The following is a 72,089-nucleotide window of genomic DNA, read 5'->3' as shown; positions in this document are numbered from 1 at the left end:
CACCATTTCCTTTAGAACAAGCAAGTAGGGATCATCATACTGACGCGCCTTGATGCGCTCAAACAAAAAATATTGTGAAACCATGCAAGCAACAACCCAGCTAGGATCTGAAATATCCAATATCAGGAACCGATTGGCCAAAGCCTGAACATCCAATGCTAATAGTCTCTCCCCAATGGGAATATAAGCAAGACTCCCTATGCTCTCAGCCTTCCTACTCAAAGCATCGGCCACCATATTGGCCTTCCCCGGGTGATAAAGAATGGTAATATCATAGTCCTTTAGTAGCTTTAATCACCTCTATTGCCTAAAGTTCAGATCCTTTTGTTTGAATAAGTGTTGGAGACTCATGTGATCCGTGAACACCTCACAAGACACGCCGTAAAGATAATGCCTCCAGATCTTCAGCGCATGAACAATGGCTGCCAACTCCAAATAATGTACAGGGTAGTTCTTCTCATGGGGCTTCAACTGACACGAAGCATAAGCAATCAGTCTATCCTCCTACATCAGCACACACCCAATGCCAATCAGTGAAGAATCACAATAGAATGTGTAAGAACCCGATCCCGAAGGCAAAACCAGAACTGGAGTTATAGTCAAGACATTTTGAGCTTTTGAAAGATCTCCTCACACTCATCAATGCACCTGAATGGGGCACCCCTCCACGTCAATCTATTCAATGGGGCTGCTGTGGATGAAAATCCCTCCACAAAACAGCGATAATACCCAGCCAAAGCAAGGAAACTCTGGATTTCAGTAGAAGAAGATGGTCTGGACCAACTCTGAACTGCCTCAATCTTCTTCAGATCTACCTTAATCCTCTCACTGGACACCACGTGGCCTAAGAATGCCACTGAATTAAGCCAAAACTCGCACTTGGATAATTTGACATATAGCTTCTTCTCCCTCAACGTCTGGAGCACTATCCTCAAGTGCTACTCATGATCCTCCTAGATGCGTGAATACACCAATATATCATCAATGTAAACTATGACAAAGGAATCAAGATAGTGCTAAAATACGTTATTCATCAAGTGCATAAAAGTTGTTGGGGCATTGGTCCGTCCAAATGACATCACTAGAAACTCAAAGTCATTATAACGGGTCCTGAAAGTCATCTTCAGGATATCTGAAGCCCGTATCTTCAACTGATGATACCTCGATCTCAAATCAATTTTCGAGCACACCCTATTACCCTGAAGCTGATCAAATAAGTCATCAATGCGCGGTAATGGGTAGTTCTTCTTAACAGTAACTTTGTTCAGCTACTTGTAGTCAATACACATCCTCATAGAACCGTCTTTCTTCTTCATAAATAGCACCGGTGCACCCCAAGATGACATACTAGGTATGATGAAACCCTTATCAAACAGCTCTTGTAACTGCTCCTTCAGCTCCTTCAACTCAACTAGTGACATGTGATATGGTGGAATAAAGATGGGCCCAATGCCCGTACCAAGTCAATACCAAAATCAATATCCCCGTCGGGTGGCATGCCCGACAGGTCTGCTGGGAACTCCTTCACTACCAAAACTGACTCAATGATAGGAGTATAAGTGCTAACATCCCTCACGAAGTCCAAATACGCTAAACACCCCTTCTCAACCATTCGTTGCGCCTTCAAATATGAAATCACGCTACTAGGAACATGATCCAGGGAGCCTCTCCACTCCATCCTTGGAAACCCCGACATCACTAATATCACGGTCTTAGCGTGACAATCAAGATTGGCGTGATATGGCAACAATCATTCCATGCCTAAAATCACGTCAGAATCAACCATACTAAGCAGTAAAAGATCAACTCTGGTCTCATAACCTTCAATGGTAACCACACACGACCGATATACACGGTCCACCATAATAGAATCATCTACCGGTGTAGATATATGAGCAGGCATATCTAAAGAATCACGAGGCGTATCGAAATAACGAGCAAAGTACGAGGACACATATGAATAAGTGGAACCAGGGTCAAATAATACTGAAGCATCTTTGTGGCACATGGAAACAATACTTGTGATCATGGCATCAGAAGCAACTGCCTCTGGTCCGGTGGGAAAAGCATAGCAACGGGCCTAACCACCGCCTAACTGACCTCCCCCTCTAGGGCGACCTCGACCCGTACGACCTCCACCCCAGGCTGGCTGAGCGGGTGGTGTAGCAACTGGTGCGGGAAAGTCATAGTATAGCCTTCTTACTGCACTGGACCTCTGTAATAACAGAGGCATTACTTTCTCACATGCCCCAACTCCCCACACTCGTAGCAACGTCAACCCGTAAATTGTTGCGAGGCCTGAATCGGACCCCTTGAACTGGAGTAACCACTGGAAGAACCCGATACTGACAAACGCTGAATTGTTGGAGTATGGTACGAGCTTTGAGCTGGGAGTGCACTAAATGATAACTAAAATAGACGAGCAATGTATGAACTATGGCTAACTGATGAGCCACGAGGAATCTGACGAGCTACCTGAGTAGGCCTAAAAGGACTGCCTTTGCTGTGATGTGACTGGTTTCCAAATGAGGTACCACTGAACCACAGGACCTCTTTCCCTCCCGTTCCTCTTGCTCAACCCTGCAAACTTGCTCCAAGCGCCTATCAATCTCGACCACCTGGTCAAACCTAGAATCCATCTCGGCCTCTTGAGCCAAAATGTAGTAGTCCATAGTTGAGGCCGTCAATGAACCTCCTGATCCTCTCTCTCTCGGTTGGAACCAACTATATGGCATGACGTGCCAAATCCGTAAATCTCATCTCATATTGAATCACAATCATACCTCCCTGGTGTAGCTGTTCAAACTCCCTACGCAGCTCCTCTATGTGAGTTTGTGGAACAAAGTTCTCTAAGAAGAGAACTGAGAACTCATGCCAGGTAAGTGGTGTTGTGTCAGCTGGCCTGCCTAACTCGTAGGTCTGCCACCATCTCTAGGCTACCCCTATCAGCTAAAAAGTAGTGAAGTCAACTCCACTTGTGTCCACAATACACGTTGTGAGAAGAATCCGATGATATCAATCCAAAAAATCATGAGCATCCTCTAACTATATTCCTCTAAACTCAGAAGGGTCAAGCCTCTTAAACCACTCCAACCTCTTTTGCTCCTAATAGTTCGGTAGCCTCTCGAAGATAAGTACAGACATCTCCATACCGATCCGCAAGACTCTAGTAAACTTGTCTATGACTCATGAGACCTAGGTAACCTAGTGCTTTGATATCAATTTCTCATGACCCAAACTTCCACTTGTGTTGTGATGGCGCACAACACTACTTGCTGGGCAAGCCATTAGATTCACAATAATAATAAACTTAATAAACAGTTATTAAGAATCTCATCAATGGAAATAACATGGAATAACTGAGAAAAACAACTATAGTACTACTATAACCATCCTAATGATCTGGTGTCAACGAGTACATGAGCACTACTAAATATCAAAATACAAGGCCAAATCCTCAATACAATTGTCTGAACAATAGAACAGTAATAACAAAAATAAATGAAAGAGAACTTCAATGTCTGCGGACGACATAGCAGCTACCTCATAGTCTCCCCAAAACTGGCAACAACACAACTCTAGCAATCACTACGTCCAAAAGTACATGAATCTGCATACGAAGTGCAGAGTATAGTATGAGTACAACCGACATCATGTACTCAATAAGTAATAAACCTACCCTTGGGCTGAAAGCATTGACGATCTCGGAAGAAAGGTCAGTATCCAACATCAATAATCAATAACTACTCATGATATAATGAAAATAGTAAAAGTACATAACTCAAAGAGATCAAGTTCAACTCGTTCACAAGTACGGAAAATGAGACATGCTTTTCAAGTGCACAGTCAAAGCCCAACACAGATAAGACATTTCATTTACCAGTTAGCATGAGGAAAGTACATCTCTAAACCTACATGTCAAATATACATGTCAAGTAAATATCATCACGGGGAAACCATCTGGAGTAATCACACTCAGCACGCTCGCGGTGCCTGGCACAATGCCCCTCGCCATCATACACAACTACTCTCAGCACTATATGGGTGTTTGCCATAATGCCCCTCACCAAAGCACGTATATATCATTGTGTCTGTGCTCGCTGTAGTATCAGACTCCGGAGGGGCGGATCCTGGCCCAAGCGCTAATCAATATCATATAGGCCAATAGTGGGGCATGGTACATGTGTCTCCCCTAATCAGTATTAACCTGACGCATGCGTTACCTCAAAATAAATACCACACCGGCTCAATAGCCCTACTCAATTATCTACCGCTTAAGTCTCAGCTAACCACAACTCACAGTACTCAATTCAATTGTGTTATACATATAAGGAACCAACAACATGTGAGAAATCAAAATAAGAAAACACTGAGTCGGAGATATCATACATGGATATAGCATCATGACTAGAGTATGTGTACAGTTAAGGAAAATAGCTCAAAATAATAAGAATAGCCTATCATGTCTAAAACAAATAAGCACATAGCCTAGATATGATTTCTAACATGAATCAGATCTCAAATAATCATACAGGTATAGAAAACATGAGTGTACCGAGGCATAATAGCAAAACAAGTCTCAGGATAGACTAAAATACACCCGGATCATGAATACCCTAGTGCATTATAACGATCCGATCAGTTGTTTTGCACTTTAGCATTCTGTTTGGTGGTTTGAGACTTTGAGTAGCTTCATATGATGTATTATGACTGGCGTATATGGTTGTTCTTAGTTTTCGAGTGGTTTGGGACTGATTTGACCTCAGATCAGAGTGTTGATGGTTCCATTAGGTCCGGGTGGTAATTTTGGACTTGGGCGTATGCCCGAATTTACATTTGGACGTTCCTAGAAGGTTTCAGCATTATTTGGCAAAAGTTGATAATTTGAAGCTTTGGAAAGTTCATAAGTTTGACCAAGAGTTGACTTTGATGATATCGGGTTCGGATTATGGTTCCGGGAGTTGGAATAGGTTCATTATTTCATTTGGAACTTGTGTGCAAAATTTGAGGTCATTCTAAGTTTATTTGATATAATTCGACACGAGTTTTGGAAGTGAAAGTTCAAAAGTTCATCAAGTTTGATTTGAGGTGCGATTTGTGGTTTTGATATTGTTATGTGTTATTTGGGGCCTCGAGTAGGTCTACGTTATATTTTGAAACTTGTTGGTATATTTGGAAGGGATCTGAGGGGCTCCGGTGAGTTTCGGATGTGTTTAGGTATTTTTCATTCATGCATGGTTGTTGGTTGTTGTCGATAATGGTGTTGCGCATTTGTGGTTGGTTTTACGTAGGTGCGATGGTCGCAGAAGCGAGGTCTTGGACGCACCTGCGAAGAAGGCTGGAGATGGGTTGTGCCCGTAGATACGGTGTAGGGGACGCATCTGCAAGGGCGCAGATGCGGTTGTTTGGCACAGAAGCAAAAGGCTAGGCTGGGGAGAAGATCACAAATACGGAGAGTGAAGCAGACCTGCCGGAGCGCAGAAACGGGAAGTGTTGTGCATGAGCGGAAGTGTTGTGCATGATATGTCTTGAATTGACTGATAAGCTTTAAGCTGTGATGTTTCTCATATTTGTAACCCTGTTGTGAGCTATTTGATCCATGCTTTGAGGTTACATAGAGGCTAATTTCCTAATTGAACTTGATACTAGCTATTCTCATGATGAAATCGCTGATTTGAGATATGATAGCACACTTAGCACATGTATACACTTTAGCATGTCACTTATACCAGTTCCAGGAGCATGAAATCTGATATTCATTGATCATATACGTGGGTTCTTGTATATTTGCTTCTTTGTGGTATGATTTGGACTAGATGCATGTGACCATGCTAAGTGGATTGTGATATTATGCATGTGATCACGTCAAGTGGATTGTAATATTGTTCCTGCGACCATGACAGGCGGATTGTGATATTGTGCCTGTGACCACGCCGGACGGATTGTAATTATTAGCACGTGAGTTATTTGTGCGGATCCAGATATTGATATTATTAGTACGTGAGTTATCCGTACAGGCCCGTGAGATGTCCGTGCAGTACGTGAGTTATCCATGCAGCGTGTGAATACGGATTCGTCCCCCTAAGGTCACCCTCTCATATTTCTATCTTGATGGTGTACATGTGGATTGTGAGAAACCGACGGGTTTGTAATTGATGTGAGCTCTGGGAGAGCTGGTTATTGTTATTTGGATCGGGTTGCACGTCGCAACTATTGCTATTTGGATCGGGTTGCACGTCATAACGGACTAATATTTTGTTATTGCATTTCATCTTTACTTGCAATTTCCTTGATTATTTACTTGCATATCTTTCTTATATGATGGACTGTTGACTGAGTAGAACACTTTAAAACAAAGAATTGTGAGCACCAAAGTGGTTTTACCTGTGTTTTCTTGATTTGATCATATATTTGTTCTATATCTGTTGGATTTAAGAATTTGTACAGGTGACTGGTGAGTCTCGTGTATAATTCTTGTTGCTATTACCTTGCCGAGGTTAGTTATGATACTTGTTGAGTACATGGGGTCGGTTGTACTCTTACTACACTTCTTTACCTTGCGAGCAGATCTTGGAGCTGATGTTGCATTATATGGCGGGAGCTGGAATTGAAGATGTACCCGTTGTCCGTACATGGCTACCACTTGTTCTTGGTAGTCTTAGATTTGAGTTCTGTTTATATATATCCAAACAAATATTGGATTACTTCGTACCAGTTTTTGTTTTAAATCTAAGTATTAGTGGCTCGTGACTTGCACTACCAGTCCTTGAGTTGTTGTATAAAAGTTCAGTTATTTTATCATATATTTCTCATTAATCTCATTTGGAATATGTTGAGTGTTAGTTGGCTTACCTAGCGGGTTGGGTTAGATGCCATCACGATTAGTGGATTTTGGATCGTGACAGATCGTTACAATAAATCTAATATAAAAATTAAAAAATTCACCATAAAAGTGATGTGTGAGCTTAGAAGAAATCGGGAATGTTAGAATTTTGGGGAATCCGGAGGGGCGAGAGGGAGTTTTGAAGAAATGGAAAAAGGTGGAGGTCTTGAGGAAATTTGGGTTCCTACTATTTGGGGTAACTGTTTTGGAACTAACAGTTAACGGTATCCAAATGTTACCTAAAATAAATGCTAAAAATCAAAGAAAAGATATTTTGACAGAAGAATTGGCTATAAAAATAAATAAAATCAACCCTCTGTATAAACCGGGTAAAAAAACAAAAAACAAATTGGCTATTTTTAGTTTATTGTTAATATGGGATGTTAGTCTTGTTAATTATTCTTTTTCTTTTTGGATCTAACTATTTTCATCAAGTCTTGATTAAATGTTTTAGTTTCACGGTTAAACAGAGCCATATATCCTACAGTGGGTATTAGTGCATATATATGGAGCGTAGTCCAATGGGTTCAACTATCTCAGCATTTTGGAAACATACACAAATATTTGAATTTTGCCAAATTTTGAACAAGTATTTTAAAAGGTGCATAATTTTAAACTTATTATGTGAGACTATGACATCTCCTAATTATTGAAGCTTCCACAGTTAAAAGCATATGCTCACTACAGCTTGTCGTCGAGATGTATGGACCAAGCACGTACTACGTTATCAATTAAAGGAAGCACGTTGAGACAGAAAAGGAAAAAAAAATAGAAAACTGAGTTGGTTGGTAAACGTCGAATTTCTTAAGCAAATGTAATTTACACACATTTAACATTTGCAATTGTTATTCTACTTCTCATTAGTCTCAGGGCCGGCTATAGGGTCAAGCAATTAAAGCATATACTTGAGGCCCTCCAAATTTTAGGAGGGAGGGGGGTGCTCATTTTTCTTCAAATCAAAAATAGACTAATAGGTTAATTATTGGAAAATAATTAATGAGTACTTTTAAATAGAAAAGTAGATATTTTTATATAAAAGGAAGGAATAGATTTGAGTAAAAGTTTGGTAAATGTGAATTGTTCTTCCAAACATTTTTTGTGTGAACAAAAAATCTAATAAGTGAAATCACTATATTTTACTTCTTACCTTTATTTTGTTCATCACAAAATATGTAGTACTAAATTATATTTTTATACTATTCACTCTCGTTCTTGATTTGTTCAAGAATCGATCTCACATAATATTTATACTCTTCTATATTCTCTTTCTTGCTTTTTTCGAATTCTTGTATAATATGTTAATAGTATAATCTTTCGTAAAACCATAGCTTAAGAGTACTATTAATAAAATATATTTTGCGCACTCTTCTTTGTTTTTTCCTCACGTTTCAAGTATTGTGAGTTATTGACAGAGCAAAAAGAATTCTTAGAATCAAGTCATCAATTTTCTTGAATTAAATTATATTATTCTAGCTTTCAGATGTTATTATTATATCATATTTGTTATTTTTGTTATTTTTACTTTATAGTTATATATAGTCTTTTTAATTATTCATTAGAATTTAAATATGTCAACAAAAATATGAATCTAGTTGTTTCGAACTAAAAGAAAAGAGTTAAAACTATAATGCATTCCAAAAAAGATAATAAGGAGAATGCAATTATAAAAAAGTTGTTAATAATCTTGCATCTCAAAACATTATTTTAAATAATACTTAAGGCCTTTCATCAACGTTGGCTTTAGGCCACATAGACTGTGTTGAGCTGCCCCTGCCCCCTGATTAGTCTATATAGACTTTCGTTTCTTTTGACGTGGAATTGGATTACTCACCCTTACTCATTTTACACGTGAATAGTTGCAAGGACCGGTCTTAAATCTTAATGCATGCAGTTGGTATGGGCATATAGTCATGGCATGTTTTAATTGACTCTTAATTGAGATAACGACTTTTACATGGAAATTACAGGAAGCAAGCTGGAACAATTCAATGCATGCTCTGGAAATTATTGCAGGAAACAAGCTGGAAACAATTCAATGCAGTTTTCATTTTTCACATTATATTAATTGGCAGTCCTGTCCATATATAGTGTCTATTATTCCACAAGAAATTCTCCCAAAGAAATTAGAAACAGCGCAACAAGATCTGATCAGTGTCTATGGCTTTGTTCAATTTCTGCAGTTGCTTCTCGGAGTCGTCCAACTCAGAGCCCAGCCGATTCGTCTGCAATGGCGATGTTTGTGTTCTGCGTGATCCCAAGTCCTCCGCAGATATCAACTTCAAGAAGAAGGACAAGCAGAAGCGAACCTTTAGAAACCCATTTTCTCAGCTTTCTCTATGCAAGTTTCCAAGATAACGTAGCGGATCAGATCAAGAATTTAAATTTGATGGTTTCAGCCTTTAGGTTTTTACAGCTAAACTCATTATACTTTAGAAATTATGGGTTTTGAATTTAATATGTGTTAAAATTTTGATGTCACGTATATATCTGTGCTGAAATGTTGGTTCAGCTAAACCCATTGATTATATTATATATATGTTCAGCTTTTCTTGTTTCATAACAAATATATATACATCATACCTATGTAAATATAATGGCAGGGATTCTGGATAAAGCGATCGAATCCCTCTGATCTTAAGGGTAAGCTTAGCACGAAAGGTTCTGATGATCGTGTCCTATGGGAAAACAGTACTGGTGCCTGGTGGTCGTACAAAGTTCATGACATGTTTTTGAATTTCTTACCATCTAACTTATCTTTCAATATGTTATTCTTCGGAGGAGGAACTTCCTATGGAAAAAACACACTTACATTGAATATGATATGGGCCTTAATATCCAAAATCGAACTGCTTCGATGAAAATCATGTATGTATTGGGGTTCATTTCTTCTAGTGTTAAGCAAAAAGAGTTTCTGCTTTTAACCTTATTGATATGTCTTGATACAACTTTTGATTTTTCTTAGATATAATTTCAAAGAAGCACCTTTTCGATTAATAAAATGCAGAAACACTACAAATCTCCCAGTTACGCAGCTATTACCCACCATTGCCTTATTTGTTTGGCTCAATAAAATGAGAACCACAGAATTGCAGATTATAAAGATTGGAAGGCTCCGAATTCTGGAAACTGTAAAGGAATATCAGACGCCAGCCTCCAAATATGTGAGCTGAAGTGTGAAATACCAAAGCAGCAAGAGCAGATCGAAGCGCTAAACGCCACTGTTGTCTCACAGAAGAGAGAATGTGAGATTTCAAACGAGGAGACAAAAAAGAGAGAAAAATGCGGTGAACGTGGATCAAACACGTGACCTTCAGATCTTCACTCTGGCGCTCTCCCAACTGAGTTATCCCCGCTTTTGATATCTGCGGCTGCCCTATTATATTTCGTTTATTATTCAGTGCCAGAGTGTTCAACTGTGGCTTAATACCTAACTTTAATACCAGGAAAAAGGAAAGCTCTAGATGATTTATGACAATTTTTTATGGATTAATTATTCTAAACCCCTCTGAAATTCGACTCAATTCTCAGGTACACTTTTTGTATTTCAAATTAAAACATTTATACTCCCTATACTAATAAAATCCTACACTCATACCCTTTATAAGCTATAACCTTAACTAAGTATATTAAAATATAAATAAAAATTTTACGTACTTATTTTTATGACTTATAAAAAGAAGTGCAAATTATTCATGAAAAGAGAGTAAATATTTTTTGAAAAACTGCATCTTTCCAAACTCATAAATAGGAAATAAAAAAATTACTTCTTAATTTATTATTAATAATTGGCATATTTTATTAAGTAATTTGTGTTCATTTCTTATTTAAGAATTTCAAAAGATATTATTATCTTTTTTAATTAAAGGTGCCAATAAAATTTGCAACAAAAATTATATATCCCTTTTAAATTTCATAATATAAATACATAATTTTTTTTATTTATAATCGTTTATTTATTTTTTAATAATTATATTTTAATATATTTAGTTATAGATATACCTCATAGGGGATGTGTCGCGACTCGGAATTCCCACCCTCGGGACCGTGATGGCGCCTAACATTTTATTTGTTTGGCAAGCCAACGTTAGAGTAGTTTTTAGCCACTTTTAACAATTCAAATTAAATAATAACCAAGAAGCTAAATAAACTGAAATAGAGTGAGAAAGCCATAACAACAACGATATCTCAATATTATTCCAGAACTGGTGTCACAAGTACACGAGCGACTAGAGTACTACGAATAAAAGTCTGAATGAAAGCATAACTGTCTGAAATACAGTAAACAGCTAGAGAGGTATGAATGGGACTACAGGGCTGCGGACGTCGTGTAGTTGTACCTCAAGTCTCCGTAAAGCAATCAATCCAAGCAATTTACTGACCGCCGCTAGGACCGACTCCAAAATCTACACAAGAAGTGCAGAGTGTAGTATGAGTATAACCGACCTCATATACTCTGTAAGTGCCGAGCCTAACCTCGACGAAGTAGTGACGAGTCTAAGGCGGGTTACTTACAATAACATGTACGCAGTATAATAATAATAATAATAATAATAATAACAGGAAAGGAAACACAGGAAAAGTAAGGCAGTTAACGTATGAAACCAAACTCAATCCTCGAAATCAGTAAATACAGGAACATCAGTCCTCTGAATCTCGTATGAAAATACTAAAAGCACAATGCAACCATGAGTACAACACACAATCCGTTGCGGTGCGCAACCCGATCCCACCATACAATACAATCCTCCCTTATTTCACCATATTAATATCAAGAATAACATGTGAAATTCGTTGCAGTGCGCAACCCGATCCCACCATATCAATCAGAATTAGTATCATAATCCTCCCTTATTTCACCATATTAAAATCACATATAAAATTTATTGCGGCGTGTAACTCGATCCCACCATATCAATATCAATCTCCCTTATTCCACCCGTTGCGGCGTGCAACCCGATCCATAAACAAAATCAATAAATGTAATCAATTCAACAACTCAATTCACAAGAATCTCTACGATTAAAGAATATGACAGCAAGGCCATAAAAAAACCTCGTACCAAATCCAGGAATGCTACAATTAATACAAAGCAACAAGACAAGCTAAATATATGACAAATAAAGTGTACAAGTAAGACAAGTAAGGTGAGTAACAATTAATCATGGAATCATGGAAGAAACAAGCATTTCAATACAAGAGTAAGTAGATGACAAGTAATAAGTTACGGCATAGAAAGCAATTAAAATATGTAACAGTTAAGACATGGAATAAGATAACTAATGAAATACGGGAAAGCATGAAAACAACTATTTTGACGGCGTATATACACTCGTCACCTCGCATATACATCGTTACACATGTAAATCACATAACATATAGTTCAAGGGTTCCTAATTTCCTCAAATCAAGGTTAGACCCAACACTTACCTCGCTCCCCAAGCAAATCAAAGCTCAATCGGGGCCTTTCCTCTAAACTTCGCCTCTGAACCAACCGAATCTAACCAAAATCGACTTAATATCAACAAATAATGCTAGGGAAATCAATTACAGTACATAAAGTTAAGTATTTACACTTTTTTTCAAAAAGTCAACAAAAGTCAACCCCCGGGACTGCTTGGTCAAAACTGAAGATTCGGACCAAAACTCAATTACCCATTCACCCCAGAGCCCGATTATGTGATTAGTTTCGAAATCCGACCTCAATTTGAGGCTCAAATCTCAATTTTACAAAAAAATAACCCCCAATTCTTTCCAAATCCGTAATTTTCTACCATGAAAGAGCATAGATTAAGGTTAGAAATCAATGTGTATTGATGGAAATGGAAGAAAACGAGTTAAAGTATACTAACCTATGAAATGGTGATAAAATTTCTCTTCAAAACCGCCTCTAGGCCGAGCTCTAATGTGAAGATGGTGAAAAATGGGCGAAATCCTGATTTTTAGAAGTTTTAAATCAGGCATAAGATGTTCATCGCGTTCGCGAGACACCTGACAAGATCGCGAAGTAGCAGCGGCCAAAGGCCTTCGCGTTCGCGAGGGGTTTCACGCGTTCGCGATGAACAAACCCCAGCTCCCCATCCCAGGCCCCTTACTCTTTGTGTTCGTGAAGGGTGATCCCACTATGGCTTCGCGTTCGCGTACATAGCCTCGCGTTCGTATAGAGGGGGAAAAAACCCAGATTGCTCTTCGCGATCGTGGGAATATCTTCGCAATCGCGAAGAAGGACAACCAGACATCAACAGACTCCAAAAACCAGCAATAGCCTAAGTCCAAAAATCACTCGGTAGCCTATCCGAAACTCACCCGAGCCTCTCGGGCTCCAAAACAAATATGCACACACGTGTAATAATATCATACAAACTTGCTCGCGCGATCCAAAGATCAAAATAACAGCCATAACTACAAATAGGACATCAAAATGAATGATATTTTCAAAGAAACTCAAGAAACATTTTATAACCGGACGTCTGAATTACGTCAAATCAATTCGGTTTTGCACCAAACTTTGCATACAAGTCATAAATACCGAAATGAACCTATACCAAATTTCAGAACCGAAATACGAACCTGCTAACAATAAAGTCAACTGACAAGGCCAATATGTATAGGATTTTCCTACTCGTACTTTGTCAAATTCTAGTATAGTGCTACAGACTTTTAATATTTCAACTATTATTTGAGAGAATCAATTTAATGAAAAGTGAGTGAGGTTTAAAGCTTTTTAATTACTTAAAAAAAACAAGAACTTTCGAAAGATTTATAATTTAAAAGAGTTGGGAATCGTTTAATTCACTTGATAATATCTTACAATAAAATCTCAATTTTTACATGTAATTTGTAACGACCCAACCGGTCGTTTTGAGCTCTAGCACGTCGTTCGGCAGTTTAAGGCCTTGAGTAGCTTCACTTCAGGTATTATAACTTGTACGCGTGGTCGGAATTGAATTTCGAGAAGTTCGGAGTTGATTTGGGAAAAAATATTTTAAATTCGGAAGCTTTAAGTTAGAAGAATTGACTAAGGTTTGACTTTTGAGTAAACGACCTCGGAATTGGAATTTGAAGGTTCCAATAGGTTCGTATGATGATTTCGGACTTGGGCATATGTTCGGGTTAAGTATTGGGTGACCTGGGAGCATTTCAGCGCTTATTGTGGAAAATTGGCATTTTGAAGATTTTAGAATTTCCTAAGTTTGGTTTAAGGTGGATTTTGGTATTATCGATGTCCGTTTGGGATTCCGAGACTTGGAATAGGTTCGTGTCGTGATTTGTGACTTGTACATAAAGTTTGGCATCATTCCGGAATGTTTAAGTATGAATCAGACGTGTTCGTCATAGTTTGAATGTTTGAAAGTTTAAGGAAAGGTTTCAATCGTCGATTCGTAATTTTGATATTGTTTGGTGTGATTTGAGGCATCGATCAGGTTCGTGTATGTTTTGGGATGCGTTGGTATATTTGGATGGGGTCCTAGGAGCCTCGGGCTTGAAACGGATTGAAATCGAATCGCCTACTGCTGGTGCGACCGCACCTGCGAAAATTTGGGCGCAGGTACGGAACCGCTGAAGCGAACTGCTCAACGTAGAAGCAGAAGAGGGGTGCGTAAGGAAGGATTCGCAGAAGCGACGTTTGGACCGCACCTGCGATGCGTAGAAGTGAGGGAGCTTGTCGCAGGAGCGGGGCAGCTTCCGCAGGTGAGAAGGGGCAGGCTCCAATGCTTCTTCGAAGAAGCGGAGTTTTGGTCGAACAAGCGACGCCGCAGGTGCGGCTACTGTTCCGCAAGTGCAAAAATATCGTTGGGTAGAATTGTTTTAAGAACGGCTCTCCTTCTTTCATTTTTCACTTGGGTTAGCCGAATTTGGGGAGTTATTTTGAGGGGATTTTCATCAAGCAACACGAGGTAAGTGATTCCCACCTATTACGAGTTAAATACTTGGATTACATATGGATTTTAACATGGAAATTAGTAGAAATTATGGAATTTTGGTAGAAAACACAAAATTTGGTATTTTTGGATTTTGACCACGAAATTGGACATGGAATTAGGAATAAATTATACAATTGAGTTAGTGGTGTTATGGGTAATGTTAATATTCAAGAATTTTTGGAATCCGGGATCGAGGGTTTGACTTTATTGACTTTTCGAGCGGAGTTGAGACTTATTATAAATTGATTTATTATGAGTATTGGAGTATATTTTTATTGGTTTGTACATTATTTGACTAGTTTTGGAGCGATGAGCATCGGTTTGAGGTGTTAGAGTAGCGTTGGAGTCGGTTATGGAACTTCAGATCGAGGTAAGTCTCATGTCTAACTTTGTGAGGGGGAAACTATCCCCTAGGTAATATAATTGTTATGTGCTATTACTAGTGGGTGCTACGTACGCACGAGGTGACGAGATTCCGTACGTAGCTAAAGAATATTTATGTCCGGGTAGACTTAGGATTTTACCATGTAATATTTGAAATAATTGAACTCATCCTGTTTGCTTAATTAACTGAAATTATAATTGAAATTGATTTAGAAGTATATATATATATATATATATATATATATATATATATATATATATATATATATATATATATATATATATATATATTAGGCCGAGCCTTACTACCCTGAGTTGTTGGCAAGTTATTTGAGAAACGGTAAAGGTTATACTCACCTTGTATTCATATATTGTATCGTAAGCTTGTGTCTCATAATTCGATAATTCCTTTACTTTCTTGTGGAGCGGGTCGTTCGTCTCAGCAGTATAATAGATGCATTTATGGTTCGTGCCGCTAGACCCTCAGCAGTGTACACGTTATGATGGGATCGGGCCGATCGCCTCTGTAGTATCAAATTCTTTCTAAGATCTGACTGTACGACTTCGACATAATCGTACGTTATATCGCTAGCAGTCCGAATATTTGCGAGATTTTTTCTTCCACCGATGCCTTGCATTTTATATGCAAATTGTTACCCGTTTGTTATTGGCACTTGATATTTCTGAGTTGTTGAGATAGAATACGAGATTGAGAAATTGATATCGTTAAAAGAAATTTTGGAAGATTGTGTTAGTTATAGATTTACCTCACTACTATTGTTGTACTCTTATTTGTTTATGATTTACCATATTGCCTTATTGGACCACTAGTAAGTGTCGATGTCGACCCCTTGTCACTACTTATCTGGGGTTAGGCTAGATATTTACTGGGTACGCGTTGATTTACGTACGCATGCTGCATTTCTGCACTAAATGTGCAGGATCTAACGAGTTCATTTGGTGACCATCTTGGCACGTAGGCGCAGCTGTTGAGGAGACTTTATGTGAGTTGCATTTAAGGCTACGCATCGCAGTCCACGGAGTCTCCATCGTACTATTTATTTTATCCTGTCTCATTTACATTCTACATATATGTTGTATTATTATTATTATACTCCTTAGTAAATGCTCATGCACTTGTGACACCGGATTTTGGGATATACTAGTTGATGCTTACGGTTTTGTATATTATCATCGTCTTTCATTTCACTTATAAACTACAAATTTTGTACGTTCTAGTGAATTTAAAGGTGTAAATTTTCCTTATTAAAATTTATGATTTCGAAAGTAATAAAATGAGTAATTAAATTGGTCAATCACCGTTGGCTTGCCTAACGGCGGCGTTAGGCGCCATCACGACCTATAGTGGATTTTAGGTCGTAACATATTTCTCTGAGAAATAATTGCTTATTGCTAATACAATTATATTTATCTCACTAAGAAGTAGTCAATTAATAGCACTCCGTGAGGTTATGTGATTAATTGAGTTAAAACTAGTAACGATTAAACCAAAATATTTTTCTTGCTTAAATTGTGCTAAGAGGTAGTAAAAACTTCGTGAGAATATTTTTACTAAAAAATCAATAATCTTGCCTACAACAATTCCTCCGTAAGAATTAAAATTGAGGTAAGCAAGATTATTGACTTTTAATAATAGTTTACTAAAAATTACTCTTACTCCACTATTTTATTCAGTAGTTACTATATATTAATTTTGCTCCGTGAGAATTTCAAAATTAATATAAGAATAACTTAGAGATAAAATATATAGAAGTGATAACAACGATTAGTTAAAAACCATTATTATAGCACAATGTAAAATATAAATAGAAAGTTCCAAACCAAGAATGTATTAAACTGAGAGAGTATTATAATATATATATATCAAATTTCATCAACTATCCCAACAAAAAAGGTTACTCCATTATGAAGTAAGAAAAAGAAACTAGTTTAGAAATACAAAGAATTGATACAGAGATATTATTTTTCACAAAAGGATAACTATGTAGTTCTTCTCAGCACAAGCCTCTCCCCTTCACAATATAATATGAGTGCCTATTTATAGAAAATGTGTAGCAAAGGTGAGATGATGTTGAAATTTTAGGTCTTGATGTTGTGACTTTAAAGTTACATTCACTCTAGTTTACCACGTGCATTGCTGAATCTTTTTTTTTTCTTTCTTTCTTTTTGCTCTTTTTCCTCCTTGTTTTGCTTGTAGTCTTCTTTCCTCAATTCATTTTTCCTCCGCAAAACTTGTTAGAAAATATAGGAGAATCGAATATATTTATTCATGTTTTATTTAAAAATCTTTAATTATATGTATGAAAATACATGAATAATTTATATTCATCAAATTCCCCCACACTTGAACTTTTACTCGTCCTCGAGGAAAAAATATTTTTTTTAACAACTCTCTTCAAAAATCATTGTTTGCCTTGTGGAGAGAAAATTTATTCAAGATAAGGATTTCATCATTTCCTAAAACGGATTAACTTTTTCAATCTCATACATTTACCTTGCTTATGATTCGATCTTTGTTCAGCAAGAACTTGCATTTCTTCTCCCTATGACTCCTAAGAATTGATAAATTTATGGCCACCATCGATAAGAATTGTAAATTATGTAAATTGTCACTAATGTAGTTTAAACACTATTTTTTAAAATCTTTTAGGGCTTTTTCGGTTTGTAATGTTAAGCTTCAGGTAAGATAAAAGGAATATTTATAGTCTCTTCTTTTTAGCTATTGAAGCAATATATATTCTGAAATTTTGAAGCAATTTCATCCTCTCTTTTTTTGGAACAATACTTTATGTACAATAGAGATTTTCTCTATATATGAAGAATCTATATGTATACTGCTTCTTTGCCTTTTCTGCCGCCATTTTTTTCTCTCTCTCTCTTTTTTAATAATAAGCTCCATTTTTGAATTTTCAGCTGAATAGAAAAAAATTAGGAAGAAGTAATTACAGATACACGGGTATCTATAATTTACTGGTTTAGATTGTGGTGTGACAAGAAAGAATAGTTTACAGGCTTCAAAGTTGGGTACTAGGGATAAAAAAAAATGGATTGTTTTGGTTGCATTTTCAGGCTAAAAAGAAGAAATCAAAGAAAGCCTAATTCATTTTTCAAAAATTAGTGTCAACTATTATTTCGCCTTGACAAATATTCTGAGCAAGTTCTAGTAAAGAATTAATGAATCTAGCTGTTGATGCTCATAACTCTTCTCAATTCCAATGATTTCTTGAGTTGAAGATGCAAATCCTTGCTTTCACAAAATCAGAATAATAAACTTGGAAGTTATGTGATTCAAGAAGAAAAGAGTTAATATTTTAAAAATGAAGAGATCTTATTTTGTGGATTTAATACCCACAATAAAATAATAATCCATGAAAGAGAATTATATATAAGTATTACTTTATTTACGGAAATTGAAAATCTTTTTTTTTCTTTTCTTTTGATTTAACTGTTGCACTTGATAGGTACTACCCAAGCATTGAAGAGTGCTTTTTTGCTTAAGCATCCAGCTTTATATCCTGTTTCTTTCTTCAATACTAACCAAAAAAAATCACGTTATCAATATATTAGAATAGCAAAGTCCAAACAAAGTAGCTAAAATTAGGATAAAGTGCATATACTAGTACGACAACTACACTTCAATATTTACTAATAACAAAATATTTTACACCAGTTATACATATATATGTATGTATATATACTTTTAACAATAATACAAAAGAAAGAAGACATTAATAACAACAACCAACATAGCCTAATACTATATAGGCTAATCAGTAAAAGGCAGGAACTTCCCATATTCTTTCCCCAAAACATTGACCCCCCAACACTTAAAACTTTCATCCTCCTGGATTAAATCTCATTATGAATCTACTCGTTCCTCCTACATCATCGCCACCAAAATAATTCTCCTCTCTTGGTTGTGAAGAACCACATTGTGTAACCGGAACAGGTATCCAATTTTCTGAGAATTCACCTCCCCCTATTCTAGGACTCTTTACCATCTCACTTTGTGAATTTGGTTCCATCATACTTGACCCTCCAACATTGGGTATAGATAGAGGAGTATATCCAGGGAAAATAGTAGCAAGATCAACTAAATTTGACAAATTTCCACTGCCATGATCTGAAATAATTGGTGTTGGGACCGGTGGAGGAGGTGGTGGTTGGTTTTCTATGGGTGGTAGAGGTGGTAATTGTTGTGCCGTAGCTTGTAGTTCTTCAGATGAATAAAATTTTGGAATAGGACATGAAGATGGATCCATAAACTGCAATGGTGAGAATTGAATAAACTCATTGTAATGCAAAAACCAGGCCAATCTCTGCAAAAAGCTTGAATTATCATAAATCATTGAAGAGTTGTAAATGATATCCTGCATTTGAACATGTCGCATTTGTTTCAAATCTTCCTTCACTCCATCAGCTTTAACACTCATTTCTTTTTTCATCTCTTTTACTTCTTTTTTTATCTCATTAACTTGTTTCTCCATAGGCTCAAATTTTCTAGCCAATAAATCCATAATCTGCCTTATTCCACTTTGAGAAACAAGAGTTTGCTTTCTCTTTTTTCTTAAGAATTCTTCTTCCTCCCCTTCTTTTTTCCTTGGGCCAACAGTTGGATGACTTTCGACCAAAACTTTTTATCAATCATTTTTTCGGAAGCAACTATTGAATTAGGATTAGACTTAATTCCGACACTCTCAAGTAGTTTAGTGATGATAGAAGGAAACCAAAGAGTTCCAACAGATGTATCATACCTACATGCTATGAGTTGTCTATTGATGATGTTGCCTATATCGATAGGCATTTTCAAACAAATAGCATGTAGCAAAGCGAGTTGGTTCAAATAAACATGTGTACCATTGCTATTTGGAGTTAATATGTGACTCAAAAATTTAAGAAGGGGTCTTACCCTGTGCTTGAGGTTTCTTACTTTCAGGATTACTTTGTCACCGGAGGTTTCGAACCCCCAATCTGCTCCAAAATAGTAGAGTGCATCCTCTATTGCATCCAAATGTGGCTTTGGCTGGTCTATGAAGGCTTGAGTCTTGCGATCAGCCACTAGTGGTAGCTTGTTCATCTTCTGAGGTGAAAAGTCCACCCTTATTCCTTTCACAGTAGTGAAATTGGTCTTTCTTCCTTCCATATTCCTGTAAAATTTCCAGACCAATTTTAAGCAGTAAGATCCAGGTGGTTTTGCAAACTCACCCCATTCAAAGAAGCTTACAATTTCAGCAACATATTGGTCTTCTTGCCCATCTTTTGGATTAAAAAATGTCTTTTTCAGTGATCAATTGCATTCCAAAGCTTTCTTGAAACCATTCATCCCTGTAAGAGGAATGCTCAATCTTTGGTCTGAAGCATTTTTTTGAGACATTTTTCAAATAATTGGTGGTGGGTTAAGGAAGTAGAAAAATAAAGAAAATAAGAGATGAGAGAAAAATGAGTGGAGTAAAACGTTGCGTGGCCAGAGATGTAATTTTCCGGTGGATTTTGGAAGATCCCGATGGAGTTAATATTCACAATTAGTCCCCCCATCCTTTTATTCAACATTTAAACTAGTGAAAACAAAAATTAATCTACAGTTGTGACTGTCAGAATACTATCCCTTCACCAGTTGGTACACAAACAGTGAAATAGAAATGATAGAAGAAGAGTTTGAGAAGATAAAGTACAATAGAAAACTTACAGTCATGACTGTGGAATAAAAGGCAAGGGAGAACTAAGAAGATAAAGTACAATAGAGCTTCGTGTCAGTTGCATTTGAAGTTTTTTTGGTTTTGTAAAAGTTCAACAACTTTTTCTTTTTCTTTTTCTTTTTTAATTTTATGTTATGATTATCTAGGTTCACGTACCAAAGTAAAATCTTTTGCAAGTATAAGTAGCTTTGTACTCCTTTGTGTTACGTAACACTTGAAAGTTGGTCATTGGGAACATGAAAGTTGGTCATTGGGAACAGTGATATTGTCTTTCCACTACACAAGATAGACCTATTCATGAGCTTCTATACATACTATTATCTAGTATTATATATTTTAATTAGAATAGTGTGTGTATATACATATAAACTCTTGCCTAAAACACTTAACGAGAATGATATACTTGGTGTCCTTTTTTTTATAAATACATTAAGTACTAAAGAACTATTTAAAAAAATAATAATAAAAATCTTTTTAGCTTTCAAATTTACTGGCACAGAAGAAAGCTTGAAAGAAACTGTGATCACACACAGTGGCGGAGCCAGAATTTTTGTTAAGGAGAATCAAAATATAAAAAAACAAACTCACTAAGAAATCAAGGGGTATCATTATATAGTATATATACATATTTTAAAAAATATTACCGAGCTAAACAGTGTAATATCCCTACGAAGGAGTGTCGGTTGACACCTCTTGGGTGCATGTGGCTCCACCACTGACCACACATATTCAATGTGTAATAGACTGGACTAGCGTTTAGACCTTATCAGTCATGGGGTCCGGGTTTTGATATAAACCAGAAAATTTACCTGAGCCAAAAATTAATTTACACAATTAGCCAACCAGTGACTTAGGCATACCGGCCACCATGGAATTACTCCTGTATAGATGACTCTGTTTTTGTATAGGCCTTCATGGGATGTCCTGGTTGTAAAATAATCTGGATATTAACCAGATCAATTGGTTAAGCATTTATTCATACAAATTATATTGGGCTTATGAGGCTCCATTGCTTCACCCTCAATGGCTACGAGTATGAAAATTATAGTTATGAGTTTAATGTCGTCAACTCGACTTATTGACAGCAGAATGTATTAGGCTACCAAGGTTACCGATGGTTGTTGCTCAAAATGTCCTCCAAAATACAACTTTAACATATGACCTTTTACCTTAAATTTGTCTCCTTCATTGATCTGTTGAATTTCAATTGCCCCATATGGAGTAACATCTATAACATTATAAGGACATGTCCACCTGAATTTTAATTTTCCTGGAAATAGCCTCAGCCTGCTATTGTAAAGAAGTACTTGATCTCTAATTTTGAAACTTTTTTGTCTGATCAAATTGTCATGACATTTTTTTGTTTTTTTTCTTGAAATTGTTTGTATTTTCATATGCTTCTAACCTTATTTCATCCAGTTCATTCACTTGAAAAAATTTATTTTTACCAGTTGAGGTCAAGTCTAAGTTTAGTACCTTCAATGCCCAAAAAGCTTTATGTTCTAATTCAAATGGAAGATGGCAAACTTTTCCAAAGACTAATTTGTATGGGGATGTTCCAGTTGGCGTTTTGAACGTCGTTCGGTATGCCCATAATGCATCATCTAATTTTAAAGACTAGTCTTTTCTTGAGATTCCAACTGTCTTTTCAAGAATTCTTTTTAACTCGCGGTTGAAAACTTCAACTTGCCCATGTGTTTGAGCATGATATGGTGTTCCTGTTTTGTGAGTCACACCATATTTTGACAGCAAAGCAGAAAATTGCTTATTTATGAAGTGAGATCTTGGTCACTAATGAACACTCGCGGTGTGTCAAATCTGGTAAAAATATTTTTTCTAAGAAAACTACACACTATATGAGCATCATTCTTCCTTGTAGGGATAGCTTCAACTCATCTTGACACATAGTCTACAACCACAAGGATATATTCAAAAGAGTGAGAAGAAGGAAAGGGACCCATAAAATCTATTCTCCAAACATCAAATATTTTACATACATATATTGATTGCAATGGCATTTCATCTCTCTTAGTGATGTTACCTATTTCCTGACACATGTCACATCGTGCAACGTAGGCACGTGCATCTTTAAAAAGTGCTGGCCAGAAAAATACAGCCTCCAACACTTTAAAGCCAGTCCGATTTGCTCCATAATATCCTCTGATTGCTCCATCATGACAGTGATATAGAATTTTGTTCATCTCTTCTTCAGGTACACATCTTCTAATAATATTATCTGCACAACTTTTAAACAAGTAAGGTTCATTCCACAGATAATACTTAGCATTAGATATGAGTTTTTTTCTTTTGTTGGTAAGAGAGATCTTGGGGTGTCCACTTTCCAACCAAGTAATTTGCAATATTTGCAAACCAGGGTGGTTGAGTCACATAAAAAATATGTTCATCAGAAAATTCTTCCTCTATATCACACAACTAAATTGGAGGATTTTCTAATCTAGACAAATGGTCAGCTACCTGATTCTCTGTTCCTTTTTTATCTTTTATCTCAAGGTCAAATTTTTGCAGAAGTAAAATCCATCTTAACAATCTAAGTCGAGCATCTTTTTTTGTTAAGAGGTATTTTAAAGTTGCATGGTCAGTAAAAATAGTGACCTTCATTCCTATCAAATAAGAACGAAACTTATCAAATGCAAATACTACTGCCAGTAACTCTTTTTCTGTTGTGGCATAATTCAGTTGAGCCTCATTTAGGTTCTACTTGCATAGTAAATGAGACGAAAAATCTTATCCTTTTTCTGACCTAAAATAGCTCCAATTGTTATATCACTAGCATCACACATGACCTCAAAAGGTTGACTCCAATCAGGGGATACAACTACATGGGCAGTTGATAATTTCTCCTTAAGGGTTTCAAAAGCTATCATACAATCACCTGAAGAGAAACACCTATGACCTTCATTACACCAAGTTCCAATTTTCTAAAGATAGAAAATGACATCAAATTTATTGAAGCTCCAGAATCACAAAGGGCTTTTTCAAAATATACTCCTCCCAAAGTGCATGGAATGGTAAAACTGCCAGAATCACCAAATTTTTATGGTAACTTATTTTGAAGTATATCACTGCATTTTTCAGTAAAGGAGTCAATCCCTTATTCTTTATTTTATGTTAAAAGGTCTGGAGATCGAGCCCTGGAAGTCCTCTCCTCGCGGCTCCCTGCGTTGATATTTGAGGAAGTTGCTCTCGACACGAGGGATATAAAAGAAAGACCTGCTCTAGATCCCCAAGTCTCCATGGTCGTTCTTTTTAACATCTCTTTCTATTCTTATAATATAATGCTATCAGTCACCTCGTACTACCCCTCCCCCCCATTGTGCATCCTGTGTAACATCAAGGAAAGGGAAGGCTCATACTACCGCGGCGGGAGGTCGTCTCCCAACACATTCCCCCTATAGTTGATCTGCCACAGATTGAGGCATATCTTTTGGAGATGGTCATGTCAGCGGCGGCAAGTGGATCATTCATGCGCAAACTTAACTGAAAAAGAAAGAAGTGATCCATTGGCGAAAAGAGGGCCTTCCTCCTTCTTGCTTGAAGCTCTGTCAAAGAAGAATTTAGCATATTGGTAAGAAGGAAAATATTTTTTGGAAAATATTTTTCAATTTTTTCATGTTTGGTTGGCTTAAAAGTTTTGGAAAATATTTTCCTCATGAACTCATTTTCCTCTAATTGGAGAAAAATATTTTCCCTATCATGGGAAGGGAAAATATTTTTCAAAACTTATTTTCAACCTTCACCACTCTATTCTCAATCGCCACCATCCTCTACCAACCCATCCACCCCCACACCTAACCTCACTCGTGCCCCATTTTCTAAAAAGAAAAAAAACTATAAACACGAGATCGAAGTATTACATCTAATTATTACTCACCCCTCCCCCTCCCCCTCCCCCACAATAACAACAATAACATAACCAATGTACTTTCTAAATAAAAATATTATTAATAATACTTTCCTTTCATGTTATAGATAGAGTATTTGTTTTTCATTTCAACAAATGAGTATTTTTTTTTCATGATTAAAAAAAGTATTTTTTTTTCATTTTAACAAAAAAAGTACATCCTTTTCATATTGTAAAAAATATTTTCTTTCATTTCGACAAAATGATGTAGTAAAAAATATTTTCTTTCATTTCAAAAAAAAAAGATGCAGAAAAAGTATTTTCTTTCATTTCAACAAAATGATGTAGTAAAAAGTATTTTGTTTTATTTCAACAAAATGGTGTAGAAAAAATTATTTTCTTTCATTTCAACAAAAATAGTATTTTCTTTTCATGATGTAGTAAAAACTATTTTCTTTCATTTCGACAAAAAGAGTATTTTCTTTTCATGATGTAGAAAAAATATTTTCTTTCATTTCAACAAATGAGTATTTTATTTTCATGATGTAGAAAATGTATTTTATTTCATTTCAATAAAATGAGTCTAATTTTCATATTGTAGATGTTTACCCTAAAAATTGAGTAACAATTAAACATATATTGTGGTTTTAAGGATATGTGATTTAATCCAGTACCAATTGATAAACAACGAATTAAATAGATAACTTGGACAATAAAATAAATCAAACCGGTCTGCAAACAATGCCTCGACCTCGATTCGAGATAGTCTCGAAGTTAGTTAATAAGAACAATATAGGATAGAACAAACAGCGATGAATAGTGATAAACAAAGAAAACAACGTATATGTATATTCGTGTCCGTGAATAATGTTGGTCCCTACAAGTGAATGAGATCCCTCTTTATATAATAGAGGAATCCTAAATAAGGTACAACTCTAATAACGGAAGTAGATCCCATGATTGGCGCTAATAACCGCTTTGATTTGATCTGTTCCGGGATTTTTGCCCTGACTTTCGACCGATTACTGATATCTCGCCATTCCGTTATTACGCCTTACTCGAAGTCAGTCATGCTCGATCTCAATTATTGCTGGCCTCGATCTCAATGAACACTTCGATCTCCATGTGTGATGTTCTTTCTTCGAGCTCGAGCCCGATCTATTATGAAGTTACCCTCGAGGCAACTCCCCTGCCAACGAAATCTGGTATGCCCGATTTATACTGTATACAGATAGTCCCCTCATTTTTTGGAGTGTAACGAGAAGAAACAAATTTGAGACCTCAAATTAATACCTCGATCAATTATGACGTCAACATCGTGACGTAAACGACAGAAGCGATTGAAGCGTCGCGTCTGCGCAGTTCCCAAGGTCATTAATTAACGCCAGTTGATGGTCGGACACCAGTGCTTTCAAATCGTCAAAGTAGCTATTATAAATAGACCACCTTCATAATCTTTTCAAACTTTACTTTCAAACTTCTTCTAATCTTCAAAAGCTCTTCTATTCTCTTCAAGTCCATCAACTTTGTCGATTTTCGTTTGCCAATCTCTTATTAAAATGCAAATTCCGCCTAACATCAAAGATCGTTCCTCAGGAAGAAAAAGCCTCCTCATCGCGGCCGGTTGGTGACAAAACACCGGTGGAGCCACGTATCGAAGAGTGCATCCCCAGGCCATGTGAACTTACTTCCGACTTTAAAGTCGAAAAACCCTCTTCTGATCCTGGCCGATGCGAGCCCATGTCTAGATATATCTGTTCAATATCCGAAGGCGATCTCGAGTAGGTGAAAAAGAACTGCCACTGGGAGAATAAAGAGGTGGTGATTCCTATCCCCGAAGAGGACATCACCATTCATGTGAAAGGGTTCTTAAGCGTGTATACTTACCCTTTCACACTAGGTTCCGTTGATCCCGTCATAATCGACTTCTACCTCCAATATCGGGTAACCCTAGGCCAGATCTACCATTCTTTTTGGCGCATTGTCATTTTGCTCAGATTCTTCTCGAGCAAGATCGAAGGGATGTCTTTCACCATCTATCATCTCATTAGGCTATATAGCCCTCGTCTTTATCGGGGCAGACTGATAAGTCTTCAGTGACGGGCCACAAAGGTACTATTCTCGAGTATAGACGAGGATAAGGACCGGGGATGGATGTGTTGGTTTGTCCGAATCAGGACCTCCGATTTAATCCCACCGAGAAGATGTCATTCCCCGAATAATGGAATATGAAGCGTAAGTGGAACTTCACCGATAGTGTTTAATTACTTGTTATGTTTCCTTTACCTCTTCTCATCTATATTCTTGTTTATGGTGCAGCTTCCCCCTGGTTTCCTGGTGCAGTCCCGGACCTTGCAGGTTGGGTTCGATAACTGGTTTCAACCTCTTCGTATGTTGAGCGCTCGTGGCATGATTTGGCCAGGGTCGATGTGAGGCCAAAAATCATGGTAAGTTCCCCTGTCCGTGTTTGATGCTTTCCTGTAGGTCTTGGAGATAATGTCGTTATGAGGCCGCCTCCCCTCGGGGAAGAGGAGGTCCCGAAGCCGACCAAAGATAAGAAAAGAAGAAAGTCCTCACCACCAGACACCCCAAGGCCCAAGAAAAATATGTCGCGAAAGTCGAAGACTGATCTCGCCATTCTTCCTGCCAATGTAGTCCAAACGCAACGAGATGAAGACGAGGAAGGAGAAGATATCGACTACCTGTTGGTGGCTCGGAAGAGGGAAAGCATCGTGTAATGACCCAACCATTTATTTTAACCTTTAGAAACCTGTTCCTTAAAGTAAAACTCCCCGAACATGCTTTTACTAATTTATGACTCGCGGGGATGGTTGGTTCGAGATTTGAAAGTGTTTGGGTTGAAATAGGAACACTTGGTTCCTTAAGTTGACTTTAAATGGCCAAGTTTGACTTCGGTCAACATTTTGAGAAAACGACCCCAGAATCAAGATTTGTCGGTTCCAATAGGTTCGTATGATAATTTTGGACTTGGGGGCGTATGTCCGAATCAGATTTTGGATAATCCGGGAGCATTTTGACACTTAATAGTAAAATCAACTATTTGAAGGTTTTAAATTCTTTAAATTTGGTCTGGAATAGGTTTTTGAGTAATTGAAGTCTATTTGGAATTCTGAGTTTGGGAATAGTTTCGTATAGTGATTTAAGACTTGCACGCAAAATTTTGTGTCATTCCGAGTAGTTTAAGTATATTTCGGCGCATTGGAAGTAAATTGAAGAACTCGAAATTCTTAAGTCTGAATCGATTTGGTTTAGGGTATGATTCTTAGATTTGATATTATTTTATGCGTTCCGATAATTCGAGCGAGTCTGTTTTATAATTTCAAACATGTTAGTATGTTCGGGCGGGCCTCGTGGGTCCCGAGTGTTAACTGGACGAGGCTCGGACGAATTTTAGGGAATTGAGCAAGGACTGAAGCTCCTAGCTGCTGTCATAATCACACCTGCGCTTGGATAGCTGCAGGTGCGAGCCACCAATCGCAGGTGCGAACGAGAGAAGCCTGCCCAGCCATCGCATATGCGAAGCATTTGGCGCACCTGCGAATGCGCAGGTGCGATGGTTTTGTGCGCAGAAGCGGAAAAAAGCGCAGGTGAGAAGAGATGGGCGCACATGCGCTTGCGCAGAAGCGAGCACTTATTCTGCAGGTGTGGAACCAGGAAAAGTGGGGAAATGCGCACCTGCGAGGTATTTTCGCAGGTGCGAAAACCGCATGTGCAGTACTCCTTCCGCAGGTGCGAAAAACCTGTCTGGGCAGAACCTTAAAACGGACGAAAACACAATCCATTTCTTTCTACTTTTCATCCATTGTTGCGCGATTTCAGAGCTCTTTGTGAGGAGTTTTCAACTAACAACTTGAAGGTAAGTTAATTCTACATCCTTTGAGTAAAATACATAGATTATGGGTAGATTATAACTAGTAAATATTAGAAATTAAGGGTTTAGATGAAAAACCTAGATTTTTACAAAATGGGATTTTAACCACGAAGATAGTTATGGAATTGGATAGAAATTATATATTTGAGTTCTTGAGATTATGGGTAACATTTTCATCCGAAAATTTCTGGAATCCGGGCATGTGGGCCCGGGTGAATTTTAGAATTTTTTTCATTTTGGATAGGGTAATTTATTTAATAGATGAATTTAGAATTATTGAGCATATATTAATTATTTTATATAACTTTTAGATAGTTTCGGATTTTTCGGCATCGAATCGAGAATTTTACGCGATGCGATAATCGGAAAGTGTACTTTGAGACAAGATAAGTCTCTTGTCTAATCTTGTGAGGGGGAAATTACCTCATAGGTGATTAAATGAAGTAATTTTTGTTAATTGTGGGGGATACGTACGCACGAGGTGACGAGAGTCCGTGCGCAGCTACTATAAATGCTAAAGTCTAGGTAGTTTAGGACTCAAAGCATGAATTACTTGTGTAAATTGTATTTTTTGTTTAATTAATATTAATTGATATGTATATGAATATATTGTGAATTGTTAGATAAAAATATTATAGGATGGAAATCTCATATGTTTGATTTTCTGTTTAACTTATGTAATTGTTAAGAGAAATTGTTCTTCCTCACGAATTTATCTCATAATAAATATACTTTCCTTCCGGGGTACATAAAAAAATGTCCTCCTTTCTTGTGGAGTGGGCCAAATGCCTCGGCAGGATAGATGCATCTATGGATTGTGTCGCACGTCCCTCAGCAGTGTACACGACACTCTAGATCAGGCCGTACGTCCTCGGCAAAAATCGTACTTAATAATAATAATTACACGATACTTTAATAGTTTATTTCAGCTTGCGAAACTAATTGATAAATTGAAAATTATTTGAATTGAAGAAATTTAATTAATATATTAAAAATTGTTGCATTTGAAGGAATTTGATTATTTATACTAGTTAAATAAATTATTGTAAATTTTGTAAATCATGCTAATTTAGATATTCTAGTTGTATTTCAAATTATTATTATTGACCCATAGTGAGTGTCAAAGTCAGCCATCTCGTCTCTACCACTTCGAGATTAGGCTTGATACTTACTGGGTACACGTTGTTTACGTACTCATACAGTCATACTACACGTGCTGCACTTTTTATGCAGGACCTGAGGCAAGTACTAGTGGGGGGCCTATCGTCTTACACCCACATTATCCAGAGGCATAGTGGTGAGTTGCCGTTCTGCAGCTACCAATGTCTCTTCTTATATTTACATTCTGTCTATTTTTATTTCAGACAATATTGGAGGTTTTGTATAATCTACTAGATGCTCATACACTTGTGACACCAGGTCTTGGCACACACATTGGTAGAATTTGGTGTCTTATTATTTTTTATTTTTTGGTTATTTTAAATTACTGGTTGGCTTGCCTAGCTGTAGTGTTGGGCGCCATCATGACCTATAGGTGAAATTGGGTCGTGAAAACAAGGTATCAGAGCACTAGGTTTACGTAGGTCTCACAAGTTATGAGCAGACCAAATAGAGTCTTGCAGATCGGTACAGAGACATCTGTACTTATCTTCGAGAGGCTATAGGGTGTTAGGAAACTATCTTTCTTCATATTCCATCATGCAATTAATGTAGTACTAAATATCATTCTCTTATTCTCTCACAGATGGTGAGAACGCGCTCGAATGAGGTTCCAGACCAGGGAATAGCTACTCCCCCAGTTGCTAGAGGTCGAAGCAGAGTCCGAGGGAGGGCTCCAGCCCGTGGTAGAGGGCGAGAACGTCCCAGGACTGTTCCAGTTATACCGCCAGTGGGTCCAGTGGAGAATCCCATTGTTGAGGAACAGGGTGAGGTGTCTGTGGCAAAGCCAGCTCCGGTTGATTTCATAACTGCACCAGGATTTCAAGATGCCAAGGGTCGTATACTGCAGTTCATGGACAATATGACTCGGACCGATTTATTTTCGGCAGACCCAGCCACATCCCAAGCGGGCGGGGGAGCACAGACCCCTACCGCGCAAGCTCATGGACATGCAACTGCTGTATATCAGACCCAGGGTACACTACCCGTGGGTGGAGCCTAGCCAGTGGTAGCAGCTACACCTGAGCCCAGGCCAGTTGTAGCCGCTGATCCTAAGAAACTATTGGACAGATGGACTAGACTACATCCTCCTTTCTTTGGGGGTGAGCGACATGAGGATCCATAGGACTTCATTGATCGTTACAGGGACAGACTGCACAACATGAGGATATTGGAGTCTCGTGGGGTAGACTTTGCTACTTTTCAGCTATAGGGCAGAGCCCGTAGATGGTGGCAGTCTTATGTTCTTGGCAGACCAGCATATTCTCCTCCCATGACTTGGGACAGGTTCACATGTATCTTCCTGGATAGGTATATTCCACCCTCCCAGAGGGAAGAGTTACGGTTTCAGTTTGAGCAGCTCCAGTAGGGTCAGATGTCAGTGACCGATTATGAGGCGAGGTTCTCTGAATTATCTCGCCATGAACTTATGATACTCCCTACTGAGGCGGAGAGAGTGCGGAGGTTTGTAGCTGGTTTACATACTGGCATTCAGGCCACTATGGCTTGAGAGGTTGAAATGGGTACTTCTTATGAGCTAGTTATGGAGATAGCCCAGAGGATTGAGGGTGTACGTCAGCGGAGCCGAGAGCGGGTTACGAGAGATAAGTGGTTCAGGTATTCTGGAGAGTTTAGAGGTGCTCCGTCTGGGGACAGAGGCCAGTTCGTGAGAGGGCAGTCCAGCAGGCCCCCATATCTAGCACCACCACCTCCTCGAGGTGCTCCAGTGCGACCTTATCTCAGTGTTATGCCAGAGAGTTCTTATCGTCCACCAGCTATTCAGGGTCCTCCCAGTGGTTATTCAGTTCCCCAGGGCCAGATTCTTAGTCAGCAGCCCACCGCACCGAAAAATTATTACGAATGCGGGGATCCCAGTCACATGTAGAGATTTTGCCCCAGGCTTCAGGGTAGACCAGTACAGCAGGGTCAGCAGCATATGCTTACCGGACCAGTTGCTCCACCAGTAATCCGACCACCAAGAGGTGGATGACAAGTGGGTAGGGGTCGTCCTAGAGGTGGAGGTCAGCTAGGTGGAGGCCAGCCAGTTGGCGCTCCAGCTCGGTTCTATGCTTTTCCGGCTAGACCAGATACAGTGACCTCAAATGCCGTGATTACAGGTATCACTTCTGTTTGTGGCAAAGATGCCTCAGTATTATTTGATCCAGGATCTACCTATTCATATGTGTCATCTCTATTTACTCCATTCCTGGGTGTTTCTCGTGAGTCCTTAATTACTCATATTTATGTGTCCACTCCTGTGGGCGATTCTGTTGTTGTGAACCAGATCTACCAGTCCTGTATTATTACATTTTGTGGTTATAAAACTAGAGCAGATCTCCTATTGCTTGAGATGACCGATTTTGAAATTATTCTCGGCATGGACTGGTTATCTCCATATCATGCTATTCTAGATTGTCATGCCAAAACTGTTACCTTGGCTATTGCATCTTTGCCTAGGCTGGAGTGGAAAGGTTCGTCTGTTAGTTCATTTAATCGAGTTATTTCTTTTATAAAGGCTCAACACCATGGTTGAGAAGGGTTGTTTGGCTTATCTAGCCTATGTTCGGGATACTACTGTAGAGACTCCGGCTATTGATTCAGTGCCTGTAGTTCGAGAGTTCTCCGATGTATTTCCGTCAGATCTTCCAGGTATGCCACCTGATCGTGATATTGATTTTTGTATTGACTTAGCTCCAGATACTCAGCCTATATCTATCCCACCGTATCGCATGGCTCCGAAAGAATTGAAAGAATTAAAAGAACAGCTTGAAGAGTTACTAGCCAAAGGGTTCGTCAGACCGAGTGCATCGCCTTAGGGTACACCGGTATTATTTGTGAAGAAGAAGGATGGCACAATGCGAATGTGTATTGATTATCGCCAATTGAACAAAGTTACTATTAAGAACAAGTATCCATTGCCGCGTATTGATGACTTATTTGATCAGTTGCAGGGTGCTAGGGTGTTCTCTAAGATCAACTTGAGGTCGGGGTATCATCAGTTGAAGATTCGAGATTCGGATATTCTGAAAACTACTTTTCGTACTAGATATGGTCATTATGAGTTTCTCGTAATGTCTTTCGGTTTAACTAATGCCCCGGCAGTGTTTATGGATTTGATGAACAGGGTATTTAGGCCATATATTGATTCGTTTGTCATTTTCTTCATTGATGATATCTTGATCTACTCGTGCAGTAAGGAGGAGCATGATCAGCATATGAGAGCAGTGCTTCATACATTGCGAGAACAAAATCTATATGCTAAGTTCTCCAAATGTGAGTTATGGCTAGAGCCTATAGCATTTTTGGGGCATATTGTATCGGGTGAGGGTATTAAGGTTGATCCCAAAAAGATTGAGGCAGTTCAGAATTGACATCGTCCCACTTCTGCAACTGAGATCAGGAGTTTTCTGGGTTTAGCAGGTTATTATCGTCGATTCGTGGAAGGTTTTTCATCTATTGCAGCGCCTTTGACCAAATTAACCCAGAAGGGTGCTCCATTCCGATGGTCCGATGATTGTGAGGTGAGCTTTCAGAAGCTCAAGACAGCATTGACTACAACACCAGTGTTAGTGTTTCCTTCCGATTCGGGGATGTATACAGTGTATTGTAACGCTTCACGTGTTGGTTTGGGTTGTGTATTAATATAGGAAAAGCAAGTTATTGCATATGTTTCACATCAGCTGAAGCCCTACGAGAAGAATTATCCAATACATGATTTGAAATTAGCTGTGATTGTTCACGCTCTTAAGATTTGGAGGAATTATCTTTATAGGGTGTCCTGTGAAGTTTATACTGATCATCGTAGTTTGCAGCATTTGTTCAAGCAGAGGGACCTAAATTTGAGGCAGCGCAGATGGCTGGAATTACTGAAAGATTATGATATTACTATCATATATCATCCGAGTAAAGCAAATGTGGTTGCAAATGCCTTGAGTAGAAAGGCGGAGAGTATGGGAAGTTTGGCTTTCATTTCAGCAGAAGAGAGGCCATTGGCTTTAGATATCCAGTCCTTGGCCAACAGACTTGTGCGGCTGGATATTTCAGAGCCCAGCCGAGTTCTTGCATGTGTTGTGGCCCAGTCTTCACTATTTGAGCAGATCAAGGCTCGCCAGTATGATGATCCACACTTGATGGTTCTTTGAGAAACGGTACTACGAGGTGGTGCCAAAGAAGTCACTATTGGTACGGATGGTGTCCTACGACTCCAGGGTCGTCTATGTGTTCCTAATGTGGATGGATTGAGGAAAAAGATCCTAGAGAAGGCACACAGTTCCAGGTACTCTATTCATCCGGGTGCTATGAAGATGTATCGTGATCTAAGGCAGCATTATTGGTGGCGGCGAATGAAAAAGGACATAGTCGAGTATGTAGCTAGGTGTCTGAATTACCAGCAAGTTAAATATGAGCACCAGAGGCCAGATGGCCTACTTCAGCAGATGACTATACCAGAGTGGAAATGGGAACGAATTTCTATGGACTTTGTGGTTAGGTTACCGCGGACCTTGAGGAAGTTTGATGCAGTTTGGGTGATTGTTGACAGGTTGACCAAGTCGGCACACTTTATTCCGGTTGTGACTACGTATGCTTCAGAGAGGTTGGCCCAGATATACATCCAGGAGATAGTTCGGTTGCACGGTGTGCCAATTTCTATCATATCAGATAGAGGCCTTCACTTTACTTTACATTTTTGGAGAGCAGTACAAAGTGAATTAGCGACCCGTCAGTACAACTTTTCATCCGCAAAACGATGGGCAGTCAGAGCGAACAATTCAGATTTTGGAGGATATGCTCAGGGCATGTGTGATTGACTTTGGAGGTTAGTGGGATCGTTTCTTGCCTTTGTCCGAGTTTGCTTATAATAACAGTTACCAATCCAACATTGAGATGGCTCCATTTGAGGCTTTATATGGTCGGCGATGGCATTCGCCCATCGGGCAGTTTGAGCCCGGTGAGGCTAAGTTATAAGGTACTGATCTGGTAAAGGATGCCTTGGAAAAGGTAAAGTTGATTCAGGAGTGACTTCGTACAGCACAGTCCAGACAGAAGAGCTACGCAGATTAGAAAGCGCGTGATTTATCATTTATGGTAGATGAAAAAGTTCTCTAGAAGGTTTTGCCGATGAAGGGAATCATGAGATTTGGGAAAAGGGGGAAATTGAGCTCAAGGTTTATAGGACCATTTGAGGTGTTGAGACGAGTTGGGGAGGTTGCTTATGAGCTTGCATTGCCTCCCAGTCTATCGGGAGTTCATCCGGTTTTCCATGTATCTATGCTCCGGAAGTATCATGCTGACCTATCACATGTGTTGGACTTCAGCACAATTCAGCTAGATAAGAGTTTGGGTTATAAAGAAGAGCCATTTGCCATTGTTGATAAACAGGTTCGCCAGTTGAGGTCCAAGAGGATTTCTGCAGTAAAGGTCCAGTGGAGGGGCCAACCAGTCGAGGAAGTGACTTGGGAGGCCGAGGAGGACATACAGAGCAAATATCCACACTTATTTAGCACTTCAGATATTATTCTAAACCCGTTCGAGGATGAACGTTTGTTTAAGAGGTGGAGAATGTAATGACCCAACCTGTCATTTTAACCTTTAGAAACTCGTTCCTTAAAACAAAACTCCCCGAACATGCTTTTATTAATTTATGACTCACGGGGATGGTTGGTTCGGAAGTTGGAAGTGTTTGGGTTGAAATCGGAATACTTGGTTCCTTAAGTTGACTTTAAATGGCCAAGTTTGACTTCGGTCAACATTTTGAGAAAACGACCCCAGAATCGGGATTTGACGGTTCCAATAGGTTCGTATGATGATTTTGGACTTGGGCGTATGTCCGAAGGGTTTTGGATAACCCGGGAGCGTTTTGACGCTTAATAGTAAAATCATCTATTTGAAGGTTTAAAATTCTTTAAATTTGGTTTGGAGTAGGTTTTTGAGTAATTGAAGTCTGTTTGGAATTCTGAGTTTGGGAATAGTTCCGTATAGTGATTTAAGACTTGCACGCAAAATTTCGTGTAATTCCGAATAGTTTAAGTATATTTCGGCGCATTGAAAGTAAATTAAAGAACTCAAAATTCTTAAGTTTGAATCGATTTGGTTTAGGGTATGATTCTTAGATTTGATATTTTTTTACGCGTTACGAAAATTTGAGCGAGTCCGTTTTATAATTTCAAACCTGTTAGTATGTTCGGGCGGAGCCCCGAGGGTCCCGAGTGTTAACCGGACGAGGCTCGGACCAATTTTGGAAAATTGAGCAAGGACTGAAGCTCCCAGCTACTGTTATAATCGCACCTGCGCTTGGACAGTCGCAGGTGCGAGCCACCAATCGTAGGTGCGAACGAGAGAAGCCTGCCCAGCCAACGCAGATGCGAAGCATTTGGCGCACCTACGAATACGCAGGTGCGATGGCCTTATGCGCAGAAGCGAAAAAATGCGCAGGTGTGAAGAGATGGGCGCACATGCGCTTGCGTAGAAACGAGCACTTCTTCCGCAAATGCGGAACCAGGAAAAGAGGGAAAATGCGCACCTGCGAGGAATTTTCGCAGGTGCGAAAGCCGCATGTGCAACACTTCTTCCGCAGGTGTGAAAAACCTGTCTGGGCAGAACCTTAAAACAGACGAAAACTCAGTCCATTTCTTTCTACTTTTCATCCATTGTTGGGCGATTTCAGGGCTCTTTGTGAGGAGTTCTCAACTAACAACTTGGAGGTAAGTTAATTCTACACCCTTTGAGTAAAATACATAGATTATGGGTAGATTATAACTAGTAAATCTTAGAAATCAAGGGTTTAGGTGAAAAACCTAAATTTTTACAAAATGGGATTTTACCCACGAAGATAGTTATGGAATTGGATAGAAATTATATATTTGAGTTCTTGAGATTATGGATAACGTTTTCATCCAAAACATTTCGGAATCCGGGCATGTAGGCCCGGAATAAATTTTAGGAATTTTTCTATTTTGGATAGGGTAATTTATTTAATAGATAAATTTCGAATTATTGAGCATATATTAATTATTTTATATAACTTTTGGATAGTTTCGGATTTTTCGGCATCGAATCGAGAATTTTACGCGATGCGATAATCGGAAAGTGGACTTTGAGATAAGGTAAGTCTCTTGTCTAATCTTGTGAGGGGAAAATTACCTCATAGGTGATTAAATTAAGTAATTGTTGCTAATTGTGGGGGCTACGTATGCACGAGGTGACGAGAGTCCGTGCGTAGCTACTATAAATGCTAAAGGTCGGGGTAGTTTAGGACTCAAAGCATGAATTACTTGTGTAAATTATATTCTTTATTTAATTAATATTAATTGATATGTATATGAATATATTATGAATTGTTAGATAAAAATATTATAGGATAGAAATCTCATATGCTTGATTTTCTGTTTAACTTAATTAATTGTTAAGAAAAATTGTTCTTCCTCCCGAATTTATCTCATAATAAATATTCTTTCCTTCCGGAGGTACATAAGAAAATGTCCTCCTTTCTTGTGGAGCGGGCCGAATGCCTCGGTAGGATAGATGCATCTATGAATCGTGTCGCACGTCCCTTGACAGTGTACACGACACTCTGGATCGGGTCGTACGTCCTCGACAGAAATCATGCTTAATAATAATAATTACACGATACTTTAATAGTTTATTTCAGCTTGCGAAGCTAATTGATAAATTGGAAATTATTTGAATTGAAGGAACTTAATTAATATATTGAGAATTTTTGCATTTGAAGGAATTCGATTATTTCTGCTAGTTAAATACATTATTGTAAATTTTGTGAATCATGCTGATTTAGATATTCTAGTTGTATTTTAAATTATTATTATTGACCCATAGTGAGTGTCAAAGTCGGCTATCTCGTCTCTACCACTTCGAGATTAGGCTAGATACTTACTGGGTACACGTTGTTTACGTACTCATACTACACTTGCTGCACTTTTTGTGCAGGACCTGAGGCAAGTACTAGTGGGGGACCTATCGTCTTACACCCACGTTATCCAGAGGCACAATGGTGAGCTGCCTTCCTGAGCCGTTCTGCAGGTACCAGTGTCTCTTCTTATATTTACATTCTGTATATTTTTATTTCAGACAATATTGAAGGTTTTGTATAATCTACTAGATGCTCAAAAACTTGTGACACTAGGTCTTGGCACACACATTGGTATAATTTGGTGTCTTGTTTTTTTTTTTTTGTTTTGTTATTTCAAATTACTGGTTGGCTTGCCTAGCTGTAGTGTTGGGCGTCATCAAACCTATAAGTGAAATTGGGTCGTGACACATCGAAGCTTCGAAAGCTGCTGAGCTGGTGACGGTCGAGAGGGTTCAGCCGCAGACCGAGGTGATCTCGAGGGAAGGCCCGAGCAGAGTCCCCGAATCATCGGGTGTTGATGATGCCTCATGCCGTGATGAGCAACCGGCGGGTGTGCCCGAAGGGTCTAGTTCTGAGGCCCTTCAAAGAGAAGAGAATGCCCCAAGTGACTCGCTGGGGGCAATTCATATTGACGATTCGCCGCCCAGCCCCACGTTCTTTGAGGGGTAGTTTCGGGATGCCCGGTCCATGGGGACCCCTCAAAGAACGTGGGGCTGAGATCATGAGCATTCGAGCCGAGCTGACAAGAACTCATCGAGATCAGACCGAGCTCATTGAATGGGTAATATAAATTTTTGGGAGGTTATTATGTATTAACTTGATATTGGCAACTAATACTTTGATCCTGTAGGTTCAGCAGAAGGCCGAATTGGTTGAGCAGCTTCGTGAGGAGGCCAAGATAAAAGAGGCAGAAACTTTAGGGTGGAAGCAGAGCATGGACCGTCTCGCCTCAGAGAAAGATACGGTTTGGGCCCAACTGTCTTCGGTTGAGCGTCAACTCCAAAGTGTGAAGGTGGAGAACTTGGCCCGAGCCTAGAAGATTGAAGAGCTCGAGACTCGGTTGGCCGTTGAGCTTGCAAGGTCCACATACGAGGCAGAGGCACTCGTGGCTTCCTACCGAGCCGATGCTGAAGCCGCTAACACTCGGGCAAAGAAAATTTCTGACGCTTCTGAGGTTAGATTGTCCCGTGTTGCCGAGCATGCTAGGTGCCAGTCTCGAAGAGAGACTCTTGAGGAGGTACATGCTCGTGGCTTCGGCCTCAAGGCTGATATCAAGAGTGTGAAAGTTTTGGAGGACGAGGCCAGAGCTTTGCTTTCCGATGATGAAGACTTTGCGAGTGGATCCGAGAGCGGAGGATATGAAGATGAAGATGAAGCTCCCGAAGATGCAGCTCCCGAGGCGGACTAGGCACTTAGGATTTTTCTCCTTTTGTTTTTTGTGTAAGACCCTATGTGGTCTTTGTAAATACTTTGCATATATGAAAGATTCCTTTTCTTTCCGTTCTATCTCCGATTTCTGATTTATGATAAATTCTGTTTTGCCTTTGTCTTGTGAAAACTTTGTTACAATCAGGTTGTTGTAGCCTCTATAATCGAGTGAGCAACAACTCGAACTCAGAGTAGAATAAACCCTTAGGTTTTTTAGTTAAGCGAAGGCGAGTCCCCAAGCTTAACGATATGTTCGAGATTTTAATTTCGGATGGCTTGATCGAAGCCGTAATTGTATTGTGTTTGTAGCCGAATTCGAGTAAGTTTCGAACTCACAGTAACAGATCCCTTAAGGTTTTATATCAAATAATGATGAATCTTCAAGCTATATTCAAGTCAATTTTATTTGAGCTCGGAATAGTGGAACTCTTAGGTCCGAATTGAGTGAGAACAAAATCTCAAACTTTAAGTGTATTGGCCCATAGGCTCTTTATATTGGGCCGATATGGCCTCTAAAAGATGGCTACTTTTTTCCTTTTTCGGCTTAGAAGACTTAGTAAAAAATTCTTTATGCCTTAATATGTATTCTTTACCCAATAGTTTTTTTGAGGGTTCGATGTCGATTGAAACCCTTTTGCTTTTTGTGCCTTAGCATGTTTGTGTTAAGATAATTTGATACATTTTAAGGTTTTCGAGGGCCGATTTCATCGAAGCCCTTTTGCCGAGGGTAGCCTTTTTTAACCGATTTTTCAAAGAATTCGAAGGCCTATTTTTATTGCGGGATTTGGACGTCTCCGAGCCGCCTTAATTTGTCCGTAGCCTTTGAGTATGCCTCTTGGGATTATTTCCCAATAACACTTCGAACTTGTTCGAAGTGTTAGTCCCCGAGAGTGATGTCCTCGGCCTATAGATTGAGGGGTGCCTCTTTGAGGTCTAGTTTAGATTACTCGAATATGTCGATCATCGATGGCAGTCCCCGAGTGTACGAGGTATATTTGCACTTGGCCCTTGAGCCATTTCTCACAAAATCATAAGTATGGAGCTTGTATAGTAGAAAAGTTTCTTTGAGACACAAGATGTTTGATATAGAAAGAATGCTTCTTTGTATAATTTATACATGCGTACATATTTTGCCATCGGGGCTCGACTAATCTATACAGACACGGTTCATTCGACCGTTTGGCCCATTACAAAGTTTCTCTATCGAGACCCTTTGACACGAAGTAATTTCCTCATAGTGTAACATCCGAGGGTGATGCTCTCCCAGTATTCGAGATTGATTGTAAAGAAGCCTGGGTTACTGTTGAATTTTCTTCAGGTAGCACATAATTGTTGCCTCGTTAAAAACCTCACCGGGAAAACCAACTTGGGACAAAGACCGGTCTAAGGGAAAAACAGTGCAATGCGTGCTTTAAAATCTGAGGTCCCGATGTCTTCGATCGAACACCTGCAGTGAGTTAGTGTCGAATATAAATGAAAAAAGGGAATAAATTCATACCTTTAGCAATAATACCGTTTGAGACGCGATATGTTCCAATTATTTGGTAGTTGTTCGCCGTCCATCGTGCCGAGCTTATAAGATCCCTTTCCGACGATGTCGAGGACTTGGTAGGGTCCCTCCCAATTTGGGCTGAGATTTTCTTCATTAGGATCTCGAGTATTGATTGTGACTTTCCTCAGGACTAAGTCCCCGACTCTGAAGTGGCGAAGGTTGGTTCTCCTATTGTAGTATCTTTCGATTCGTTGCTTTTGTGCAGCCATTCGAGCGAGTGCGGCTTCTCGTTTTTCATCCAATAATTCGAGGCTAGTATTCATAGCCTCGTGATTTGACTCTTCTGTTGTATGTCGAAACCTGGCACTGGGTTCCCCGACTGGAATCAAGGCTTTGGAGCCATATACTAAGGAGAACAGGGTTTTCCCCGTACTGGACTTTGATGTTGTTCGATATGCCCAAAGAACTTCGGGTAGAATTTCTCTCCATTTCTCCTTAACGTCGTTCAACCTTTTCTTTAGGTTTTGAATTATAGTCTTGTTCGTCTATTCGGCTTGTCCGTTCCCACTAGGGTGATAGGGTGTTTATAACATCCTTTTTATTTTGTGGTCTTCGAGGAAATTCGTCACTTTGCTGCCGATAAATTATTTTCCATTGTCACACACTATTTCAGCAGGTATCCCAAATAGACATATGATATGATCCCAGATGAAGTCTATAACCTCTTTCTCTCTCATTTTCTCGAACGTTTGTGCTTCAACCCATTTAGAGAAATTGTCAGTCATAAATAAAATGAACTTAGCTTTACCTGGGGATGATAACAGAGGGACGATGATATCCATTCCCCATTTCATGAACGACCGTGGGGATAAGACTGAATGAAGTTATTCTCCGGGCTGATGGATCATCGGTGCAAACCTTTGGCATTTATCACATTTTCGAACAAACTCCTTAATTTCTTTTTCTATGCTATCCCAGTAGAATCCTGCTCTAATAATTTTGTGAATCAGTGATTTAGCGCCGGAGTGGTTCCCACAAGTGCCTTCATGGACTTCTCATAGAATATAATCGGTGTCTCCTGGTCCTAACCATACCGCCAATGGTCCATCGAATGTCCTTCTGTATAATGTTCTATCTTCAACCAATGTGAATCGAGCAACTTTGGTTCGTAGGGCCCTCGACTCTTTAGGGTCCGATGAGAGCTTTCCGTTCTTTAAGTATTCAATATATTTATTCCTCCAATCCCAGGTTAAGCTTGTAGAGTTTATCTCGGTATGACCTTCCTCGATCATGGATCTCGAGAGTTAAACGACAGTCCCCGAGCTAATCTCACTTTCCTCGACCGATGACCCCAAATTTGCAAGTGCATCGGCCTCACTATTTTTTTCTCGAGGTATATGCTGCAAAGTCCATTCCTTGAAATGGTGCAAAGTTACCTGCAGTTTGTCCAAATACTTTTGCATTCTATCCTCTCGAACTTCGAAGGTTTTGTTTACTTGGTTCACCACCAGTAGAGAGTCACACTTGGCTTCAATGACTTCTGCTCCCAAGCTTTTAGCTAGTTCTAGACCTGCAATCATGGCCTCGTACTCGGCCTCATTGTTAGTCAATCTAGAAGTTTTGATAGATTGCCTAATAGTACTACCCGTGGGCGGCTTCAAAACGATGCCTAGCCCGGACCCCTTCACATTCGAAGCACAGTCTGTTAAGAGGGTCCATACCCCCGATGATGTACTCGATTTTAACAAGAATTCCTTTTAAACTTCAGGTACGAGGGTTGGCGTGAAATCGGCCACGAAGTCCGCTAAAATTTGAGAGTTGATGGCCATCCGGGGTTAATATTCGATATCGTACCCACTGAGTTCGACGGCCCATTTGGCCAATCGGTCCGATAGTTTGGGCTTATACAAAATATTACGAAGTGGGTAAGTGGTTAATACGCATATGAGGTGACATTGAAAGTATGGTCTTAACTTTCTAGAGGCGCTTATCAGTGCAAGTGCCAATTTCTCCAAGTGTGGATATCTAGTTTCTGCTTCTCCTAAGGTTCGACTTACATAATAAACGGAAAATTGCGTACCTTGCTCTTCTCGAACTAGGACACCACTTACCGCGATTTTCGATACTGCCAAGTACAAGTAAAGTTTCTCATCTGCCTTTCGAGTGTGAAGCAATGGTGGGCTCGATAGGTATCGCTTCAATTCCTCTAATGCCTGTTGGCATTCCGGTGTCCAGGCGAAATCGTTCTTCTTTTTGAGTAGAGAGAAAAATCTGTGGCTTGGATCCGACGACCTCGAAATGAATCAGCCTAAGGCAGCTATCCGTCCAGTTAGCCTCTGCATGACTTTTACACTGTCCACGACGGTGATGTCTTTGATAGCCTTGATTTTATCGGGGTTGATCTCGATCCCCTGATTCGACATCATGAAGCCAAGGAACTGGCCCGAACCGATCCCGAAAGTACATTTCTTGGGGTTGAGCTTCATGTTGTATTTCCTTAAAATCTCGAATGTTTCCTGCAAATGAGCCAATGGCCCTCTGCGCGCAGGGACTTAACTAGCCTGTCATCAATATAAACTTCCATTGATTTACCTATTTGTTCTTCGAATATTTTATTTACTAGGCGTTGGTAAGTAGCTCCTGCATTTTTTAGCCCGAAGGGCATTACATTATAACAATATGTTCCATACTTGGTGATAAATGAAGTCTTTTCTCGGTCCTCCGGGTTCATTTGGATTTGATTGTACCCGGAATAGGCATCGAGAAAAGTAAGGATCTCGTGGCCGGCTGTGGCATCGATCATGCGATCGATGTTAGGCAATGGAAAAGAATCTTTGGGGCACGCCTTGTTTAAATCCTTATAATCTCAACATTCCAAGTTTGTTCCCTTTTTTAGGGACTACAACTACATTGGCTAACCATTCGGGATATTTCACCTCCCGAATGGACCCTATTTTGAGAAGTTTAGTTACCTCGTCCTTTATGAATGCGTGCTTGACCTCGGACTGGGGTCTTCTCTTCTGCTTCACCGGTTTGAACCTAGGGTCCAGGCTTAGTCGATGTGTCGTTATCTCCGGTGGGATCCATGTCATGTCTAAATGGGACTAAGCAAAACAATTTATGTTATCAATAAGAAATTGAATAAGCTTTTTCCTGAGTTCAGGGGTTAATCCCGTTCCCAGGTATACCTTTCGCTCGGGCAGGTACTCGATCAATATAACCTGTTCCAGCTCTTCGACCATTGATTTGGTGGCGTCAGAATCTTCGGGAACAATAAAAGTTTGAGGGGGTAAGAAAATCCTCCTCTTTTTCTTCTTCTTCTTCTTCTTCTATCTCCTGCTTCCCCGATTCGGTCGAGGCTGGTGGCTGTGATTGCTATTTGACTTCCTGTTTATCTTTGATGCTTGACCTTTTCGAGGTTGATAGTGTCGATATCGGTGTTACCTCATCGACTGCAAATATTTCCTTTGCAGCATGCTGCTCCCCGTATACTGTTTTTACACTGTCCGACGTCGAGAATTTCATCATTTGGTGGAGAGTCGAAGGGACTGCCCTCATATTGTGGATCCAAGGCCTTCCGAGCAGGGCATTGTACCTCATGTCGCCCTCGATTATGTGGAACTTGGTATCTTGAATGGTTCCAACCACGTTTACCAGTAGAATAATCTCCCATTTAGTTGTTTCACTGGCCATATTGAAGCCGTTTAATACCCGAGCTATGGGAACGATTTGATTTTGTAGGCCGAGCTGCTCCACGACCCTCGATCGGATGATATTCTCCGAGCTACCTGGATCTACTAAAACACGCTTAACTTGAACTTTATTTAATAAGATAGAAATTACTAGAGCGTCGTTGTGGGGCTGAGAAATGCCTTCTGCTTCATCGTTTTGGGCACATTATGTCAGGTTCGTTTTTCCCTACTGATTGATACCTTAGTGCGTTTGAATATGGGTCCCTGTGGAATGTCGACCCCACCGATGATCATATGAATGACATGTTGGGGTTCCTCCTGTTCATTTTTCCTGTTGGCGTCCCTTTCTCTGAAATGATTCTTGGCTCGATCGCTGAGGAACTCTCGATGGTGGCCCTCATTGAATAGATGGGTTACCTCCTCCCTTAATTGCCTGCAATCCTCGGTCTTGTGACCATGCGTTCCATGACACTTGCACATCAAATTTGGGTTTCTTTGGGAATGATCGCTTTGTATGGGTCTGGGCCACCTAGTATCTCTGATCTTTCCGATTGCCGATACAATGCCCGATGCATCGATGCTAAGGTTATATTCTGATAACCGAGGTACCTCTGTGGGATCGACATACTTATCAAAACCACTTTTGCTCATAAGTCCCCGAGAATTCTGTCCTCGATCACTTCTTCGATCATTCCGAGCGGAATTGCGTCCTGAACTATTGTTTCTTCGATCTGCGGTATATGGTTGATATCGGTCTCTGTTCGACCTTGGCTCCCTGTCGATGTCCTAATGGTTTTTAACTATCGACCGGTTTGGATGTACTGAACCGGAAGAGGCTCCTAATTGGTCGTCCTCGACCCTGATCTTTGATTGATATCGATTATGCACATCTGCCCAAGTTACAGCTGGATACTCGATCAAATTTTGTTTCAACTGACGTGATGCTATCGAACTCCACTCGTTAAACCCTTGGGTGAAAGCTTAAACGACCCAATCATCTGTGACCGGTGGCAACTCCATGCGTTCCATTGGAAATCGGGACACAAACTCCCTCAACATTTCATTATCCCTTTATTTTACCTTGAAAAGGTCTAATTTCCTCGTTGCGACCTTTATGGCCCCGGCGTGTGCCTTTATGAAAGAATCTGCTAACATGGCAAATGAATTAATGAAATTTGGTAGCAGGTTGTGATACCAAATCATTGCTCCCTTCGAAAGGGTCTCTCTGAAGTTTTTCAACAACATAGATTCGATTTCATCATCTTCTGAATCGTTACCCTTGATGGCGCATGTATATGAAGTAACATGCTCGTTGGGATCGGTAGTCCCATTATATTTGGGTATATCTGGCATATGAAACTTCTTTGGAATAGGCTTCGGAGCCGCACTTGGAGGGAACGACTTCTGTACAAACTTCTTCGAATCCACTGCTTTCAAGAATGGCGGTGCCCCCGGTATCTGATCAACTCGAGAGTTGTATGTCTCCAATTTTTTTATCGTTGGCTTCGATTTTCTTCTCCCCTGATTCAATTATTTTGGTGAGCTCCTCGAGCATTTTCATTACCGCAGGATCAGTCCCCGATTCATTACTATTCGACCTTTCCAATACTGGCTCGGTACATCGAGTAATTTCCGACTCGACCCTATTCGGAGCTCTATGTTGATTTTGTAACTGAGCAATAGTGACTTGCTGAGCCTGAAGCATCTCGAATATCACTTGGAGACTGACTCCTTCGTCTCATCTGCCCTATGTTCCTTGACCACTAGATCAGCCTTCCCTGCGTACACTCCCATCGAGATTTGCGCCTAGGTACGCGTTTAGAGCAACATGCGAACTGACATTGACTGGGTTGGCAACCAATGCTCCCCCGAGATTAGCCCGTGGCACCTCGACTCCTGGAGCAATCACATTTTCGTTTTCACCGTGGAATCCGAGGCCATTGTCACCATGTGTGGATGTGTTTTGTGAGTTTGACATGTTTTAACCTGAAAGCAAAGATACTTGACAATAACAAGCATAAAATAGTGTGTTTTACCAGAATCAGTACTGAACAATCACTATTATCCTTAGTCCCACGGTGGACGCCAAACTGTTTCCCCTAAAAATTGAATAACAATTAAACTTATATTGTGGTTTTAAGGATATGTGATTTAAACCAGCACCAATTGTTAAACAACGAATTAAATAGATAACTTGGACAATAAAATAAATTAAACCGGTCTGCAAACGATGCCTCGACCTCGATTCGAGAAAGTCTCGAAGTTAGTTAATAAGAACAATATAGGATAGAACAAACAACGATGAACAATGATAAACAAAGAAAACAACGTATATGTATATTCTTGTCCGTGAATAATGTTGGTCCCTACAAGTAAATAAAATCCCTCGTTATATAATAAAGGAATCCTAAATAAGGTACAACTCTAATAATGGAAGTAGATCCCATGATTGGCGCTAATAACCGCTTTGATTTGATCTGTTCCGGAATTTTCGCCCTGACTTTCGACCGATTACTGATATCTCGCCATTCCGTTATTATGGCTTTCTCGAAGTCAGTCATGCTCGATCTCGATTATTGCTGGCCTCGATCTCAATGAACACTTCGATCTCCAGGTGTGATGTTCTATCTTCGAGCTTGGGGCCGATCTATTATGAAGTTACCCTCGAGGCAACTCCCCTGCCAACGAAATCGGGTATGCCCGATTTCAACCGTATATAGTAGAAAGAGTACTTTCTTTTCAACTAAAAAAAGAGTATTTTCTTTTTAGTTATGGAGCACAAATTTCAACGCCATTTTTGCATAAAAAAGTAAAGCAGCAAATTAGTTCGTTTGGGTGTGTATGAATTTTCAAAAGAATAATTAAATTATTAAAAATAATAGAGTCCTGAAAACGTTGAATATTGGGGGGGAGACACAAGAAATATGGGGACTTGGGAGAAGGAGGTGAGTAGAGTAGTATAAAAAATTATTTTTCTAAAAAATATTTTTACTCTCTATCCAAATACTAAAAAATATTTTTCGATTTTTTTTCACTCACCAAACAAATAAGGAATAATAATTGATAAAACCACATATTTTTCATAAAAATCTTTTGCAGGAAAACATTTTACTTCCTACCGAACACACCCGAAATGAAAGGAGTCCATTGCCATTTGTAAGTTTTTTTCCGAAGACGCCGTCAACCTAGCAATTTTTCTTTTGGGACAAGTTGGCATGGCCAGTCCAATAGTCCATTCGCTCAACTCCTTCTCGAAGGCAAAAAAAAGAATAATTTCTTTATTTGAAAAAAGAAAAAGGTAGCAGCTGTGCAGGAAGTGCGAACAAGTTCTCCCTTGCGACTTTCACTCTCTCTGTTTCCATTCTCCCCCAAACCCTATTCTCTTTGATCTTCATTTATTCTTCACGTCAAAACCTTCTTCTCATCATATTTTCTTCTATATTCTGTAAGATCTACTTTGTCGCCACCATTTCTCTCTCTCTCTCTCACACACAAAAGCGTATTAATAGTATTGGAATTTCTCCTAAATTTGTCTTTTTATTGATTTAACAGCTTTAATAGATCAAATCTACGATGCTGGGCGTTTTAAGGCGCAAGGCTTCTGCTTCGGTACAATTCCTCATTTAGCCCTTTTTCATTTGCGTACTTTTTTTCTGAGCTTTATTTATGAGTTGATAAAATTAATATAACGAAATTTTGTTTTTTTACTGGACAGTGCTTAGGGAAAAATCTGCAAGTGATTCGACCTACAGTGTCTACATCTAGAATTCCCTCTGCCACAACAGAAAAGGTAATATAAATGCTTTATTATCTTGCTAAGATGCAGATTTATTTTCAGTTTAGAGGAGGTCAATTTTATGCTAAATTGTATTTGGAACATTTGAACCTGGAATTTTTCGCACATTTGAGTCTGAGCCATGTGACTGATGGTCAGTTTTGAAATAAATACGTTATTGAGCTATTAGGTTAAAGTAATTGATGTTCATCAGTTGATAGTTTTGGTTATTTTATTTGATGATGGTGGTGTCCGGGCCAACTTGCGCTCACCTCGACTATTCCACCAGTTACTTGTTACCTCTACCAACATAGGTACCGGGTAACTCTGCCACCAAGGCTTGGGCAGATGGGAAGAAATCACCTAGTGTTTTTGCCTATGCTGGGATTAGTTTATATTGGTTAATGAAATGACATTGCTTAGATTTGAATTTGAGGTTATCCCGGGAGTACCATGCATCAAAATAATTTTTTTCCTTTCATGTAGTAATTTTGATGGTGGTTTTGCTAATTTGGTTTGAATGGTTTAATGTCAGTCCTTGGATCTCACCTAATGTTTACTTCACCATGTCTTTTTTCTTTCCGATTTCTCCTTATATACTGTGACGTGCCAGATTTTGGCTTTGATTGCGTTTGATAGATTATGTTATCCAGGCTCTTTATCATTTTGTTCTCCTCTAATTCCGGGATGGTATTAGTTGTCTTTTGAAAATTTGGAGGTCTCATATCTTTGGACTGGCTATGCTCCTTTCCCCCCCTTGTAAATCTTGTTCAATTTGAGATTTTAGGCATAACATACTTTGCACATGTCAACAGCTATTACTTCTTCCTAGACAATGTGGTCATACTCGGAATTTCAGTCACCTTGTTTTACCTGGTAATTGTGGTGGCTCAATTACAAATTCAATATGTTCGTTTTACGTCGCTATCATTATTAACTCCTAATTTATGATACAGGATGCTCAACGAATTTGAGGCCAGAAAGGTTAGTAACCGTTTTCATTGCTAGTACATCTATTGCTTTTATGTTAAGCTGTATAGCATGAATAGATGCACCATACGCTTACCTCAATTAGCATTCCGCATTTTTCTCCGCGTAGGACACCCTGCTTTAGTTCAATGCTTGGAGGTGAAACCAACCATTGTTTTTTATCTTTGCATATCTTGGAGTCCTGTCTAAGTATTGCTTTTAGCTATACGGCTTGGTCATTATTTTTTGTCATTATGCTTACTCGAAGAAGAGACCTTGGTTTTGGCAGCTGCCTTTGTGCCTTCTTGTACTTGAATGAGAAATTAAGAGCTAGCGCAGTGTGAGAAAGACAGTATGTTCATATGTGCCAGAGAGATAAAGATCTACATGTTTCTGCACATGATATAAGTGAAATACTCCCCTTCCCGATACAATTTAATTGCCTATAGATTAATAAATGGAATGACTTACATTGTTTTTCAAATTGTTGTTAGAAGAATAATTATAATTGTTGAAGATTGATAAGGAGAACATCATAGTATGATCTAGATTTGCGTTTTGAAGATAGTGAATTTTATACTTGTAACATGTGTGGATGATTTTATTGTGTCTTAAGACATTTTGGGACATCTATAGATGGAACTTTGTCATACAAACTAAGATTAAGGGAGTTTTATGATCGCAGATCTGATTACTTCATATGCTCGAAGAAGTCTTTGTACCCATTATACAACAACAACATATCTAGTATTATCCTACACCGTGGGGTCTGGGGAGGGTAGTGTGTACGCAAACCTTACCCCTACCTTGTGAGGATAGAGAGGTTGTTTCCAATAGACCCTCGGCTCAGGAAAACATAAGCACCACATTAATGAAAATATAGACAAGAAGGGACAATACCAAAATATCATATAAAAACAGAATAAAAACAACAAGATAATAAGGTAATCAACAATGAAAAAAAAATAACGGTTTGTCATAAAAACCTACTACCTACAGAAAGCGAGATTGCGTGCCAATACTACTGTTATGAACACTCTAGACTACCTACTTTACTACCCTAATCCTCGACCTCCATACCTTCTTATCAAGGGTCATGTCCTCGGTCAGCTGAAGCTGCGCCATGTCTTGCCTAATCACCTCTTCTTTGGCCTACCTCTATCTCTCCGTAGGCCCTCCAATGTCAACCTCTCACACCTCCTCACCGGGGCGTCTGTGCTCCTCCTCCTCACATGACCAAACCACCTAAGCCGCGCTTCCCGCATCTTGTCCATAATAGGGGCCACACCCACCTTGTCGCGAATAACCTCATTTCTGATCCTATCTAACCTAGTGTGCCCGCACATCCATCTCAACATCCTCATCTCTGTTACCTTTATATTCTGGACACGAACGATCTTAACTGGCCAACACTCAGTCCCATAAAACATCGTTGGTCTGACCACCACTCTGTAGAACTTACCCTTAAGTTTCGGTGGCACTTTTCTGTCACACAAAACATCGGAAACGAGTCTCCATTTCATCCATCCCGCCCCAATACGATGTGTGACATCTTCATCAATCTCCCCATCTCCCTGAATAATAGACCCAAGGTACTTAAAACTCCCTCTCCTAAGGATGACATGCGAGTCCAGCCTCACCTCTCCTTCCCCCTTGAGTCTCGCCACAGAACTTACACTCCAAGTATTCTGTCTTGGTCCCTCTTAACTTGAAACCTTTAGATTCCAGGGTCTGTCTCCATACCTCTAATTGCGCGTTTACACCGTCTTGCGTCTCGTCAATCAATACAATATCATCTGCAAATAGCATGCACCACGGCACCTCCCATTGGATGTGGCATGTCAGTACGTCCATCACCAGAGCAAACATAAAAGGGCTGAGTGCCGACCCCTGATGCAACTCTATCATAGCTGGAAAATGGTCTGAGTCCCCACCCACTGTCCTCACTCGGGTCTTTACTCCATCATACATGTCCTTAATCAAGCTAACGTAGGCAACAAGTACACCTTTAGCCTCCAAACATCTCCACAAAACCTCTCTCGGAACTTTATCGGACGCCTTTTCTAAGTCGATGAACACCATATGCAAGTTCTTCTTTCTCTCTCTATACTGCTCCATCAATCTCCTAACAAGGTGGATGGCCCTAACAAGGTGAATGGCTTCTGTAGTCGAACGCCCCGGGATAAACCCAAACTGGTTCTCGGAAATAGACACCCTCCTCCTCACCCTTAGCTCTACCACTCTCTCCCAGACTTTCATAGTATGGCTAAGCAGCTTGATACCCCGATAGTTATTGCAATTTTGGATATCACCCTTGTTCTTTGTATACAGGAACCATCGTGCTCTAGCTCCACTCTTCGGCATCTTCTTCGTTCTAAAAATGACATTAAATAACCTAGTGAGCCACTCCAAGCCTGCCTTGCCCACACTCTTTCAAAACTCCATCGGGATTTCATCCGGCCCGGTCGCTTTGCCCTTGCTCATCTTACACATAGCCTCCTCAACTTCATCAACTCTAATCCGCCTACAATACCCAAAGTCACGATGACTCCCGGAGAGTTCCAAATCACCTAGTACAATGCTCCTGTCCCCCTCTTCGTTCAAGAGACTATGGAAGTAGGTCTGCCATCTCTGGCGGATAAGCCCCTCATCTAACAAAACTCTACCTTCTTTGTCCTTGATGCACTTCACTTGGTCCAAGTCACGCGCCTTCCTTTCTCGTGCCTTGACTAACCTGAACAACCTCTTATCCCTACCTCGGCCCTCGAGTTCCTCATACGAATGACTAAAAGCTACAGTCGTGGCCGCCGTAACTGCTAGCTTTGCCTCTTTCTTAGCCAACTTATAATGCTCCCTATTTGCCCTTTTCTCCTCCTCGTCTATACTTTCCACTAGCTTCAGATACGCTGCTTTTTTGGTTTTCACTTTTCCTTGCACCTTTCCATTCCACCACCAGTCTCCCTTGTGACCACCAGAGTAACCCTTTGAGACCCCTAATACCTCTCTCGCGGCTTCCCTAATGCACTGCGCAGTCGTGGTCCACATAGCGCTTGCGTCCCCACTACTCCTCCAAGCCCCCATAGTCACCACTCACCAGCTTGACCCCCAACTCCTGCGCTTTAGCTTATGTCAAGGCTCCCCACCTGATCCTATGTTGGCTATACATCGCCCTCTTCCTCCTCTTCCTCGTGATCTCAAGGTCCATGACCAGGAGCCTATGAAGGGTCAAGAGGTTCTCACTCGGGATGACCTTGCAATCCATTATACAAAAAAAACAAAAAAGTGGAACTTAAAGAACCAAATTAATCTGGTTGATTTTTTTGTATACAAATATTTGTATATACTTTCAGCAGTTGACCTCTATCAACAGTACAGCCATGACCACAAACATGGATTAGTTTAGATTTGGTGTCCGAAAAACGCATTTCTCTTTTATACCCCTAAGGTCATTTTTGAATTGTAGTGTGAACAAAGGGAAAAATTAAATACTAGTAATTAGTTTCTCAGTAGAAATTCCACCTTATGCAGTAAATAACTTAAAATCATACTATTTACCTTTTATCATCCCATTATCATCACCAACTATTTAACAAGAGATGAGATAATAAGCCTTGAAGTATGTGTGCGTTGAGTGTTGCCACCAATATCTTGTCAAGATTAATCCTTTCTTTCTTATGTTGCACCCTATTGTGATGGTTGGCTTTAATGGTGGATCTTAGTGAGTAAAGAATAAAAGAGTTGTTGATTTTGGTATATTCTGCTGCTTCTTCTACCTCCCCCCTCCTCCCCCCCTTCCGTTGATCCATATAAATTATTTCATTATCTGCAGGGGAGCCGTGGCCAATCTTCACTCAAGTCTAACACTACAGATTCACAGCAGGCCCTTCTGTTCAAATAGTGGTATATCTTCTTTAGTAGTGATTAACCTTGTTTTGTATCTCGATACATGTGAACTTATTCCTTCATCTGCTGATGTCCGACATGTAACTTTAAAAATGTCATTTGGTCCCTTCTGCTTTCAGTGGTTCACCATGGATCTATCATTTTTATGCAATTAGTGCCTTGACAATATTGATGAGCTGCTGGAAAATGCTAACTACTGATTTGCCTATTGAATCTTCTCTAGTTTTTGACACATAAAATGATTATTATCTTTTGATATCTTTTTAGAGAAGATACTTTTTCCTTTTCTGTTCCTTTTCTGTTTTAGTATTGAGATCTTATATAGAAATTAAATGAATTTTGCAGGGTCTTTTGTTATTTTCCATTATGATCTTTAACATTTAACATGCTAGTTATGGTAATATACAAATTCCTATCTTGGAGTGAGTAATTTGCAATTATCTGTCCAAAGATACAGAGCTAGCTACTTGTAGTGGTGTGAAATTAAGTACTCTTTGGAAATTCACAATTGATTTATACTCCATATATTGTGAAATAATGAATTGGTTGAATGTTTATTCTTAATATTCTTCTTGTTTCCATTTCTAGTCTTCTTTTCGGTGCTATCCCTTTTTCTTCTTCTTCTTCTTCTATTGGGATTCCTTTAATCAGTAAAGAGTAACTTTTTATGTATAATAAAACCAGCAAAAGAAGTTGCTGGATAAGCTACAACCAAAGATACGACATTACAAATTGTGTAATGTGCTAATGAAGTCAGTCAGGGCACTAGGGCCAGAAGCTTTACATCTGCCATGTTGCACCAAAAACTAAGCAAAACAATACATCTGTTTTTTATATTAACAACTGTTTTATTCCTATTCTCAAACAACCTGTCATTTCTTTCTTTCCAGATTGCAGCCGGGATAGTATCCCAAATTGTGATAGAAGATCGCTGTATATCTAATCTGTTCCATCCTTGCAAAAACTGTAGTGTAGAATTGGGCATGCACCAAAGATGCCCAAGATATTTAGGAAAAGGTCCCAAATTTGGGAGGTAAATTTACAATGAAGGAAGAGATTGATGCCCTCGAGCTATTCTTCACATAAGACACATCTGTTGCATAGCTGCGTGCTTCTTCTTTTGAAGGTTGCTTTGTGTGAGACATGCATCTTTAGATACCAACCAGGAGAAACATTTAACCTTGAGAGGGGCCAAATCTTTCCAATGGGTTTCCATGGCCCAGGAATGTTATGCGAGGGAGCTTTTGTCGACATAGCATAACATGATTTCACTGAAAAAAATGCCTTTCGAATTCCCTTTCTTCTTCTGTTATTGGGCTTGGTTGGGATTTATCATGGATACGCAAGAACCTTAGAACTTTTACCCTTTTATTTTCATTATTAGTACATGAATTCGGCCAAGATTGGATATCTTGAAAAGCGTTAATCTAAAGCAGAGGAAACAGCTATACTTATACTGCAATAATGGAGTCTAACGATGACTACCATGGCTAGCAAGTTCATTATATAGACACTTTTAACCTATGTATTCATTGTGTGCACAATTAGTCGTCTCTCAATTGTGGTAACGAAGTTACTATTCATCACTTTGTTTTCATTGTTATGTACATGAATTACAAAATTAGATAACCCTTAAAGTGGGTTGAGCGATGACGATCAGTGTTGACTCAATTTTATTATAATTCAGAAAATGTTTAAATTGCCATTTCCTTGTGCGCTCAATTGGATCTGCAATGTGGTGATGCAGTTACTAACATTTCGTCTTTTGTTTTGTCTCATCTGTATTTCTGCCAAAGGTGATCTGGTTGATGCTGTTGTTCCTTTTATGGGTGAATCCATAAGTGATGGCACACTGGCTAAGTTCCTGAAGAGTATGTTTTTTGTTATTGTGTCCGTGATGATATTATTTGAGGCAGAACACTTAGTTTCTTTCATGTCTCGTTCTTTTTAATCAGATCCTGGTGACAGAGTAGAAGTTGATGAGCCAATTGCTCAGATTGAAACAGATAAGGTATTTGGTTTGAGACATGTTTAACTAATTTTAATCCAAACTTTCTATGGGTTTCCTGGGAGGTTCAAAGCTTACATGTCATCTATACTTGGCAGGTAACAATTGATGTAACCAGTCCGGAAGCCGGTGTAATCCAAAAGGTAGAATATCGCTTTAACACTGGAACTCTTCATTTTCTAACCCAGTTTTATTGTGTCCTTATTTTGATACCAATGGATTCTGCATTTGCTTTTGGATATTTGTAGTTTGTAGCCAAGGAAGGAGACACTGTGGAACCAGGCTACAAGGTTGCTATCATTTCAAAATCTGGTGAGGGTGTAGAAAGTGTAGATCATGTTGCTCCGTCCGAGAAGCCATCTGAAAAAGAAGCTCCGAAGCCACCTTCTCCTGTTGAAGAGAAAAAAGAAGACGTGAAACCTAAAGTTGAGACAACTCCTGTCAAAGAGAAGTCTAAGGAAACTTCACCGCCTCCTAAGCGCTCTGCTACAGAACCCCAACTTCCCCCTAAAGAGCGGGAAAGACGAGTGAGTCTCTAAAACTTTTGAAGCTTTTGAAAGCTTATCGTCACGACCAGTGTTATTAAAACCCATGCTTTGTTGCTTAAAAAAATGAAGCTATGCATAAGCAAGGCGGTATCGCTTCAGTAGTCAAACTTTGCGCTTCTGAGAAGTGTGCGCTCCAACCAGAAGCGATTAATTTTTTGAATCTCAACTTTGAGGAGTTGGGTTAATATTAGCATTATTATATATTGGATGCTAAATTAGTTATTTTAATTATATCATAGTACTTGATTCATATGTGATCGGTATTTTCTAATCTTTCTGTAAATTGTGCACTTCACTTCAAAGAAGCATGCACTTCACTTCTCCCTTTTCGTTCGCTTCAAGCCCTGTAGACTTTGTCTCTTTATGCACTTTTCGCTTTTAAAAGCACTAGTCACGAGTATTCATTTGAGCATCTGTCGCAATTACTATGTAGCAACATCTGAATCTTCTTTGATGATAGGTTCCCATGACCAGGCTCAGGAAAAGAGTTGCTACTCGCTTGAAAGATTCTCAGAACACATTTGCATTGTTGACTACATTCAATGAAGTTGATATGTAAGTTTGGATTGTAGTTTTGATAAACAAATTTATGAGCTTCTTTGCCGTATGTTATGGCTTAATCCTAGTGATATCAGAAAGATATCCGAAGTCCTTTGGTACCTTGATCTATGTTACCATGAATTCATTTACGGATACATATGCAGTACGTGTGTGGAAGCATCATGTGCCAGCATGTTAATCTTGCCAACTTTTAATGTATTTTGAAGAATCCACGTGAAATATCAAACCCATGTCACACCCGTTCGACATGGGTATGTCAAGGCACATGAAGGATCCTTGTAACACGGTTATTTTAATGACTAGAATTGGTTTAGTTGCCGTCCAAATTTTGGTACTTATCTTCTTTCTTTTTGATGAATTTTTTAGATAGCAAGTGACCTTTAAGGTTATAACGTAACTTTCTTTCTCAAGTTGATATCCTGGATGCAGATTTGTTTCTGTTCTAATCCAGTAGAGGTGTAGGAAGCATTTGTCATAGCCAATGAAGTGTTTGCTATGCATATTGTATTAGTTGTATTCACTAACGCCGATCTTGTTGCAGGACTAATTTGATGAAGCTCCGATCTGATTACAAAGATGCATTTGTTGAAAAGCACGGGGTGAAGTTAGGACTCATGTCTGGATTTGTGAAAGTATGAGCAGCATCAGTGTTAATACTTTTTCTTTTTACATATTCGTTGACAACCTCTGACGAAAAAGATCTATTACTTGTCCCCATAAAGAAAGTCTGACGAAAAAGATTATACTATTTCAGGCAGCAGTTAGTGCACTCCAGAATCAACCTATAGTTAATGCAGTTATTGATGGCGATGACATCATATATCGGGACTATGTAGACATCAGTATAGCTGTTGGTACCCCAAAGGTAGGCCCACCCTTTCTTTCCCTCAATATTTTGAGTTATATGACAGTTCATGGGAAATCTGTAATCTGATGTCTCACTATTGTCCTTCTACCTGCTTTTGGGAATCTATTCATGTTATTGCTAATGTTTTCCAACTTTCTTTTTCCAATTGTTCAGGGTCTGGTCGTCCCTGTTCTCCGCAATGCTGAGAAGATGAATTTTGCTGAGATAGAGAAGACAATAAACGGACTCGCTAAGAAGGCAACAAACGGAACCATCTCTATTGATGAAATGGCTGGAGGGTCATTCACAATATCCAATGGTGGTGTGTATGGAAGTCTTCTAAGTACCCCTATCATAAATCCTCCTCAGGTATGTCCCCTTGTTGAGACCACTGTTTTAAAAGGCGTTTCTGGGGCGAGGCGTACCAAAAATGCCCTGGGGCGATGGTGTGGGGCGAAAGTCTCAAGAGGCGTACGCCCAACAATTTGGGGCGTACGCCCCGAAGCTCCCGGGCGTTCGGGGCGTACGCCCGGGTGTTCGAGGCGCGTTTTTTTAGTGAGGAGTAAGCCCCAGAGACTTTTTCAAATTAAAACAAAATTTGTTGAATTAGTCCTTCATATAATACCCAAATTCTCAAAAGTCAGTTTGGTAATTACTCAAAAGGTTTAAAAAGTAACTCAAAAGTATTAAATTTAAAAGTCAAGACCTTTTTTATTGATTTAAGCCTAAATTCATGGTTTTCTCAATTTTTTATCTTGTCCGCTAGTCTGCTAATATCTCCCAAAAGCAACGAATATTTAATTTTTTTTACAAATACAAAGAGAACTACATTCTTCTTCATAGCAGCAAATTCAAAGTTCAAATTGCAGGTTAATCATCTTTTTTGTTCCTCCATATAGAAAACTTTATTCTTTTAGACTCAAATTACTTGTGCTTGTAAGTAGCGTATAATAGATTATTTTGATTAGTTTTTTGTGGGGATAGAGCACACATATATATAGTTTTCTTCAATTTTTATGCAATTTTACCTGTTTATAAATATTTTCTGACATTATATTATTTTATAAAATATTAAAAATTAAATACCCTCGGGGCTTACGCCCCGCTGAGGCATATGTAAAACGCCTCACCTTACGCCCACGCCTTTTAAAACACTACAGGAGGTTAGCAATTTCTCCATGGAGTGATCTCACCATTTAAGTTTGTTGCTTGATTTTGTAGTCGGCTATTTTGGGGATGCACTCAATTGTGAATCGCCCAATGGTTGTTGGAGGCAACGTTGTCTCAAGACCAATGATGTACATTGCGCTGACATATGACCATAGGCTGATTGATGGAAGAGAGGCGGTGTACTTTCTGAGAAGGATTAAAGATGTGGTTGAAGATCCACGTCGCCTGCTCCTTGATGTTTGAAGATATACAACCATCTCTGGCTTTTGATTTGACTGTTCATGGTATACCTGAGTGTACACTCAAGCTTAAAACCAGAATAAACATGACAATGTCACAGTTTTGGAGGCCTTGAACATTGTTTTTCCCCCCTGATTATTTAATCAGCTGCAACTATCTATACTTGAGATCTGCAAATAGAGCTCTGTTGCAATTCAATCTTTCCCTTCCCTGATTCACTTTTTCCACAACTCTTTACTTTTGACATGATGCTGAAAAAGGATTATTTCTTGTTTATATGTCACCAGCTTGAACTGTTTTTATACATTTCAGTTTCATGTTATGCAGTTACACTTCTGTCTTCTGGATTTGTGGCAATTCCTTTCTTAGAACTGCACGGGTAGCCCAATTGGATTCACACGTGTTTTTAGATTTATTTACTGTGGCCTCTATTTTCCGGATACATCTCTTGACCTAATTAGAGTAATGCGTTCTTTCAGTACTGTGGTTAGTCCCATAATCTGTCATGCATTATTGCTATAATAAAAAGGTTGTCTTGCTCTTGATGTAATTGTGTCTCTCTTGTCATTCCTCCTAATTGCACGTGAGAAGGAATTGAGGATAATGGAAGAGTTTACAAGGTATGGAGACATTAGGAATCAAATGAGCATGATTAATGTTACTCGCTCAAAATTTGACGAGTTGGGAGAGCCCGTTAATCAAGGGTGCATCATAATGGGTTAAACTCGACATATTAGGCTTGTGCTAAATTGAGCTGGAAGAGTCGAAACAAATTGATTCTTGATTCGTTATTTTGGGCTAAAATAGTTAAATCGTCTAAAATAAATATAAGATTAAACAATAGAATATATAGAAAGAGAATTGTTTTTAATCTAATTGCATGAAGAACTTATTTTAGAAGTAGTTCTAAGTTAGGCATGGCCCACAATTCGTCTCATATTTATTTGAACATATTTGGATACCATTATCAAGGAACGTGGTAGGATGAATGAGATCTCTCCACCCTTAACCAAGGGTCTCGAGTTTGAGCCTAAAAATATAGAAACTTTAGTAGAGAGTGCTTTCCTAATTGAACTTACACCAAATGAATACGATTATTTAAAGGAAAAAAAAACATATTTCGACCCACAAGTTAAATCATGATCCATACTTTTGCTTAATCTGTTTTGACCCACCAAATTCTGACCACCTCGTCCATTTAAAATTTTGCACATAGGATTTGTATAAGGCCAAAAAGGCTTCCACTTCTCATTGGATTTTTAAGTTTTCGATTGTGGAGTACTTTGCAATTTGGGGCGGCAATCCAAACAAGAAGCCTCCCTTTGACGTGTTCAATAAAAGAAGCCTCCATTTACGTGCCACCACACACATTCCTGAACCAAACTACAAGTAAATCAGTTAGAAACCACAAGCATTTTCCTTTGTTCTTTCCTACTTCTTAGTCCCTAAGCATTTTCCTTTGTTACTAGCACGCTTTTAGAGTTGAGTTAAATATATTTTCCTTTACCTCTCTAATAATTCATCACAACTAGCAACAACAACCAAACGTTGTGTTTTTTTTTTGAAGATCCAACGACAATGATTCAACCGTTATTCGCACTTGTATTTTTTGAAGTAGCTGTGGTATTGATCCTCGTATTCCGAACCCCTTTAAGAAAACCTGTTTTGATGGCATTGGATAGATCAAAACAAGGGAGGGGACCTGTGATAGTAAAGAGTGCTGGTGGAACCTTATTCGTGGTTTTAGTCTCAATCTTATTCAATGTCACTATTATTCAAAACCGTGCAACGGATTCTGGCACTGTCAATCCAACTGATCAAGTTCTATTGGCTAATCACCTCCTAGAAGCATCACTCTTAGGTAAATCTTTGTCTTGTTACAACCTTTACATCTTTTATTTTATAATTTTTGTCACATTATATTTGGCAGAAAAAGATCTATATAAATTAGTCCGATAAAGTTTTAACCATGGCTCATACATAACACACAACCAACAGAATGCTTATACATTACACATCCATTACCTTATAAAACAATTTTTTTCCTGTAAAAAATATTATTAAGTTCCAACCCAATTCCAACAATGCACTTCGTTAGTATGTTTTCTTAGTCCAATATTTTCTAATAGCTTGTTTGGATGGTTGTTACCTATTGTATTGTATCGTATTGTTACTTTAAATATAATGTTTGTTTTGATTGTTATTTAAATTTTATTGTATCGTATCGTTAAATCCATCGTTTCGTAATGACGAAAAGTGCCACTTTACGGAACGATGAATTTGGTGTGGTGACGTCATTTTCTTGCTTTTTTCTCTCATATTGCCCTTCCTTAATATTAAATAATCACATTTTATCATTTACCTTACTTCTTTATATAATAATTCTACTATGTATCCTGTTTTTTCTTAATAATGTTGCAATTTTATTCTTCATATTGTTGGTGCGTGACATCATAAAATGACGGCAAACGATACAATTTATCCAAATGTTGTATTCATCAAACAATACAATACAATATGAAACAATAGATAACAATAATCTAAACTTGAAGATATAGAGAACTTCTAGTATTTTTTAATAAAAAAATATTTTATTTAATATTAGATTGAGATGAGTTAAAATAGAGACCGTGATGATTCATATACCCAATCCCAACTTATTTAGAATTGAGGTATAGTAGTAGTTTTTTTTGTTATTGTCTTACTATATTTGGTATCTGACGTAGAATAATATCTTTCTTTGTTCTGGTGTACAAATGCAGGATTTTCATTGTTTCTTGCATTGGTCATAGATAGACTTCACTACTACATAAAAGAGTTGCGTCTGCTAAGGAAGACTTTGGAGGCAGAAAAGAAAACAAAACAGAGCCGCGAGGTGGAAAATGTGACATCAAAAAGTCCGACCAAAAGTACATAGAAATGTGGAGGCTATATTTTCTGTTTGTTTGATCTTTTAGGTCGTCTTTAACACGTATATTTGACACATCCTAGTGCATGATGATGTGGTTATTTTTTCTCCTATTATTTTAAAACTCCTTTGTTTTCCTAAATGTCTGATGGTGATTTGTAATTTGTTTATTCTAAGAGTATACTGTTATTTAACTGCCACTCTTGTTATCAAACTACCAAAGAAATAGAAATGGAGAGGAACCATAAAGTTTCAAGGACTGGCTTGTTCGAATATTTTCAAAAATAGAGCATATAAAAAGTTTTGAAAGTTTGCAAACTCTAATTATTGGAGTTGCTTCTGGAAAACAAGAAAAGTTAAAGGATTTTTTATGGGAAGGAAACAAAGATAGGAGGGCTTTCCATTTGGTGAGGTGAGATAAGGCTGTTCTAGAGAAAAATAGAGCAAATTATGCTATATACCTATTCTATCCAAAATAATTACCTGCCTTGATCTATTCTAGAAATAATTACAATATATACCTATGCAACCAAAAGTAATCCCCGTTAATCCTTCTTCCTATTTTGTTCTTGTTAAAGCTAACTTTTCTCCTCCTTTTCTCTTTCTTCTCTTATCATTTTCTCCACTCTTTCTCTTTCTTTCCTTTTGCCAATATCCCTACAATTTTTCATTAGATATATGATCTATCTACTCCCTCTCCTATCTTTATCATTTGCCCCAGCAAAAAAAAAAAAGCTAAAAAAGAAAGATCTATCAAAAAAGGATAGAAATTTCTAAGGTTTCAGTTTGCTACAAATTTGTGAGGTTGTATATGTAATAACAAATTTTAATTGCCGACGTTCTTTTCGGCAAGTTTTGGTCGTATTCACCTTATCGACTTTACTTTGGAGTTTGACCATCTAATTCATTTCCGAAAGCGACCAAATCATTAGTACAAATTTGGCGGTATTGTGACAAGATATGTGTTTGTTTGAAGTATTTTGCTGTTGAAATTGTTGGGTGTTGTTAATTGATGGTAGATTATGGTGTTAATGCTAATTTTTTGAGATTTATTATAAGAAAATCTAGTCCACCATCGAGGAACTTAAAAAGTTTGAAACTCATAAAGAGTGTTTGTTGAGTTTGTTGTTGTTTCGATTCGATGCTGACTAGAGTGTGATTGAAATGTTGATCGTAGGCTGTGGCAAAAATTTGAGTCAATTTGATAAAAATTTTGGAGATATATTTTTGGATTTTGGATTAAAATTGAGTTGAACTAGTGAATTAGTGAAGAAGATGAATTTGTAATGTATACCAAAATGTTATAACATATAGCATTTTGGTATATAATAATTAATTCAATAATATAATTAATTACAATAGTATACTATTATGGTATATGATATAATGTAATAGTATACCGTTGAACAACGAATATAAGATACTATTTTGGTATACTATATGCCATTTTGATATACAATACATAATTCAACAATATACTATTATTGTGTACAATATAATATAACAGTATACTGTTATAGTTGGATCACTTTTTAGTTTTTTGAAATTTTCAGGCCCTTTCCCAAAATTTAGACGAAGTTTTCACACTTTTTTCAAATATTTTCGTAAACTAAGTATTTGATAGAGTTATTATTTATTGTATAAGAAGTAGGTATAGGAATAGACATAAAATAATTATATATTTATTTGGTATATTTGTATACCATTCTAGCATACTAATGTACAAAATATTAAATACTAATATATTATTTCATTATCGTATATGACATATACCATATGGGTATCATAATATACTACACCAATATATTTTAACTGCTACTAATATATTATTTTTGGTATATTATATGCTAGAATAAGTTATTTTTTAATAATTAATACATGAAAAAATAAAAATAAATAAAAAGGTGTACTATATCGTTATCTTTTTTCATATAGTTAAAAAAGAAAGAGAGAAAATATATCATTTTGGGTTAAACTGGCGAGGAAGAATTTGTACAGTATACGAAAATGACATACTATATACCATTTTGGTATATAATTCATTCCAATTGTATACTGTTACAGTATACTATATAACGTAACAATATACTATTACAATTTGGTCCTTTTAGAATTTTTTTAATTTTTCTTTATGCATGTGTATTATGTAATCATTTTAATTTTTTCTTTATGCGTTTGTTTTATATAATAGTATTATAGTACAATATCTTGAATATATTATTATATTAATATGTGGTACATTATTTTTAAATTTTTTTCTTTATGCATGCGTATTATGTAATAGTAGTATAGTCATATATAGTTGCTTGAAATTAATTAGTAGAACTGTATACCCTATTGGTATAATTATATGTCATATTGGTATCATATGGTAGTTGGAATATTTTTTGGTTGACCGAAGTGCATTTTTATGTGAATTCTATTTTGAAATGATTTATATGATCATGTTTTGCTGTCTTGGATTTTCTTGTACCTATGGACATAGATTTTGTGTATTATGTAATAGTTTTTATAGTTATATGCAGTTGTTGGAAGGACCCCGTACAACTATATACCCTATTAGTATAGCTATATACTATATTGGTATCATATGCTAGTTGAATCTTTTTGTGGTTGTATTAGCTGTCTTTAATTAGTACACTTTTAATAATAGTAATATAGTACAATATCTTAAAATACTTTATTATATTAATATGTGGTACACTATTTTTTTAATTTTTTCTTTATGCATGTGTGCTATATAATAGTAGTATAGTCATATAGTTGTTGGAAATTAACCAGTAAAACTGTATACCATGTTGGTATAGTTATATTGCCATATTGGTATCATATGGTAGTTTGAACATTCTTTTGGTTGTTTTAGCTGTATTTTTAAGTGAATTCTATTATGTAATTATTTATATGAACATGATTTGCAGTGCTAGGATTTTTTTGTGCCGATGAACATAGATTATGTGTATTATGTAATAGTTTTTATAGTTATAGGCAATTATTGGAACGACCCCATACAACTATATACTATGTTAGTATACGGAATGAGCAAGTTGCTTTGTGAATATTTAGCTTGCAATGCGAGCATGTAATTTTCTCATACTTTTATTGCATCCTTTAATGTTTTGGTACAGTAGTATAGTCGCAGATAGTTGTAGCAATATTCTAAAGTAATCATATACTCTATTGGTATACATGTATACCATAGTGGTATCATATGGTACTAGAAATCTTTTTTGCTACTTATACTTTCATTACATTTTCTAATATTTTATTATCATTTCTATTCTAACTAGTATATATGGAGATTTGATGGATGTAGATTGTGTTTTCTTGCTCCATAACTCGTTGTGTTATTGCTAATGGTAGAGTGTGTACTGATATTTGTAGGGAAGGAGATCAAGTTTTGCATGACAATCACGTGTTGATTCTTAGAATCTGATTATGTAATTTATGGTGTTCAGCAACAGTCAGTGTGATATTCAGTGAATTAGATCAAGTGGCAACTGATATTATTTCAGTTTAATAATTGAATTAAAAAAATGAGAAAAAAGACAAAAGGTATATTATACTAGTTATATTAAAAAAAAGGTGAACAAATATTTACTATATCAGTTATTTTTTCTTATTGTATAAAAAAAGAATAATAAAAAATAGTGCACACAAAAATGAAATTAGATTATGTGGAGAAAAAGAATATAAAAAAAGAAGTTAAATGAAATTAGAAAAGGAACAAGAAATAAAAAAAAAATAAAAGCAAAAAAAGGAGCCAAAATTGAGTGTAAAATTAAATTATGATAATACTAATAATATGATTTGGACCAAAATAAATAAACAGAAAATGAAAAAAAAAAAAGAAAACGAGAAAAAAGAAAAGGAGAAAAGACAAGAAGCTGAGAAATAAAAAAGAAAAGGAGTAAAAAGACAATAAGTAGGAAATGTTATTAATTTGATGGATAGAAAAGTAAATGAGTAAGTAAGGATAAATAGTTCTATTTTTGTATGTAATTGTGTCGTTCACCCAGAAAAATAGGGGTGGGCTTGGTATTAGAAATTTAACCTTAGACAATGAGAGCTTGCTTTTGAAGTGGTTGTGGAGGTACGGCAAAGAAGAAAGATATTTATGGAGATGGATAATTTCAAACTATTTTTTTTTGGAAGATTTTTCGATCTCTGTTACAAAATTTTCATGGAAAAATGGTACGGTATAACAACGTACTCGTATAATAAGCAGAGAAAAACCAAACTGGTGTCAATTTCCCATTTTTCATTGCTATTTGTAAGGCAATAGGCCTGAAAAAGTATTTAAAACATATCAATTTAGATATTTGTACCTTTTTGAAGTAAAGGACCATTTCTTATATGTTTGGACTAGATTCTATTTGAGAAAGTTGAAAAAGCACTATCTCATTGCAAGGTTTTAAATAATTTGGCCTTTCTGAACGCATTTGTTTTTTGACAAAGACTCTGGTTTTCCCCCCTTTCAAATGATAATTATTTCTCAGAATATCAAACCCATGTTTGAATTGAAATTGAGTTTTCCAAAAACTCAAAATCTAGGATTGATATTCTCAGTTTTAAAATATTGAAAGTTAACTCTTTACAAAACGACAGCTCGCTGCAACTGTCTGTTTATTTTACTAACTCACTCCATTAGATGATATCAACATGCTACCGAGTATATAACTTTATATGCATCTCCAGTTTGGGCAAGCAAAGTAATTTCCTTTATCCAACTTGTATATGGTCGAAATAGATTTCGGCTTTCCTACGTTCGATCGAGTTCAAGTGGTAAGAAGTCGGAGCGGGACTTTGGGAATGAGCTCTGAATACAGTACTAACGAGCCTCGAGTCCGAAGGCTGCTCGAGGAATCGGCTCGATAACCTTATCAAGCCCGTTACCAAATCGATCCGCAAGGCATTGTTTCGAGGTCGTAAATGCGCGACGCTCATCCCGAATGTTGAACTCGAGCCAAGACCGAAGGGCTCGACCCAATAACGAGTTCGAGCCAGTATCCAGCTCACAGACAATAGCCGTTGCAACCGCATCAAGAGAGAGAATCTTGACGGAAATCAAGGAAGGGACAAATCATCATGGGTCTTTCACTATATGCTTTATTTTATTATTTTTTATTATAAATAAAGTAATGACCCTCTACTATGAGCACACGGAATAGATTGGAACAAAAAGATCTTTTCTCATATACAAAGATATCTCTTTGTGCTTGTTTTACTTCATTTTATTCATTCTTTCTGTTCATCATTCTCATTCTCATAATCAAAATACTTGTATTGTTATCTTTATATCAAAGGGTATTACGTAGCCTTAGAACCATACATAAATTTAACATTATCCGATTTTTTGGGTAAACAGTTTGGCGCCCACCGTGGGGCTAAGGATAACAGTGATTGTTTGATATAAATCTACAGTACACACCGGCTTACAACTTCAAATCAGCAATGGCTTTACCTATCGACCACGAAGCCGGCCTTCAAGGTGAAACCAACAACTTGGCACCTGGGGCCGGAAGGTCACTTGACGATGGCACTGAGGCTCGAATCGAAGTACCCGAAATTCGAGCCAAAGTAGCATTGGATGTCAATTCACAAATAACTCTGGAGGCGAATCAGCGTTCCAAACCGGAAAGAAGCATTCAAGGCAGTACTCGATCCGTAGCCCGAGATACCTATAACGCGGGGGAAATCGGGGCCAACTTACGTATGATCTTCGAGATGCTACAAGCCCAACAAGTAGCGATAGCTCAGTTATAGAGCCAAACTCATATACAAAGCAGGCCGAATTCCAATCCGCTTCGAGAAATCACCCCCAGAACGGAGCCCGTCATAGTGAAATCAAACGAGCAAGAATCGGGGACCACTCCCGAAATTACTAAATTGCTCGAGGAACTTACAAAATGAGTCGAAGCCAACGACAAGAGAGTGAAAACATACAATGCCAGGGTCGATCAAATCCCGGGGGCTCTACCAATGATAAAAGAGCTTGATTCGAAAAAATTCATACAAAAGCCTTTTACCTCGAGTGCGGCCCCAAAACCAATCCCCAAAAAATTCCATATGCCCAAAATTCCCAAATACAACGGTACGACCGATCCTAACGAACATGTCACCTCTTACACATGTGCCATCAAAGGTAACGATTTGGAGGACGATGAGATCGAATCCGTGTTGTTGAAAAAGTTCGGGGAAACCCTCTTGAAGGGAGCAATGATCTGGTATCGCAATTTACCACTATATTCCATCGATTCTTTTGCCATGTTAGCAGATTCGTTCGTAAAGGTACATGCTGGTGCCATAAAGGTTGCAACAAGAAAATCAGACCTCTTCAAAGTAAAGCAAAAGGGTAATGAAATGCTGAGGGAATTCGTATCCTGATTTCAAATGGAACGCATGGAATTGCCACTGGTCACAGACGATTGGGCCGTACAAGCTTTCACCCAAGGGCTGAACGAGCTAAGTTCGACAACATCACATCGACTGAAGAAAAATTTGATTGAGTATCCAGCAATAACTTGGGCAGATATACACAACCGATATCAATCGAAAATTAGGGTCGAGGATGATCAGTTGGGAGCTCCGTATGGACCCGTGCATCAGAACAGGATAGCTACTAAAAACCAAAGGGAGATCGACAGAGAACAAAGGTCGAACAGAGACCGATATCAACCGTACTTCGCAGATCGAATGAACAACGGTTCAGCACGCAATACAGTTCGGAACAATCGAAGGATTGATGGAGGGCAAAATTCTCGGGGACTTATGAGCAAGAGTAGATTTGATAAATATGTCGATCCTATAGAAGCACCTCGATTATCAGAATATAACTTCAGCGTTGGTGCATCCGCCATCGTGTTGGCTATCGGATGCATCAAAAACACTAAATGGACTCGACCCATACAGACCGATCTTGCCCAAAGGAATCCCAATCAAATGTGCGAATATCATGGCACCCACGGCCACAGAACGGAAGATTGCAGGCAATTAAGAGAGGAAGTAGCCCGCTTATATAACAAAGGGCACCTTCGGGAATTTCTGAGTGATAGGGCGAAGAGCCATTTTAAAAACAGGGATTTCGGCAAGCAAAACGAGCAAGAAGAACCGCAACATGTCATTCACATGATCATTGGCGGCGTCGACACCCCTCAGGGACCAGTGCTTAAACGCTCTAAAGCATCGATTGTGAGGGAAAAACGATCTCGGACTCAAGATTACGAACCCATAGGGACTTTGTCTTTCGATGATAAAGATACAGAATGAGTCATCCAACCTCATAACGATGCAATATTCGTACTCATGAATAAAACTAAAATTAAGTGTGTGTTAATCGATCCAGGTAGCTCGGCCAACATCATCCGATTGAAGGTAGTAGAACAGCTCGGCCTACAGGACCAGATCGTACCCGCAACTCTGGTTCTAAACGGATTCAATATGGCATGTGAAACCACCAAATGCGAGATAATCCTACCAATAAACGTGGCCGGAACCATCCAGGAAACAAAGTTTCACGTGATCTAAGGCGATATGAGATACAACGCCCTTTTTGGAAGGCCATGGATCCATAACATGAGAGCTGTACCTTCGACCCTACACCAGGTCCTCAAATTTCCAACATCGAGAGGTGTCAAAACAGTATACGGAGAACAACCGGCCGTAAAAGAAATGTTCGCAGCGAAATCAATATCCTTGCCTTCGCCGATAAAGGGATCGGGCTCAGAAGGAGAACAGAACACCAAATAGCAATCATAGATGTCGGCTTCGACCCAGCCAGATAACCAGAAGGTTGGAGAAGATGATGATTAGAGGATCCCTCGATCCTTTGTGATCCCCGATGATTCCGACGCTACCAAATCAACAATTGAGGAACTAGAGCAAGTCATACTAATCGAGCATTGGCCCGAACGAAAGGTATACCTGGGAACGGGGTTGAGCCCCGAACTCAGGAACAAACTTGTTCGATTTCTTATCGATAACATTAATTGTTTTGCCTGGTCCTATTTAGATATAACAGGGATCCCACCGGACATAACGACACATCGGCTAAGCTTGGACCCTAGGTTCATACCGGTGAAGCAAAAAAGAAGACCCCAATCCGAGGAAAAGCACGCATTCATAAAGGACGAGGAAACCAAACTTCACAAGATAGGGTCCATTCGGGAGGTGAAATATCCCGAATGGTTAGCCAACGTAGTTGTAGTGCCTAAAAAAAGGAACAAACTTAGAATGTGTGTGGACTATAAAGATTTGAACAAAGCATGCCCCAAAGATTCCTTTCCGCTTCCCAACATCGATCGCATGATCGATGCCATGTCCGACCACGAGATCCTCACTTTTCTCGATGCATATTCCGAGTATAATCAAATCCAGATGAACCCGGAGGACCAGGAAAAAACTTCATTTGTCACCAAATATGGAACATATTGTTATAATGTGATGCACTTCGGGCTAAAAAATGCAGGGGCTACTTACCAACGCCTAGTAAATAAAATGTTCGAAGAACAAATAGGTAAATCAATGGAAGTTTATATTGATGACATGCTAGTTAAATCCCTGCGCGCAGAGGACCATTTGACCCATTTGCAGGAAACGTTCGAAATTTTGAGGAAATACAACATGAAGCTCAACCCCAAAAAATGTGCTTTCGGGGTCGGTTTGGGCAAGTTCCTTGGCTTCATGGTGTCAAATCGGGGAATAAAGATTAACCCCGATAAAATTAAAGCCATCGTCGTCGTGGACAACGTGAAAGCTGTACAAAGGCTAACGGGACGGATTGAAGCCTTAGGCCGATTCATTTCGAGGTCATCAAATCGAAGTCACAAATTTTTCTCTCTACTCAAAAAGAAGAACGATTTCTCTTGGACACCGGAATGCCAACAAGCATTAGAGGAACTAAAATGATATCTATCGAGCCCACCATTACTTCACATTCCAAAAACAGACGAAAAACTTTACTTGTACTTGGTAGTATCGAAAATCGCGGTAAGCGGTATCCTAGTTCGAAAAGTGCAAGGTACGCAATTTCCCGTTTATTATATAAGTCGGAACTTAGGAGAAGCGGAAACTAGGTATCCGCACCTAGAAAAATTAACACTTGCACTGATAAACGCCTCTAGAAAGTTAAGACCATACTTTCAATGTCACCCCATATGCGTATTAACCACCTACCCACTTCATAATATTTTGCACAAGCCCGAACTATCAGGACGATTGGCCAAATGGGCCGTCGAACTCAGTGGGTACGATATCGAATATCAACCACGTACGGCCATCAAGTCTCAAATTTTAGCAGACTTCGTGGCCGATTTCATACCAACCCTCGTACCCAAAGTTGAAAAAGAACTCATGCTGAAATCGGGTATATCATCGGGCGTATGGATCCTTTTTACGGACGGGGCTTCGAACGTGAAGGGGTCCGAGCTAGGCATAGTTTTGAAACCACCCACGGGTAACACTGTTAGGCAATCTATTAAAACTACCAGGTTGACTAACAACGAGGCCGAGTATGAAGCCATGATTGCAGGTCTCGAGCTAGCTAGAAACTTGGGAGAAGAAGTCATTGAAGCCAATTGTGACTCTTTGCTGGTGGTGAGTCAAGTAAACAAAACCTTCGAAGTTCGAGAAGGTAGAATGCAAAGGTATTTAGACAAACTACTTGTCACTTTGCACCATTTCAAACAATGGACTTTACGGCAAGTTCCACGAGAACAGAATAATGAGGCCGATGCGCTTGCGAATTTGGGATCGTCGGTCGAGGTAGATGACTTGAGCTCGGGGACTATCGTTCAACTTTTGAGATCGGTAATCGAAGAAGGTCACGTCGAGGTAAATTCTACAAGCTTGACCTGGGATTGGAGAAACAAGTATATTGAATACTTAAAGAGCGTAAAGCTCCCATCGGACCCTAAAGATTCTAGGGCCCTATAGACTAAAGCTGCTCGATTCACGTTGGCTTCGTACGGAACGCTATATCGAAGGACATTCGATGGACCGTTGGCAGTATGCTTGGGTCCGGGAGATACCGATTACATCCTACGGGAAGTGCACGAGGGCACTTGTGGGAATCACTCCGGTGCCGATACATTAGTTCGAAAAATAATCAGAGCAGGTTATTATTGGATCGATATGGGAAATGATGCGAAGGAATTTGTTCGTAAATGTGACAAATGTCAAAGGTTTGCGCCAATGATCCATCAACCCGGAGAGCAACTTCACTTAGTCCTAGTCCCATGGCCGTTCATGAAATGGGGAATGGATATCGTCGGCCCTCTGCCATCGACCCCAGGTAAAGCCAAATTCATTTTATTTATGACTGACTATTTTTCTAAATGGGTTGAAGCGCAGGCGTTCGAGAAAATAAGAGAGAAAGAAGTTATAGACTTTATTTGGGATCATATCATATGCCGATTCGGGATACCCGTCGAAATAGTATGTGACAATGGGAAACAATTCGTTGGCAGCAAAGTAACAAAATTTCTCGAAGATCACAAAATAAGAAGGATACTATCAACACCATACCACCCCAGCGGGAACGGATAGGCCGAATCAACAAACAAAACTATCATTCAAAACCTAAAGAAGAGGTTGAACGACGCTAAATGAAAATGGAGAGAAATCCTGCCCGAAGTCCTTTGGGCGTATCGAACAATGTCAAAATCCAGTACGGGGGAAACCCCATTCTCCTTAGTTTATGGGTCCGAAGCATTGATACCAGTCGAAGTCGGTGAACCCAGTACCAGATTTTGATTCACGATGGAAGAATCAAATAACGAGGCAATGAATACCAGCCTCGAATTATCGGACGAAAGAAGAGAAGCTGCTCTCGTCTGATTGGCCATCCAAAAGCAGCGAATCGAAAGA

The 72,089-nt window shown here is 38.7% G+C and overlaps 3 protein-coding genes across 7 annotated transcripts; 2 read left to right on the top strand and 1 right to left on the bottom strand.

Annotated features, from left to right (window-relative positions):
- Positions 1 to 18,830: 18,830 nt before the first annotated feature.
- LOC104095320 (uncharacterized) lies at positions 18,831 to 21,049 on the bottom strand. Of its 4 annotated transcripts, XM_009601419.4 has the most exons (4): positions 20,897 to 21,049; positions 20,435 to 20,535; positions 20,120 to 20,357; positions 18,831 to 19,475 (listed from the first exon to the last, which is right to left on the bottom strand). In XM_009601419.4, the coding sequence occupies exons 2-4, from the start codon at positions 20,464 to 20,466 to the stop codon at positions 19,047 to 19,049; spliced, it is 699 nt and encodes a 232-aa protein (XP_009599714.1). In that variant the 5' UTR covers positions 20,467 to 20,535; positions 20,897 to 21,049; the 3' UTR covers positions 18,831 to 19,046. The 4 variants fall into 4 exon arrangements, with proteins under 4 accessions (XP_009599714.1, XP_009599716.1, XP_018625985.1 ...); XM_009601421.4 differs by lacking the exon at positions 20,435 to 20,535 and having other exon boundaries at positions 20,897 to 21,048; XM_018770469.3 differs by lacking the exon at positions 20,897 to 21,049 and having other exon boundaries at positions 20,435 to 20,823.
- A 26,486-nt stretch (positions 21,050 to 47,535) lies between these two features.
- On the top strand, positions 47,536 to 58,594 carry LOC104095322 (dihydrolipoyllysine-residue succinyltransferase component of 2-oxoglutarate dehydrogenase complex 1, mitochondrial-like). Of its 2 annotated transcripts, none has more exons than XM_009601422.4 (15): positions 47,536 to 47,742; positions 47,850 to 47,906; positions 48,013 to 48,087; positions 48,888 to 48,948; positions 49,029 to 49,056; positions 52,871 to 52,941; positions 54,741 to 54,815; positions 54,900 to 54,955; positions 55,051 to 55,095; positions 55,201 to 55,479; positions 55,961 to 56,055; positions 56,603 to 56,693; positions 56,816 to 56,926; positions 57,083 to 57,277; positions 58,130 to 58,594. In XM_009601422.4, the coding sequence occupies exons 2-15, from the start codon at positions 47,871 to 47,873 to the stop codon at positions 58,319 to 58,321; spliced, it is 1,410 nt and encodes a 469-aa protein (XP_009599717.1). In that variant the 5' UTR covers positions 47,536 to 47,742; positions 47,850 to 47,870; the 3' UTR covers positions 58,322 to 58,594. The 2 variants fall into 2 exon arrangements, with proteins under 2 accessions (XP_009599717.1, XP_070033358.1); XM_070177257.1 differs by having other exon boundaries at positions 47,567 to 47,613.
- A 1,156-nt stretch (positions 58,595 to 59,750) lies between these two features.
- On the top strand, positions 59,751 to 61,426 carry LOC104095323 (uncharacterized). Its single transcript, XM_009601423.4, has 2 exons — positions 59,751 to 60,179; positions 61,081 to 61,426. The coding sequence occupies exons 1-2, from the start codon at positions 59,897 to 59,899 to the stop codon at positions 61,233 to 61,235; spliced, it is 438 nt and encodes a 145-aa protein (XP_009599718.1). The 5' UTR covers positions 59,751 to 59,896; the 3' UTR covers positions 61,236 to 61,426.
- Positions 61,427 to 72,089: the final 10,663 nt, after the last annotated feature.

The sequence above is a fragment of the Nicotiana tomentosiformis genome, chromosome 6 (assembly GCF_000390325.3).
Source record: "Nicotiana tomentosiformis chromosome 6, ASM39032v3, whole genome shotgun sequence".
In the NCBI taxonomy this organism is placed as follows: Eukaryota; Viridiplantae; Streptophyta; class Magnoliopsida; order Solanales; family Solanaceae; genus Nicotiana; species Nicotiana tomentosiformis.
The sequence above is the reverse complement of the archived record's forward strand: the minus strand, read 5'-3'. Positions and strand labels throughout refer to the sequence as shown.

Coding starts and splice junctions, on each gene's coding strand:
- LOC104095320 (XM_009601419.4), bottom strand. CDS start 20,466: ATGGGCAAGAAGACCAATATGTTGCTGAAATT. Junction 20,358..20,434: donor ACCAATATGTTGCTGAAATT/GTAAGCTTCTTT, acceptor GAAATTTTACAG/GAATATGGAAGGAAGAAAGA. Junction 19,476..20,119: donor TAAGAAACCTCAAGCACAGG/GTAAGACCCCTT, acceptor TCACCATTGCAG/TTTATGGATCCATCTTCATG.
- LOC104095322 (XM_009601422.4), top strand. CDS start 47,871: ATGCTGGGCGTTTTAAGGCGCAAGGCTTCTGCTTCG. Junction 47,907..48,012: donor GGCGCAAGGCTTCTGCTTCG/GTACAATTCCTC, acceptor TTTACTGGACAG/TGCTTAGGGAAAAATCTGCA. Junction 56,694..56,815: donor TCATGTCTGGATTTGTGAAA/GTATGAGCAGCA, acceptor ATACTATTTCAG/GCAGCAGTTAGTGCACTCCA.
- LOC104095323 (XM_009601423.4), top strand. CDS start 59,897: ATGATTCAACCGTTATTCGCACTTGTATTTTTTGAAGTAGCTGTGGTA. Junction 60,180..61,080: donor CCTAGAAGCATCACTCTTAG/GTAAATCTTTGT, acceptor GTACAAATGCAG/GATTTTCATTGTTTCTTGCA.